Raw genomic sequence first — 72,089 nt, 5'->3', positions numbered from 1 at the left:
GTCCTACAAGCTGAATTTAGGGAGTTAGGAGTTAAACTGAAGAGTAGGACCTCAAAGGTAGTAATCTCAGGATTTCTACCAGTGCCACGGGCAAGTCAGAGTAGGAATGACAGGATAGCTAAGATGAATACGTGGCTTGAGAGATGGTGCAAGAGGGAGGGATTCAAATTCCTGGGCCATTGGAACCGGTTCTGGGGGAGGTGGGACCAGTACAAATTGGACGGTCTGCATCTGGGCAGGACTGGAACCAATGTCCTAGGGGGAGTGTTTGCCAGTGCTGTTGGGGAGGGTTTAAACTAATGTGGCAGGGGGATGGGAACCGATGCAGGAAGTCAGTGGGAAATAAAATGGTGACAGAAACAAAAGGCAGTAAGGGAGAGTGTACAGAACATGACCGGACAGATGGTCTGAGAAAGCAGGGCAAAGACCAAGGGAAGTCTAGATTAAACTGCATTTATTTCAATGCAAGAAGTCTGATGGGCAAGGCAGATGAACTCAGGGCATGGATGGGTACATGGGACTGGGATGTTATAGCTATTACTGAAACATGGATAAGGGAGGGGCAGGACTGGCAGCTCAATGTTCCAGGGTACAGATGCTATAGGAAAGATAGAGCAGGAGGTAAGAGAGGAGGGGGAGTTGCGTTCTTGATTAGGGAGAACATCACGGCAGTAGTGAGAGGGGATATATCCGATGGTTCGCCCACTGAGTCTATATGGGTAGAACTGAAAAATAAGAAGGGAGAGATCACTTTGATAGGATTGTACTACAGACCCCCAAATAGTCAACGGGAAATTGAGGAGCAAATATGTAAGGAGATTACAGACAGCTGCAAGAAAAATAGGGTGGTAATAGTAGGGGACTTTAACGTTCCCAACATTGACTGGGACAGCCATAGCATTAGGGGCTTGGATGGAGAGAAATTTGTTGAGTGTATTCAGGAGGAATTTCTCATTCAGTATGTGGATGGCCCGACTAGAGAGGGGGCAAAACTTGACCTCCTCTTGGGAAATAAGGAAGGGCAGGTGACAGAAGTGTTGGTGAGGGATCACTTTGGGACAAGTGATCATAATTCCATTAGTTTTAAGATAGCTATGGAGAAGGATAGGTCTGGCCCAAAAGTTAAAATTCTAAATTGGGGAAAGGCCAATTTTGATGGTATTAGACAGGAACTTTCAGAAGTTGATTGGGAGAGTCTGTTGGCAGGCAAAGGGACGTCTGGTAAGTGGGAGGCTTTCAAAAGTGTGTTAACCAGGGTTCAGGGTAAGCACATTCCTTATAAAGTGAAGGGCAAGGCTGGTAGAAGTAGGGAACCTTGGATGACTCGGGAGATTGAGGCACTAGTCAAAAAGAAGAAGGAGGCATATGACATGCATAGGCAGCTGGGATCAAGTGGATCCCTTGAAGAGTATAGAGATTGCCGGAGTAGAGTTAAGAGAGAAATCAGGAGGGCAAAAAGGGGATATGAGATTGCTTTGGCAGATCAGGCAAAGGTGAATCCAAAGAGCTTCTACAAATACATAAAGGGCAAAAGGGTAACTAGGGAGAGAGTAGGGCCTCTTAAGGATCAACAAGGTCATCTATGTGCGGAACCACAAGAAATGGGTGAGATCCTGAATGAATATTTCACATCGGTATTTACGGTTGAGAAAGGCATGGATGTTAGGGAACTTGGGGAAATAAATAGTGATGTCTTGAGGAGTGTACATATTACAGAGAGGGAGGTGCTGGAAGTCTTAACGCGCATCAAGGTAGATAAATCTCCGGGACCTGATGAAATGTATCCCAGGACGTTATGGGAGGTTAGGGAGGAAATTGCGGGTCCCCTAGCAGAGATATTTGAATCATCCACCGCTACAGGTGAGGTGCCTGAAGATTGGAGGGTAGCAAATGTTGTGCCTTTGTTTAAGAAGGGCGGCAGGGAAAAGCCTGGGAACTACAGACCAGTGAGCCTGACATCTGTAGTGGGTAAGTTGTTAGAGGGTATTCTGAGGGACAGGATCTACAGGCATTTGGAGAGGCAGGGACTAATTAGGAACAGTCAGCATGGTTTTGTGAGAGGAAAATCATGTCTCACGAATTTGATTGAGTTTTTTGAAGGGGTAACCAAGAAGATAGATGAGGGCTGTGCAGTAGACGTGGTCTACATGGACTTCAGCAAAGCATTTGACAAGGTACCGCATGGTAGGTTGTTACATAAGGTTAAATCTCATGGGATCCAAGGTGAGGTAGCCAATTGGATACAAAATTGGCTTGACGACAGAAGACAGAGGGTGGTTGTAGAGGGTTGTTTTTCAAACTGGATGCCTGTGTCCAGCGGTGTGCCTCAGGGATCGGTGCTGGGTCCGCTGTTATTTGTTATTTATATTAATGATTTGGATGAGAATTTAGGAGGCATGGTTAGTAAGTTTGCAGATGACACCAAGATTGGTGGCATTGTGGACAGTGAAGAAGGTTATCTGGGATTGCAATAGGATCTTGATCAATTGGGCCAGTGGGCCGATGAATGGCAGATGGAGTTTAATTTAGATAAATGTGAGGTGATGCATTTTGGTAGATCGAATCGGGCCAGGACCTACTCCGTTAATGGTAGGGCGTTGGGGAGAGTTATAGAACAAAGAGATCTAGGAGTACAGATTCATAGCTCCTTGAAAGTGGAGTCACAGGTGGATAGGGTGGTGAAGAAGGCATTCGGCATGCTTGGTTTCATTGGTCAGAACATTGAATGCAGGAGTTGGGATGTCTTGTTGAAGTTGTACAGGGCATTGGTGAGGCCACACTTGGAGTACTGTGTACAGTTCTGGTCACCCTATTATAGAAAGGATATTATTAAACTAGAAAGAGTGCAGAAAAGATTTACTAGGATGCTACCGGGACTTGATGGTTTGACTTACAGGGAGAGGTTAGACAGACTGGGACTTTTTTCCCTGGAGAGTAGGAGGTTAAGGGGTGATCTTATAGAAGTCTATAAAATAATGAGGGGCATAGATAAGGTCGATAGTCAAAATCTTTTCCCAAAGGTAGGGGAGTCTATAACGAGGGGGCATAGATTTAAGGTGAGAGGGGAGAGATACAAAAGGGTCCAGAGGGGCAATTTTTTCACTCAAAGGGTGGTGAGTGTCTGGAACGAGCTGTCAGAGGCAGTAGTAGAGGCGGGTATAATTTTGTCTTTTAAAAAGCATTTGGACAGTTACATGGGTAAGATGGGTATAGAGGGATATGGGCCAAGTGCAGGCAATTGGGACTAGCTTAGTGGTATAAACTGGGCGACATGGACATGTTGGGCCGAGGGGCCTGTTTCCATGTTGTAACTTCTATGATTCTATGATTCTATGATTCTATGATTTTCTAAGTGCCCTATTATTACATCCTTAATAATAGATTCTAGCATTTTCCCTACTATTGATGTCAGGCTAACTGGCCTATATTTCCCTGTTTTCTCTCTCCCTTCTTTCTTGAATAACGGGATAACATTTGCTACCTTCCAATCCACGGGGTCTATTCTAGAATCTAGGGAATTTTGGGAGATCACAACCAATGCATCCACTATCTCTGCAGCCACCTCTTTTAGAACCCTAGGATGTAATCCATCAGGTCCAGGGGATTTGCTGGCTTTTGGTCCCATTAATTTCTCCAGTACTTTTTCTTTACTAATATTAATTACTTCAAGTTCCTCACACTCATTAGACCTTTGGTTCCCCACTATTTCTGGTATGTTTTTTGTGTCTTCTACTGTGAAGACAGATACAAAATATTTATTTAACATCTCTGCCATTTCCTTATTCCCCATTGTAATTTCTCCTGTCTCTGCCTCTAGGGGACACACATTTTCTTTCGCTACTCTCTTCCTTTTTACATACTTGTAGAAGCTTTTACAATCCATTTTTATATTTCTTGCTAGTTTACTCTCATATTCTATTTTCTCCCTTTTTATCAATTTCTTGGTCATCTTTTGCTGATTTCTAAAACCCTCCCAATCCTCAGGCTTACTGTACTTTTTGGCCCATTATAAGCCTCTTCTTTTAATCTATTATTATCCTTAACTTCTCTAGTTAGCCATGGTTGGATTACTTTTCCCATGAAGTTTTTATTCCTCAAGGGTATATTCGTTGAGAATTCTGAATTATTTCTTTAAATGCTTGCCTTTGCTTATCAACCATCCTACCATTTAATCTAATTTCCCAATCTACCTTAGCCAACTCGCCCCTCATATCTAAATAATTGTCTTTGTTTAAATTTAAGTCCCTAGTTTTGGACTTTACTTCATCACTCTCAAACTCAATCTCCCTACTCTGCATGCTGCTGGCGGTCGTTAGGCGCGTGCAAGCTACTTTACCAAGATGGCGTCCTGCACATGTCCCATCAGAACTGTGCGCATGCATCTTGGACCCCATTTTTGAGGCTTAATTGGCCAGGTAGTGCCTAAAAAAACGGCCACTAAACATTCCAATTTCACCCCCTATATATGAATAATTCTGTCTCTGACCCATTATTTATGCTGATAAGTATCAGCAAAATATCAAAACCTTTAATTCTTTGTGATCTAAAACATTGACAAGCTTAAAGTTAGGAAAACATTTTGGTCACAATTTCAGATAAAATATTAAGAACTAAGACATGTTTGGCACAATTCCAAGTTGATCCATAAAATTCAATACTGGGCTTTTAAGGTCCATTTCAAGCACATAAGTATACCACACATGGATTCCTAATGGGTCAACTACTATGAAATAAATTGGTCAAATAGAAGACAAAACCTTCTTAAGATTAGATTTCGTGTTTAATTTTAATGGCAATTTTCTTCTTACTATCAGCGATCTATATTTCTAAATGAATTCACAGTCCATTAGTATTTGAGGAGACAAATGATATATCCTCTTTACCATCTGCTTAAATAATGATCAAGGTTACTGTCCTACCATATGGTAACATTATTGCTCTAATAATGGTATTCTTTCACTTGATGTTACATGAACACATCAGCTTTTGAAATAGTTCTGTTAAGACAATTGTACCATCACAAATTTCAATTTATTTTAGATTTTCCATTAGCTTAGCTGGACTAATGGCATAAAATTCTGCTTTTTTATGCAAGCCGATGAGATAAAATTGGGTAGTCTCCTTTGTAGGAACGTGAAAGGCACTCTTTTGTTTAGACAAGACCATCTGCTCCTCACATCAAGAGCTGCCATTCCGACTGAACACTGAAATCATGTAAAGAAATTAACCCTATGGTTTGATACACTTCAACTTTGTTACACTTTGCTGACATAAATTCACAACACAAACAGTCATAATTTGGCAGTCTCAAAGAGGCTATAAATAATAGATGGTGTGGGAAAAGGATATACTCGACTGGTATAGAGGAGCGTGTTTTTTTAATGTATTGAGTGGTATAAGAAGGGGATGTATCCAGAAGCAACTGTAACAAGGACAATTATCTCAAGTTTGATTTAGAAACATAGGACCCAAAAGAGTATAACTGCAAAAGAAATGAAAGTTTTCAAAAGATGATTCATCAAATTCCAAAATGATTTAAAATGTAAATTGTGGTGGTCAATTCTCCATCTTTTTTGCCAACTCCTCAGCAATATCTTCGTAAAATAATTTATCTGATGAAAAGATTTCTGACTTGCAAACCAAACATTATTTGCAATCTTTAGATTTGGCCCTGGGATTTCATTAACTGGAGAAGCTTATCAAATATTACCTGTGTGAGAGAAACTGAAACATCTGAACTTATGGCAAGATCATGGAGGGGGCGGGGGGTGTTCACATTTCATTTTTTTTGCCAAAAGAATTCAAACAAAAAATGGTACTTGGTTGAAACTTACTTGAAATCCGATCATGAACATTCAGCTTAAAGTAGCAATGACTAAAAAGTAAATTTCAAAATGTTCAAACTCCTTCATTTTCCAATTAAATTTTCTATCTTTGATCCATTTTCAAATCTAGCAATTATCCCCAAAAGCCTTGTGTTCTTAGTAGAAGCTATTAATAGTATCTGCTACACATAACAAATATCTCTGCATAATTGATGTACTTGTAATCCACAGAATCGTAGAATTTTGAGCACAGAAGGAGGCCATTTGGCCCATCGGGCTCTAAAACAGCTATCCATTTAGTGCCATATCCCTGTTCTTTCCTCATACTGTTTAAAACTTTTCTTTTCAAATATTTGTCCACTTCCCTTTTAAAAACAAAAGCTAACATGGATTCTGCATCAATTATATAAAATTCTCTTAACTTCTTCCCTTTTGATGATCTTAAATATATGCCTTCTAGTTATTGACTCACCAGCTAGTGGAAATAGTTTCCCCTGATTTACTTTATCAAAATCCTTTATAATTTTGGACATCTCTATCAAATCTCTTAACCTTTTTTGTTCCAGTGAAAAGAGACCCAATTTTCCTAGTCTCTTCTCATTGCTAATACCCCTCATCTCTGGTGTCATCTTAGTGAATTTCTTCTGTACCCTCTCCGTGGCTTTGTCATCCTTCCGAAAGTAGGCCACCCAAAACTGGACACAATATTCTAATTGTGGCCTAACCGATGATTTTCATAGGTTTAGCATTTTCTGTTTTTGTACTCCATACACTTATTTATAAAACTGAGCGGGCTAGAAATTGAGCTGCATAGTGCCCATTGTTTCGGGGCCATGCGGTCTCCTGGAGTTCCAAGATGGCGTCTTAGGTGCACACGCACGCTTCTATCATGACGTGCGCCGGACGCCACCTTGGTAAAGGGTTTAGCACATGTGCAGATAACCAGATAACGAACGCTGGCATCATGTAAAGTAGGGAGAAAATATATTTGATCAGTGTGCAACACTGATTTAAAGTGATAGACACCATTTTGGCACTTAAAGCTTCATTCAATGCACTACCTTAACCGCGACCATCTAAATATGTCATAGAGTGCCTGGAGGACCCCCCATCAGCTCTATTTAAAGGGACCATGCAGGATTTACAGGTTTGTTGCTGGATTATTGCTTCTGGCTGCTGATGCATTTGTAACTGTTTTTGGAGGTCTCCTGGACTTGAATACTAGAACGCGGGGGCATAGCCTAACAATTAGAGCCAGGACCTGCAGGAATCGCTTCTATACGCAAAGGGTGGGAGAAGTTTGGAACGCTCTTCTGCAGACGGCAGTTGATGCTAGCTCACTTGTGAAAGTTAAATCTGAGATTGATAGATTTCTGTGAACCAAGGGTATTGAGGGATATGGGGCTAAGGCGGGTATATGGAGTTAGGTCACAGATCAAAGATGATCCCATTGAATGGTGGAACAGGCTCGAGGGGCTAAATGACACTGCCACTTGCTGCCTCCTGTTATGCACCACCTTCTCCTTTAAGAAAGCAGGACGTGTGTCTGGGTGATGTGTCCGTCATAGTTTAATAGCTGCCAGTGTGTGTGGCCTGTGAGTTGTGGGTGGGCGGCTTGCAACGGTGGTAATGTGTAAGGGTGAGAGGAAGCATCTGATTTGAAGAGTTGCATACTGATGGAAAGAGTTTGTTGGTATGTGGGTGATGGGGGGGTGTAGTGCGTGGAGCAGTGGATGCGGCTAGTGGTGCAGTTGATAGGAGATGCCATGACAGTTGACCTCACTAACCTTGATCACTCATGTCAAAGCATTGAACTTCTTCCTGCACTGCATCCATGTTCATGGTGCTATGCTCCTGGCATTGACTTTGTCCCCTACTACCTCCCACTGCCTTTTGAGCATTTTTAAAATTTGTTCATAGGATGTGGGCATCGCTGGTGAGGCCAGCATTTATTGCCCATCCTTAATTGCCCTTGAGAAGGTGATGGTGAGCCGCCTTCTTGAACCGCTGCAGTCCGTGTGGTGAAGGTTCTCCCACAGTGCTGTTAGGAAGGGAGTTCCAGGATTTTGACCCAGAGACGATGAAAGAACGGTGATATATTTCCAAGTCGGGATGGTGTGTGACTTGGAGGGGAACGTGCAGGTGGTGGTGTTCCCATGTGCCTGCTGCTCTTGTCCTTCTAGGTGGTAGAGGTCGCGGGTTTGGGAGGTGCTGTCGAAGAAGCCTTGGCGAGTTGCTGCAGTGCATCCTGTGGACGGTACACACTGCAGCCACAGTGCGCCGGTGGTGAAGGGAGTGAATGTTTAGGGTGGTGGATGGGGTGCCAATCAAGCGGGCTGCTTTGTCCTCGATGGTGTCGAGCTTCTTGAGTGTTGTTGGAGCTGCACTCATCCAGGTAAGTGGAGAGTATTCCATCACACTCCTGACTTGTGCCTTGTAGATGGTGGAAAGGCTTTGGGGAGTCAGGAGGTGAGTCACTCGCCGCAGAATACCCAGCCTCTGACCTGCTCTTGTAGCCACAGTATTTATATGGCTGGTCCAATTAAGTTTCTGGTCAATGGTGACCCCCAGGATGTAGATGGTGGGGGATTCGGCGATGGTAATGCCGTTGAATGTCAAGGGGAGGTGGTTAGACTCTCTCTTGTTGGAGATGGTCATTGCCTGGCACTTGTCTGGTGCGAATGTTACTTGCCACTTATGAGCCCAAGCCTGGATGTTGTCCAGGTCTTGCTGCGTGGGGCACGGACAGCTTCATTATCTGAGGGGTTGCAAATGGAACTGAACACTGTGCAGTCATCAGCGAACACCCCCATTTCTGACCTTATGATGGAGGGAAGGTCATTGATGAAGCAGCTGAAGATGGTTAGGCCTAGGACACTGCCCTGAGGAACTCCTGCAGCAATGTCCTGGGGCTGAGAAGATTGGCCTCCAACAACCACTACCATCTTCCTTTGTGCTAGGTATGACTCCAGCCACTGGAGAGTTTTCCCCCTGATTCCCATTGACTTCAATTTTACTGGGGCTCCTTGGTGCCACACTCGGTCAAATGCTGCCTTGATGTCAAGGGCAGTCACTCTCACCTCACCTCTGGAATTCAGCTCTTTTGTCCATGTTTGGACCAAGGCTGTAATGAGGTCTGGAGCTGAGTGGTTCTGGCGGAACCCAAACTGAGCATCAGTGAGCAGGTTATTGGTGAGTAAGTGACGCTTGATAGCACTGCTGACGACACCTTCCATCACTTTGCTGACGATTGAGAGTAGACTGATGGGGCGGTAATTGGCTGGAGGGCCTCTTTCCCTCCCCCACCCCCCCCTCCCCTGCAGATATAGGATGCCCCTCCTCCTGTCCACCTCTTGCACCAAGGCTTCTAGTGTACCATCAGAGAACCTTGGTGCACGCATTCTCGCAGGCCTGGTACCAACTCGGATGGGCAGATTGGTGAGGTCTGGCATGAAGATTGGAGGATGTGAGATTTAGTGGTGTGCAACCTTTATTCAATGTTTTAAAATAACTGTAAACAATTTTACAACACCAAGTTATAGTCCAGCAATTTTATTTTAAATTCACAAGCTTTCGGAGGCTTCCTCCTTCCTCAGGTGAACGATGTGGAAATTTTTGATTTCCACATCTTTCACCTGAGGAAGGAGGTAGCCTCCGAAAGCTTGTGAATTTAAAATAAAATTGCTGGACTATAACTTGGTGTTGTAAAATTGTTTACAATTGTCAACCCCAGTCCATCACCGGCATCTCCACATCATTAAAATAACTCAACAGTTTGTAAACGTAGGGACGGGACCGGCATTTGTGTTTTACGTGTGTGATGTCTGATCTCCGTTCAGACTCCATGCACATAGCAGACAGCAGACTTTAGCAAATTACAGGTACTGGCCACCTTTAAGAGATTTTGACAGGCTGTAAGAGAGACAGCCTGCCTTTAAGAGATTTGGGCTCCCCCTGTTGGTGGGAAGTGCGAATGTCATTGAATCCTCATGTCAATGCAGGATTTCAACGCTTGGCTGAGGTGAGAACCGAGGCTGGACGAATGTCTCGTCCCTTCGACAGAAGCACCAGACACGAGTTAGTCGCGGATCACAGTACCGCACCTGGTTTGTGGCCTAATCCAATTTAACCCCAAACATCCCATGTATATATTTTTTAGATTTATAAAGTTTTGTTTAGCTGAATCCCCAAATCTGTCTGCTCTTCTACTCTCTTTAGTTTTATCATTTTGTGCATATTTCTCCTTATCCTTCCTCCAAAATGGATATCACATTTCTCTGTGCTAAACTTCACCCAACATTGACTTGCCCAATCTGCTAACCTGACTGTGCACTCCTGACGTTACTTACAGTCCGATTCAGTTAACCACACGCCCTATTTTTGTGTCTTCTGCCATTTTTGACAGAGTACACCCTATAACAGAGTCTGTATAATTTATATTATATGAATAGCAATTCTCCCAACACTGTCACCTGGGGGACACCACTGTTTACATTCATTAATCACCAGTTTTCTGCCCTTTAACCAACTTCCTACCCATGCAACCACATTCTTTTTAATATCATGTGCCGTAGGTTTATTAACAAGCTTCCTATGACCATCTTATCAAACATCTTTGAGAATCCATGTACACCACATTCACTTCATTTCCTTTATCAAAACTCTGTTAACGAATTCTATTAATTTTGTCAGACACTGCATCCTGTTTACAAACATGTGCTGACTGCACTTAATTAACCTATGTATCTCTAAGTGAATATTTTTATCCCATATTATAGGCTCTAGAAGATTACCCACTACAAATTTCAGGCCGACTGGTTTATAGTTATCTGGTTTATCCTTTCTCGTATGGTGGTGTTACTCTGGCAACCTTTTAGTCCTCTGGCACAACATCAACATCCAAAGATGTTTAAAAGTTGTGGTCAGAGCCTCGGCTATTTTCTCAACTTCCCTCAGCTGTTAAGCTGCGCGCCATCAGGACCTCGTGCTTCTTCTACTTTGACTACCACTGATTTTTTTCGGTACTATTTCTTTACCTGTATTTATCCTACGCGATGCTTCTCTTGCAATCTTTCATTCCCACTGTCACACTCTTCGGTGAACATTTAGTGTCTTTGCCAATCCCTCATCCTCCAAGACTTCTGTTTTCAGCTCTGATTATCCCTACCCTTTCTTTAACTATTCTTTTCATTATTATATCTTTATAAAATCTTATATAATTTCCTTTTATGTTACCTGCCAGCCATTCCTCATACCCCTCTCAGCCTTTCTACCTAATCTTCATTGTTCCCTCTCTATATTTTCGATACTCCATTTGATTTTTTTGTATTACTACCCCTAGATTTGTCATGCGCCTCTTTCTTAAGTCTCAATTTAACTCTTCCATTCACTGAAAGAATTCCAGGCTTTCGGTGCACCCCCTTTACATCATGCAGGAATATAACTAGTTTGTACCCTCATCATCTGCTTGAAAGTTTCCTATTGTTTGTCCACTCATTTAACTGCCAAATTAGGAACACAGAAACAGGAGCAGGGCATTCATCCCCACAAGCCTGTTCTGCCATTCAAGTAGATCATGGCTGATCTGTATCTTAACTCCATCTACCCGCCTTGGTTCCGTAACCCTTAATACCCCTGCCTAACAAAAATCTATCAAAAGCAAAATATTGCGGATGCTGGAAATCTGAAATAAAAACAGAAACTGCTGGAAATACTCAATAAGTCAGGCAGCATCTGTGGAGGAAGAAACAGAGTTAACGTTCGTCAGAACTGGAAGAAGTTAAAGATTAACAGATGATCTAATTGAGGTGTTTAAGACAAATTTATCAAGCTCAGTTTTGAAATTTTCAATTGACCTAGCCCCAATAGGTTTTTGGGGAGAGAGTTCCATTGTTCCACTACGCTTTGTGTGAAGAAGACATCACCCCTGAACAGCCTAGCTCTAATTTTAAGGTTATGCCCCCTTGCTCTGTATTCTTCCACCAGAGGAAATAGTTTCTCTCTATCTATCCTATCAAATCCTTTAATCGTCTTAAACACCTCAATTAGATCACCCCTTAATCTTCTGTTCTCAAGGGAATACAAACCTAGTCTATACAACCCGTCCTTATAATTTAACCCTTTTAGCCCCGGTATCATTCTGGTGAATCTGCGTTGCACTCCCTCCAAGGCCAATATATCCTTCCTGAGGTGCAATGCCCAGAACTGAACATATACTTTAAATAGGGTTAAACAGAGCTTTACATATCTGTAACATAACTTCCGCCCCTTTGTATTCCAGCCCCCTTGAGATAAAGGCCAACATTCCATTAGCCTTTTAAATTACTTTTAGTTCCTGTCCATTAGCTTTTAGTGATTTCTGTACTTGGACCCCTAAACTTCTCTGCTCCTCCACAGTTCCTAGCTTCTCGTCATTTAGAAAATACTCTTATCTATCTTTCTTAGGTCAAAAGTGGACTTCTCATTGCAATTTATCTGGGCCAGTGTATCTCATTCAAATCTGCTTTTTCCAGTCAAATACATTTACCTTTGATTGTTCCTTCTCCTTTCTAAATGTTTACATCACACCTAATTATGCTATGATTACTGTTTCCTACATATTTTCCAAACTTTACCTTATCTACTTGCCCCAGTTCATTTTCATTTCCTAGGACTAGATCCAACACTGCCTCCTTCCTTGTTGGACTAAAAGCATACTTATCTAGAAAGCAATTCTGATACATTGTAAAGACTCCTCCCCTTCTTTGCTACTTGCATTACTTTTACTCCAATCTGTATTGGGCAATTAAAGTCAACTATTATGTCCTTGTTATTTTTGCAGAACCGATTACAGCAAAAGAGTGAAAGATAAGCTTAATACTGCAGTATAAATCTGTTCCTCATCAACTAAGAAAACTTCTCAAAATTGCTAAAAATAAATCTGAAAAATATATCTATTAAAGGCAGGAATGAGGTATGTAAATCATCTCTAAGTGGGACTGAGCTCTGACCAACCTAATGAGCTTGATGTTACCAGGGCTGCGGGTTCACGGCGGGGGGGCTGTTGGGCACGTGGGTAACGCGCCCGGTGAAATTAGTCTGCCCCCCGAGCGATCGCAGCCTAATTGGAGCCACTTACCTGGTCTTCCGGGTTCCCCACTGCTGATCTGCGCGTCAGGCGGGCTGCGCATGTGCAGAAAGGTCTGTCAGCTGGAGGAGCTTTATTTAAAGGGGCAGTCCTCCACTGACAGATGCTGCAACAAATAGAAAAAATTACAGTATGGAGCAGCCCAGGGGGAAGGCTGCTCCCAGTTTAATGATGCCTCACTCCAGGTATCATTAGATGGGGTGAGGAGGAGGGGGAGGACAGAGATCATCCCCCCGGCGGGCGGGAGGAAGCGGCCTGCCTCTGCCACCAGGAAGGCCTGGCTTGAGGTGGCAGAGGAGGTCACCTGCACCACCAACACATCGCCCACCTGCATACAGTGCAGGAGGCGCTCCAATGACCTAAGTAGGTCAGCCAAAGTGAGTACACTTACTCATTCCCCTACACTTCCTCTGCCACATCACCCCTCACACCCACTCAAACCTCATCCTCATCTTACCTGCACTTACTCACCTTGCCAGTACTCATCCCGCCACTACCACTCAACCCAATCCTCATACAATCTCATGGCTCTATCTCATACTCACCCTCTCGTCCATCTCTTTCACAGTCAGCCTCACTCAACCTGCCACTACGCAGGGCATGCATCACATATGTGCAGTAGGCAGCGTAAGGCAAACGTGTCGTGAGCATGAAGGGGATGCACAAGGGTGTTTGAGGGTTTGTCATGGTTTTTACTTATATTTAATTTCTGACCAACTCACATTACATATTATATTGGCACCACTACTGCCACGTCTTTGCGAATCTTGTCTGGTTTGTGCAATAATGCCCTTTCCTGAGGATCACAATGAAGACCCACAACTGATGCCACCCATTGTGTCACTGCAGAGTGGGTGTAAGTGTATTTGCAGGGCTCTTTTGTGGAGACGTCGGCGATGTCCCCGGTGGCACCCTGGAAGGATGCGGAGGAGAAGTTGTTGAGGGCAGTGGTGACTTTGACAGCGACAGGTAAGAAGATGGTGCTCGGGCCAGCCGGGAGCAGCTCGGCATGAAGGAGGCTGCAGATGTCCACAACTACATGTCGAGTGACTCTGAGCCTCCGTGTGCGCTGCTTCTCAGAGAGGTCCAGGAAGCTGAGCCTCGGTCTGTGGTCCCTGTGGCAAGGGTAGTGCCCTCTGCGACGCATCTCTCTCTGCAGTTGCCCTCCCTCCTGCTGTACAGGTGGATGTGTCACAGCACTCTGTTGTGGAGCTCCACGTGTCAGAGGTGGACGGCGTGGATGGCGAGGCTGGTGAGGCTGGTGATGCTGTTCGCCCTCCGAGGAGGTCATGACTGCAGCTATGGCGGCCCCCATCTGGAAGATGTACATCTGAGAGGGTCCGCAAGGTAGGTACATGTCTCTGGACCCCGGGGTAAGTGTGCAAGTTGGTGAATTTTCTTGTCAGGAGGAGGGTGGTGGAGGCCAAACTTTGTCCCAAGTGACAGAGTGGCCTCCTGCAATGAGTGAGGGTCTCCCCCCCACACCTGTCAAATGGACCTTTGCAGCTGCCACAGGCTGACAGCTGCAACACGTCCATTTGAACTGGGAGTGTTTCTCCCAGTATGGGAAACAGTCCCAGTTGTCTGTAAAATTCCACCCCTCCTCACATATTCCCCTAATCAGGTCAGTTAATGACCTGAAATAGCAAAGTAAATACTTTTAAGTGGCATCCCGCTGGCTTTAATTGTCTGCGGGATTCCCACCTAACGGGGCTGCGCGCGCACGCCGGCACGTCTGTGGGGAACCCGGAAGTAGGCGGGTTGGAGCCGGGCTCCGGACCCGCTCCGGGATTCCCCGATTTTCGGAGCCCCCCCGCCAGGAACGCACCCGATAGCGGGTGCTAAAATGAAGCCCCATGAGTGTAAATATTTACCATATCACTTGCTATATCTATATAGTATATCTAAAATATAATTTTTAATCTTTTGTTTGACATTACAAATATTACAATATGAAAAATATTTTCCATTCCCAAACTATACATATTTTAATAGTTTTAACTTAAAAATTGCTTCCTTAAATGGCCTGTTGCCTTGTCTTCAATTGAAGAGGACTCAATCATGTCAGATTAGATGTTTCTCGGCTATGCTTTACCATATGACTAGACATTTTATTGTGGACATTGTGCCCGTGGTAATTTTTCTGTTAGGAGTAATCATGATTATCATTTAACATGAATTAAAATATTTAAATCAAGACCTTGTTGCCCCAACCATAAAATAAATGTTGCAGTAAATCTGCCTTATTTTTCTGGGGGATAAGGTCTTGGCCCCACCCTTTGGACTATGGGCACTCTTGATTCTTCAATTCAATTATCTGTGAACCCCAGTGATTGCTTCCTACCACTAGGAATGCACTGCAGAGGAGGATCTATGAACTGGAAACTTAGCTGCACCAGAGGTTGAACTGACCAGTTTCAGGGGAGAATAGAAAAATGTGTCAATGCAAAGAATTGTAAAAAAATGTATTCAGCACGTGAATGTAACAAAATAACTACTACAGCATCTATGAATTCTAATGGGGTATTTTTCAACTTTAGTGGATGCGGAGAACTACTGGTAATGGAGTGTCTGCCCATTAGTCATCCCACTTAATTTTCCTTTCCATAGAAGTAATTGAAGGTTTTCAGCCCTCACTGAAGTTGAAAATTACCCCCTAGGTTTTAACCCCATCTGACTGATACCATTCAGCACCTTGTTACACCATCGTAATTGTTACACTATACTAAAGAATAGTCATCACAGATTTCAAAATGGAAGGTCATGCTTGACCAACCTTATTGAATTCGTTGAAGAAGTAATGGAAAGAGTAGACAAGGGTAATGTAGTAGATGTAATATATTTGGATTTTCGAAAGGCCTTCGATAAGGCACTGCATAGTAGACTCATAACTAAGGTCAGAGCATGTGGAGTCAGGGGACAAGTAGCAAGGCTGGCTATAGAACAGAAATCAGAGAGCAGGGGTTATGTGTAGCTACTCAGACTGGCGGAAGACAGAAAGTGGTGTTCCACAGGGATTGGTGCTGGGATCACTGTTGTTCACCATTTACATAAATGATTTGGACTCCGAAATCAGAAGCACAATTTCAAAATTTGCGGATGACACCAAATTGGGAGGTATAGTTAATACTGAGGAGGACTGCATCAAAAATACAATAAGATATTAATAAAATTGCAGAATGGGCATGTAATTGGCAAATGAATTTCAATATAGATAAGTGTGAAGTGTTAAATTTTGATAGGAAGAGTAAGGAGGCCACATACTGCTTGGATAATAAGAGTCTAATTGGGGTAGAGGAGCAAAGGGATCTCGGGGTACAGATACACAAATCACTAAAAGTGGCGTCGCGGGTTAATGAGACCATAAAAAAGCAAATCAAGTGCTGGGGTTCATTTCTAGAGGGATAGAATTGAAAAGCAGAGAAGTTATATTAAACATCTATCAAACCTTGGTTAGACCTCACTTGGAGTACTGTGCACAGTTCTGGTCTCCATATTATAAAAAGAATATAAAGGCACAGAAGAAGGTGCATAAAAGATTCACACGGATGATACCAGAACTGAGAGGATATACATATCAAGAAAGGCTGAACAGGCTGGGGCTCTTTTCTCTAGAAAAGAAAGAGAGGGCTGAGGACTGACCTAATAGAGGTCTTTAAAATTCTGAAGGGGTTTGATAGGGTAGGCATAGAGAAGATGTTTCCATTTGTGGGGGAGACCAAAACTAGGAGCCATAAATATAAAATAGTCACCAATAAATCCAATAGGGAATTCGGGAGAAACTTCTTTACCCAAAGAGTGGTTAAAATGTGGAACTCGCTACTACACGGAGTAGTTAAGCAAATAGCAAAGATGCATTTAAGGGGAAGCTAGATAAACACATGAGGGATAAAAGAAATGGAAGGATATGCTGATAGGGTTAGATGAAGAGGGGTGGGAGGAGGCTCATATGGAGTATAAATGCCAGCATAGACCAGACAGGTCGAATGGCCTATTTCTGTGCTGTAGACTCTATGTAATTCTATGTAATGCTGGCTGGATGTGTAGTAAACGGACAGCACATTTAATGCTGACCTACTTGCTCATACAGATGATTCACAATGTGCTGAGTCATCCATTAATTAACACATCCTATCAGATCACATTACACTTAATCTTGCCAATACTGTGGTTATCCTTAAATTATCAGTTGACTTGATTGCTTTCTTTGACCGGTTTGAATGCAGCAGGTATGGAAACATTCTGTTTACATCGTTAATTGAATCCGGTTTGGATATATTGATTTGAATTCATGCTGTCTCACATTTATAAAGCACTTTGTCTCCAAAGCAGGAATGCATCAGATGGTATCAAATATCAAGTTCTATTCATGCATTATCCTCAGTAGCAGATATCCACCTGGGATTTGAATTGGACTGTGAAAGTGTATTTCTCTGTCATTCTTGCCCTTCTTGTTAAACAATGTTGTCTTGTCTCACAGCGATTGTCACATTGTCCATCCTGTCATGTGACATAAACTCCAATCGGCCAAAAATCCATGTTGTTGGCAAGATGGATGGAGGACCCATTTCCATCCGGTTTATGCCTTGTTTTCATTCCAGCAAAATTCCTGATCTGGGTAGGAGGGTACATTTCTTCCATCTGCAGCTTCACCAGCACACACATTTAAATGAAATATTTAGTGTAAAATATCAGAATTCCTGTCATTTCCATCCCCATTAGACATAATTTCCATCGGTATAACTTACAAGCAGCTAAAAGACGCAAATCCTTGTCAAGAACAGATCCAGCTAGCAGAAGTGATCCATTTAAAGGGACTCGCTGCCTTGATAACTTTTGTCGATATTTCAGGTTTGCCTGCATTCAATGATTCTCTAACTTTTCCACCTGAAACCTTTGTTTGGAACTCCCGTAATAATCCCCTCTTGCATACTTCCCTGTATTACCATTCACATTCCCCCATTCCTTTCCTCCATCTCCTCCGCTTCCATTATTCCTTTTCCCCCCTCCCCATCTCCCCCTGCTACTCCCCTTCTCTCTCCCCCCTTCCCGCATTGAACTCCTGGCCACCACCTAGTCTCAAAGCCTCACCCAACAGTGGCCACTGCCTGTCTGGTCTTGTTCCCTGCTGCTGCCACTGATTACCCAGCTCAGTCTGCCCAAGCCCTATTCTCTGCTGCTGTCATTGAATCTCCAGCCTTGGTCTACCCCGGTCCTGATTCCTTCTACTGCTGCCATCAATCCCCCAGCCTTAACCATGGCTTTGGCCTGCCCTGCTTCTGTTCTCCATTCTAATAGTCCTCTTCTCTCTTCACAGGTTCCCAGTTTAAGGTGAGAACCAGCAATTTGTTTTTAATACATTGGTAGTATTATAATGTATTTATATTGTTATAGGCCTAGAAACTGCATCGTTTTTCATGGTGGGCAGGAAGTGTGCACCCACTTCGGGCCGGAAGTGTGCCAACCGCCATTTTGGGTAAGGACAAACAAGAGGCCTTCTTCACCTATGCCTGAAGCAGGTCTTCGGCCCTTTACATATGTAAATAATGGGTCCAAAGCCTGTTTGAGGTCCCCTCACGCGCTGCACTCAGAGAAACCAGGCCTGCAACAAAGAAGTTAAGTAACTTACCTGAACGTGGAGCTGGAAGGAACAGGATTGCTCCTCCCGACCCCACGTTTTAACATCCCTCCTGATCACTGTGCTTCTGGCCCCGACCCCCCGATCGCCCTCCCCTAAACCAATCCTGGGCCCTGCGTTGTCCCGCACCCCCCTGACCAAGGAACCGACCCCCAGACCCACTTATCTGTTGTGACACCAGCTCCATTACAATGAGGTTCAAGGCCCAATATCTGGGGAGCCTCGAACCTCACCATTCTGGGGAAGGGCATTTATTCTTCGCCACTTGCGAATATGTGCTCCTGAATTCTGGGCCACCGTCTTTAAATATAAATTGCTGAACCTGGGAGGCAGATCCTATGAGGGAGTGAGGGTTGGACCTGGGATTGGGAGGGAGCAGGGACCCTGGATGCAGACTCTGGCCAGAAGCAGAGAGATTCATGTGATTGATAATATTAGCATGAACCAATATGATGTGATGGTTATGGTAGTTTTTTATACAATTGTATATTCATAATTATGTATTATACTGTTATGTAGAATGTAATGGTAATGTCACTGACTAAAGCACGCTAAAAATAAACAGTGCCCATATTAAATTCAATTCAGGAAAATATTCAGTTTAATATCTTAAAGTAAATTTAAATAATATTTTCTGCAGCTAGATATAATTGTGAGCAGCTACTGAGTTAATGGAAAATTTACAACAGCTGCAAATTTGGCAGAGAAGGAAAATAGCAGACGCTGTGTAAATGGAATATTAATTACACGTAGATAGCATCCAAATCTACGCACCGATAAACACAGGATTTCCATGTTCATAAAAAAATGTTTTTTCTCTGGTGTAGTGAGTTGAAAATATTTCATTATGTAGTATTTAATTAACAAAGTATTACATACATTTATAAAATTTCTGTACAAACAGGTAAATTAAATATTTAAGTTGAAAATTGCTGTATTATTTTATAGTGAACATCATTCAAAATGATAATACAAGTGTTCAATTTTAACATTATTCAGAGCCTTTGGAAGATGCAATGAACTTTTTGAAGTGTGGGTTTTGTCATTTACTCAAATATTTCAGTTCAATTATTATTGTTTTCAGTATTTTTGCTGAAGAAAAATTATGTTTCATTTTGAATATACTGGATACAAATTAGTAGAAAAAAAGCAATACAATGTAGCAGGGTTCAAATTAAGCCTGTAGAAGCTTCAGAGAACAGATCTAGTTGGTGAGATAAGAATTAAGGGGCAGCAACAATAAGCAAAATAAATTCAAATTAATTCATCATTTATCTTTGAAGATAAAAATAAATTAATTTAAAATTCATCAAATGGTTCTTCAGCAACTCGTTTTCTCTTATGTACAAATCGTTATTTAATGCACCTCAATGGCCCAGCTACTCTCTGGATAAACTCACTGAACCACACATCAGGAAAATGCCAGATTGTCTTTGACCTGTGCTGAGCTGATTCAGCTAGGGCAGCGGTAAGAACATTACAATTGGCCTCCGTGTCCCTGAGTGAAAATCAGCAAGGGTTCCCATTCCTACATTACAATAGTGACTGCACCTAGGATGTACTTCATTGCCTGTAAAGCGCCTTGGGGCTTCCTGAGGTCGTGAATGGCGCTGTATAAATGCAAGTCTTTCATTTTCATTCTTGAATAATGTTGGTAACCCTGCTGAAAGTGTGCCGGTCTGGAGGTTGGATCAGACTTGGCCATGATTTCCCCTTGGTCAAATTGCCTAGTTGCCCGTGGTACTGATGGGTTATCTGTTCCTGCGGAACCATATTCCAGCAAGATTCAAAACTTGAGGAATGGTGGGGAGGGGACAAATTGGAGAGAAACAGAACATTTTTTTATTTAAATAATAATTGCAAAGCATTTAGAGGCTTTTGGGTTAGAAATGACAATTGGCATTGTGCTGCTTTATTTCTGTTTTTCGTAAACTTCAAAGATAATAAAGAAATGTGTGATTTGTTATGCGTAACTCTTTTAGATGTCTCACATCTTTTACTGACAGTGCATCAGTTTTGTTACCTTTGAACTTCTTGTAGCAGAGGGGAAAATGCTTCTTTCCCCAAACTGTTTTAAATATTGCCTTTTCCTTTCTTTTCAGACTACAATTGTATTATAATGTATAATGCATCTATTTTATTGGACTAAACATCATGAAAGCCCCAGCGAGCAGAGACGAGAGTCTCTGAACAGTGGGTTCACATCCATTGGGGTACACATGACAGGTGAGAGTGGAGTGGCCCCTCCCATCATAGCCCCAGGAGACCCCAGCTCTGGCCTCCGAAATCTGGGTTGACATCCGGTGGGGTACTCGTTTTCTATGGGAGTGGAATGGCAATCTCCCATCGCATCTAGCTGGAAATCCTGGTCGGGAGTTGTGAGCCAGGCTAATGACCTATTCACGTAAAAAAGGGACTTTCTTACAGAAACAACTCAGAGTACGATCAGCTGGATGCACATCAGTGGAAGAAATAGGCTGCCACTAGCCACGGAAGAGAAGAACAAGAAAAAAATTCATGAAAAGAGCAAACTTTCACAATTCTCAAAATTTTCATAAGGAGACTGTCCATTACTCAAGCTGAATGCTGCTAAAAGTTATGTTTCCAAGTGTTGTAGAGAGGTCATTAAGCAGTGCTATGTGTCACACCATGAACAATCAGTGATACAACAATCTCCTAGGACAGTGGCTGCATCAGCTCTGACACCAGTGAGAATACAATTAGGATAGATTTGTTAATATAACTTCAACACATTGTAACATTAAGTTCAGTATTGTACATTTGTTTCATTTCAATAGGATACTGTAAGTATCACTGTTGTAATTGCAATAAACTTTTCAAACTGGAAAAAAGTACTGAATAAAATCAATTGGAATTTAATTAAATGAGATTAGATAACAACAGATGAAATAAGTCAAGTTGACAAAAGCTCATCCTCATCTCAGACAAATTTTATTCCTGCTGTTAAAAATCATCATTGGTCAAAGATCAGAAATCTGGCAAAATCCTGTTTTTTTTGGAGAATAAGCACATTTTTCCTGATTACATTTGAAATGGATCAAACACCATATAAAACCACAAAATACCCAATTCAATTTGCATTTGTTTGAATATAAAACATATTGCTTGATATGAAATGCCTACAAAGTTCCTATTTTCTTGGGAGGACTCATTAGTCTGTAAATTATATAATTCTAACTACTTTAAATATCTCTAACACGCCCATGGCAGTTGTGGAAGCATGTGATCATAGCTAAAAGTGATTTGCATGTAATCATTTAAAGGAATTATTGATTTTTTTGGCTTTACTGCAATGATGAAGCAATGTATCACTTCTCTCTTCAGACTAAGGAACTTACATGTCAAAGTCAAGTCTTAAAAGTTGTTCAAACCTTCAAATTGCTGGCACCAACTATTCTTCTCTGCACCCTCTACTAAAATGTTCCTCTGCTGATTTGTGAAGTGGACATTTAAAAGTCTTCAGAGGCCACAGATTCTGGTTCCTGAGGAGATGTGTGTGCAGTGGCAGCTCAAGGATGTTGTTACCAATGATGATTTATATTTGATATGTTTCCCAAAGCTATGCAATAACTGAAGCATTGATACAGATGGACCACACCATCGATCCCGTCAACGTAGTCAGCACCACAATGGCGTAGTAATAATTTCAGTCTGTTAGTTGGAGGATGAAGAAGCTCCACATCAGGTTTGCCTTTCTGATTTGCCTTATCACTTGCATGTCATCATCATTCGTGTTGCTTTATCCCCACAATGTAGTTTTACTGTCAGAAAATCTCATTTGTTTTATCAGGTCCAATGGTTTAAGTATCAGTTAATTTAAGCAGTGTTATATCTACCACTGAGGCAGGTGTTTTGCCTAGAGCGACTTCATCAATCAAAACATTAATCTGCAGAATTTTGAATGAGGATTTCTCTGAATTGAACATGTGGGATTTGACATTTTTGCCCAAGCTAATTTTGAAATCTAGTTACAACCCTGATTTATATTAAACTATTTAATCGGGGTAGTAGTCCTATAAAATTATATGTAATTTATGCTAAAGACCTGACAAAAGCAATATACTGTCTTGTAATGTAACCATGGTGCATTCTTCCCTTTTGTCCTCTATGACCTCTGCAGTGTTTAATATGGTTGACCTTCCATCTTCCTCCAAAGTCTCTTTGCTCTATATACAGCACCTTGGGACTACCCTTGCATGTTGTATTCCCACCTATCTGAATGCAACCAGTGCATCTCCAGCAATAGCTTATCTTCCCTCCCTGCACTGTCACCTCTAGGGTCCCCCAAGATCTGTCCTCCTTTTTCCTTATCAATATGCTGGCTATCGGCAAGATTACCTGCAGGGATGAGATGAGCATTCACATGCACGATGATGATACCCAGCTCTACCATTTTGTTACTTCTCTCAACCCCTTGACTGTCTCTGTGCTGCCAGACCATGTGTTGGATCAAGAAAAATAGAATTAATGTTAATCAGAATTGTTTTTACTTATGCTTTTTTGACAGTGGTACTGATTGAGACTTCTGCTTTAATGTAGTTAGAGTTTCATCACAGTGATAGAGTACCTACCACTGTAATAAGCAGCATATTTTCTCGAAGCAGAAATAAGCAAAATACCTATCAGGAATTATGATCGGAGTCTTGAAGTCCTTACTGCTGAGGACAGAATTCTACTGTAGGGTGAAGGTGTTTTTGGTGGTTGGTTTATGAGAGCAGAGCTATACCAGCTTTCTAGTGCTGTATTCTTCCTCCACCCTTGTCCCATTCTGGATAGAAGCAGAGGCGGAAATCCAGCAGCCGTTCATGCAGAGAACAAAAAGGATCTCCAATCTCCCCAGAGCGGTGAGCTATTTATATTTCAGTGTATTTGCTAGTAGTTGCAATATCGTAAAAAGTATCTTAAGATTTGCTGCATCTTAGATATCGCACTTGACAATCATTATGGAGGTAATTCCCGCTTCTACTTTCCCAAACTTCAAGAGAGAATGGCAGATGGCAGGCCTACTTCCTCAAGCCCTATACTATTGTCCCTGTGAAGGACAAACTCAACAGACTGGTTTCCAGGTGATAGTATCTCTCCTGCTTACCAAGTGTGCCCAGTTTATTTTGGTTAGTTCATTATCTAGAACAGTTCACCATACAAATATACAGTAGATTTCACAATCAATAAGACTGCAGTACAGTCAAATTGTTTATTGAAACTGTAAATTTTTAAAAAAGTGAACTTAATTCCAGAGATATATTACAGCAAAAATAAATATTTATGAAAAAGTCATCCTCATCAGGTAATTAACATTGTGAATCATACAATTGTATTGGTCTTGATCGTGGACAATAATTTGAAATACTCCACCGAGCCCAAGATGTATTAACATTAGAGGCTTCCAGTAATGAATCAAATCAAGAGCTTGTACTGCAAGTAACTAAATGCATAATCCAGAGTACATCACTTCCAGTTACACTGTCTATTGATAGTGATTATGTGGACTGACTATGTATTGTTCTAGAAATGCCACAGTGTGACATAATACTTGTATTTGTAAACACCCTATGTATCACCTATGTCAAATGTATCAAAGTGCTTCATACATATGTTACCTTTGAAGCATAGTGACTGTTGTTATGTTAACCATTCTGCACCAGTGACATCCCACTTACAGCAATGAGATAAATGACCAGTTAAACAGAATGGAATGGATTCCCCATTTACAATTTACTCTATTTGTCCTTTTGTCTCTTTAGTACATTTATGAAGGCATCCTTTGGTATTTCCACATTGCCGATCTTCCTCATTCTTTTCTTTCCTTCAGCCTGCCTCTTCAGAAGCTTCATTTTACGAGTTATGTCCCCACCATACTGAAAATAATAAAAACAGTATTCAAGCACACCTGTAACAAAGGGGGAAGATTTCTGTTGCTATTTGTAACAAATTGTTAATGTGCTCTTTATTCTCTCATTTGCAATTTCATTACAAATGTGAATTGAGGAAATCATTCGCCATTGTGCCTGTTCTCAGACCAGCAGCTTAAAACGATTAAAACAAAGTAACAAGGGAGGATGGGAAAACACCAGCAAATGTACAAGTACCCATGATATTTAGGATTATACACCAATTTAGCATAATACCTTTTCATCTTAATCTTTAAAATATGGAACACATCTTATTGTTCTTTTACAATTTGCAAGAAACCTAAAATTCTGAAATGGTAGCAAACCTAAAAGCATCATAGCATATTTATGGACAACACTTAGGACTGATTGAATACTCGTGCGCTCGGTACTTATCACTACAACGAGAAAAGATGGAAACAAAATAGTTAAATTACTAAAACAGTGATAACCTTTCCAGCTATACTTTACCTTCATAAATACTATTCAAGTATCTTTAATATTTAAAAAAAATAAGTTGCCAATATCAGGCACAATTCAGCAACAACTTGCATTATATAGCACCTTTAATACAGAAAAGCACCCCAAGTCACAAGTAGTTTTAAATGTACTTGAACATAAACGCCGATCAACTTCAGACTAAGAGAATATTTCCATCCAAATATACTTTTAAGGGAAAAGGATCCCTCCAATTAATCACCCACGATTCAAATACCTATGATATACAAATCAATGACGTATTTACGAGAAACTAAAATTTGAAGTTTATCACCTATCCATAAAGTAATTTTAACATGTCTCACAGCTCTGAAATAATATAGTAATAAACACTTATGCCCAATCAGTCCTTCAACTGAAGCCAGCCAAACAGGCTGTCAAGAAATTATTAAAACAGCACAAGTGTCACCTTGTGGAATTTTTATGAACTGCAGCCATCAAAAGAAAAATTCCAGCAGACAAGTCATTTTATAATTTAAAAAAAACTGAATACAGCATAATTTTATACTCTTACTGGTAAGTAAATCCTACTGTTTAATGACATTTTCTTTTAACCCCTCAGCCTAATGCCAAATGTTATCCAAGTTCTCAAAAAAAATAACCATGAAATGTGTGTGCCATATCTAGTATTGTCTTTTGCACTGTAATATCTACATTAATATATAATCTACACATCCACACAGGTTAGGTGTAGTGTGTAAATTACTGTGTGGCCTGCAATACCAAAGAAACATTTTTTGTTTGGTTTGTCAGATGTCTGACACTTGCTGTGTTTAAACATCTCCAAACCAAGTTACTGAAAAACCGAGACAGGCAGTTTCTGTATGGAGTACGCTCTTCTCCCATAAAATGACACGCGGCTTATCTAAGTTCACAGAGTTAAGGCGTACACTGGCAAAAGCCAAGCCTTAGGGACCAAGTGTGTGTAGGGGTACTACTGGCGTTTAACCAGCTAAAACCACAGTTTACCAGCACAGAACATCGGGAAGCTTCCTGTGGATTATCCAGGCAGGACCGATCTTACCCATTAGGCATCGGCCTGCAGGGTTATCTGAAGAATCCAGGCGCCTGTGACAGGTCTGCCCTCCTAGGTTCCATTAATCAGCCAGGCTGGTGGTCAGTCAACAGTGCTATGGATTTGTCTCGCTCAGGTATTCACTACCACAGAAAGTTGAGTTGATTCTGAACATCCATCACTAGGTATGTCAGCTTGGAGCCACCTCAACTTTAAAGAGACTCTGTTTAACTCTCCTTCCCCTCTCCCAAGGATAGTAACTGGTTGGTTATTAAACAACTGTCATGTGAGGTATCAGATAGATGGACAGCAAGTACCAGGAGCTCATCAGCAGCACAACACACCATAATATGTGACAAGTGTATTTTCGCTACATTCCTGACTACATCATTGATACACACCAGAAAAAAACAACAGTAAAATAAGAATTCTTCAATTAACCTAAAACATTTTTGCAGGATAACGCTGTCTACAGCAGGATGGTAGTGACGATTAATGACACAAGCCAAACTATTTAATTTAATGGAAACACCTGGACCTATATCAGAAGCTCCAATTAATCTTGGAAAGTTATCAAACTAGGAATCTCAATCAAATCGAAGTTTAGTCACTATAACTTAATAAAGCCAATTCTGTATTCCTGATGAATAAAGCTGGGATTACCGCATGAGCATGAAGTCTTATGCATGGGGAGTGGGAAGCCGGATTCATTGAGGTCAGCTCAATTAAAAATAATTATTAAGTGCTTTCTGCATGTTTCTCAGGAGTGCAGGGAATGCTATGGAAGGCCACCAAGGAAGGATTGCCCCCTTTGATCCGCCAAGTCAAAACGCCATCTGAAACTACTTGCATGCTGTGTAATCCTCCATTCATTCAAGATGGATACTTATTTCCAAAGTATATATTTTGTCTCTTTTTAAAAGAAGACTGCCCACAATGAAAGAGAGAAACCAGACTGGGGATGGACTTGCCAACCTTTGAATTTTACAAAGAATTACAAAGAATGTAAAACACATAAACAGGCCATTTGGCCGAACAGGTCCATGTCGGTGTTGATGCTCCACGCGACCCTCCTCCCTCCCTTCTTCATCTAACCGAATCAACATATCCTTCTTTTCCCTTCTCCCTCATGTGTTTATCTAGCTTCCCCTTAAATGTATCAATGTTAGTCGCCTCAACTACTCCTTGTGGTAGCGAGTTCCACATTCTTACCACTCTCTGGGTGAAGAAGTTTCTCCTGAATTCCCTATTGGATTTATTAGTGACTATCTTATATTTATGGCCCCTAGTTCTGGTCTCCTCCACAAGTGGAAACATCTTCTCTATGTCTACTCTATCAAACCTTTTAATAATCTTAAAGGCTTCTCTCACCCCTCAGTCTTCTCTTTTCTAGAGTAAACAGCCCCAGCCTATTCAATCTTTCCTGATAGGTATAACCTCTCATTTCGGGTATCATCCTAGTAAATCTTTTTTGTATCTTCTGGACCGCCTCTATATCCTTTTAAGAGTGCAGAGACCAGAACTGTTCACAGTACTCCAATTGTGGTCTAACCAAAGTTAGTACAAGTTTAACATAACTTCTCTGCTTTTCAATTCTATCCCTCTAGAAGTGAACCTCAGTGCTTGATTTGCTTTTTTATGGCCTTATTAAACTGCATCACTACTTTTAGTGATTTGTGTATCTGTACCCCTAAATCCCTCTGCTCCTCTACACCATTTTCCAAGGAGTAAGTGGCCTCATTATTCCTACCAAAATGCATCACCTCACACTTATCTATATTGAAATTCATTTGCCAATTACATGCCCATTTTGTAAGTTTATTAATGTCTTGCATTTTGTCACAGTCCTCCTCAGTATTAACTATACCCCCCAATTTGGTGTCGCTCACAAATTTTGAAATTGTACTTCTGATTCCCTAGTCCAAATTGTTTATGTAAATAGTGAACAACGGTGGTCCCAGCACAGATCCTCGTGGAACCCTACTACCCATCTTTTGCCAGTTTGAGTAACTACTTTTAACCCCTATTTTCTGTTTTGTAGCCAGCTTGCTATCCATTCTGTTACTTGCCTCCTGACTCCACATGAATTTTCATGAGGAGGCAGTCCTTCAAATCGTGAGAGTAGGTGCCAGAGTGTGCTTGGTGACAACCCAAGGAAAATGTTCTCTTTCACAACATCTTACTGAAACCCGATTAAATACTTCCAGTAACATACAAGCAGACTCACCCAGCTGTAACATAACACTTAATGTAGAACCATTTCAAGCATGCACCATAGTATCATGTTCATTTCCTCTTTATTTAGGGGTCTCTCAACAACAATAACTTGCATTTATGTAGCACCTTTAACGTAGTAAAATGTCTCAAGATGCTTCACAGGAGCATTATCAAACAAAATTTGACACTGAGCCACATAAGGAGATATTAGGACAGTTGACCAAAAGCTTGGTTAAAAAGGTAGGTTTTAAGGAGCATTTTAATGGAAGAAAGGTAGAGAGGCAGAGAGGTTTATGGAGGGAATTCCAGAGCATAGGGCCCAGGCAGCTGACGGCACGGCTGCCAATGGTGGAGCAATTAAAATTGATGATGCGCAAGAGGCAAGAATTGGAGGAGTGAAGAGATCTTTGAGGATTGTAGGGCTGGCAGAGGTTACAAAGATAGAGGGGCGAGGCCATGGAGGAATTTGAAAACAAGGATGAGAATTTTAAAATCAAGGTGTTCCCGGACTGGGAGCCAATGTAGGTCAGCAAGCACAGGGGTGATGGGAGAACGGATCTTGTTAGGATACGGGCAGCAGAGTTCTGGATGAGCTCAAGTTTATGGAGGGTAGAAGATGGGAGGCCAACCAGGAGAGCATTGGAATAGTCGAGACTCAAGGTAACAAAGGCATGGACGAGGGTTTCAGCAACAGATGAGCTGAGGCAGGGGCGGAGACGAGCGATGTTATGGAAGTGGAAATAGGCGGTCTTGGGGATGGCGGGGTTGGAAGCTCATCTCAGGGCAAATAGGATGCCAAGGTTGCTAACGGTTTGGTTCAGCTTCAAACAGTGGCCAGGGAGAGGGGTGAAGTCGGTGGTTAGGGAATGGAGTTTCGGCGGGGACCGTAGACAATGGCTTCGTTCTTCCCAATATTTAGTTCAAGGAAATTTTTGCTCATCCTGGATGTCGGACAAGCAGTGTGACAAATGAGAGACAGTGAAGGGGTCGAGAGAGGTGGTGGTGAGGTAGAGCTGGGTGTCGTCAGCATACATGTGAAATCTGACGTGTTTTCGGATGATGTCACCAAGAGGTAGCATATAGATGAGAAATAGGAGGGGGCCAAGGGGGACTCCAGAGGTAAAAGGGCGGGACTGGGAAGAGAAGCCATTGCAGATGATTCTCTGGCTATGACTGGATAGATAAGAATGGAGCCAGGCAAGCGCAGTCCCACCCAGCTGGACGATGGAGGAGAGGCGTTGGAGGAGGATGGGGTCATAGGATATAACTTGTGACTTTGATAAGGGCCATTTCAATACTGTAGTGAGGCGGAAACCTGATCGGAGGGATTCAAACATGGAGTTGTGGGAAAAATGGGCACTGATTTGGGAGGCGACAATACGTTCAAGGACTTGAGAGGGAGGTTGGAGATGGGGCAGTAGTTTGTAAGGGCAGAGGGATCAAGGGTGAGTTTTTTGAGAAGGGGGCTGATGACGGCAGATTTGAAGGTGAGGGTGACAGTACCCGAGGCGAGGGAACCGTTAGCAATATCAGCTAATATGGGTGCCAGGAAGGAAAGTTGTGTGGTCAGCAGTTTGGTGGAAATTGGGTCGAGGGAGCAGAAGTTGCATCTCATGGTCAAGGTGAGCTCGAAGAGGGCATGAGAGGAGATAGGGGAGAAACAAGAGATAGATGTGAGTTCAAGGCTAGGGCAGGGGGGAACTTTAGGGGAAGATTGGCTTGGTGGGCTAGGGGAAGGGAGGGAAGCGGCAGAGACAGCTGAAAGGATGTTCTCAATCTTAGTGACAAAGAAGTCCATGAGTTCCTCGCATTTGTTATTGGAGGTGAGGGTGGAGGAGGCAGGGGAGAGGGGTTTAAGAAGTGAAGCTGGGTGTTATCTTTATATTCCAGAACGATCCTCGAATAGTGAGCAGTTTTGGCAGAGGAGAGCAGGACCCAATAGTGTTTTATGTGATCCAGCCAGATCTGGTGATGAATGGCTAAACCAGTTGTCCACCATAAATGTTCACATCGGCTTCCCTCGGATTTAAGGGAGCCATACCGGGGGAACGACCAAGGTAAGGTGTGATTAGCTGATCGGCAGCTGCAGAAATGTTGTGGTCAATGAAGGGCCAAATGCTAGACAGTCGGGAATTTGAAGTGTAGTTGTAAATGACCTAGGGGAAGAGTATTTTTTCCAGTGGGCGGACACAGAACATAAGAAATAGGAGTAGGCCATATAGCCCCTTGAGCCTGCTTCACCATTCAATAAGATCATGGCTGATCTTCTACCTCAACTCCACTTTTCTGCCCGATCCCCATATCCCTTGAGTCTCTTATTGTCCAAAAATCTATCAATCTCAGTCTTGAATATAATCAACGACTGAGCATCCACAGCCCTCAGGGTTGGAGAATTCCAAAGATTCACAACCCGAGAGAAGAAATTTTTCCTCATCTTGATCCTAAATGGCCCACCCTTTATCTTGAGACTATGACCTCTTCCGCCAGGGGAAACAGCCTTTCAGCACCTACCCTGTCATGCCCTCTTAAGAATTTTATACGTTTCATTGAGATCACCTCTCATTCTTCTAAACTCCAGAGAATATAGGCCCATTCTACTCAATCTCTCCTGATAGGACAACCCTCTCATCCCAGGAATCAATCTAGTGAACCTTTGTTGCACCTCCTCTAAGGCAACTATATTCTTCCTTGGGTAAGGAGACCAAAATTGTACACAGTACTCCAGGTGTGGTCTCACCAGAGCCCTAAATAATTGCAGCAAGACCTCCTTACTCTTATACTCCAATCCCCTTGCAATAAAGGCTAACATTCCATTTGCCTTCCTAATTGCTTGCTGTACCTGCATGTTAACTTTCTGTGATTCTTGTACAAGGACAGCCAAATCTCTCTCAATACCAACATTTCTTAGTCTCTCACCTTTTAAAAAATATTCTGCTTTTTCTATACTTCTTACCAAAGTGGATAATTTCACATTTCCCCACATTATACTCCATCTGCCACCTTCTCGCCCACTCACTTAACCTGTCTATATTCCTTTACAGCCTCTTTGTGTCCTCCTTACAGCTTACTTTCCCACCTAGCTTTGTATTGTCAGCACACTTGGATACATTACACAAGGTCGCCTCACCTACGTCATTAATATATATTGTAAACAGCTGAGGCCCAAGCATTGATCCTTGTGGCACCCCACTAGTTGCAACCTGCCAACCCAAAAATCACCCATTTATTCCTACTCTGTTTTCTTTTTTTTAATTCATTCATGGGATGTGGGCGTTGCTGGCAAGGCCAGCATTTATTGCCCATCCTTAATTGCCCTTGAGAAGGTGGTGGTGCGCCACCTTCTTGAACTGCGTGGTGAAGGTTCTCCCATAGTGCTGTTAGGAAGGGAGTTCCAGGATTTTGACCCAACGACGATGAAGGAACGGCGATATATTTCCAAGTCGGGATGGTGTGTGACTTGGAGGGGAACATGCAGGTGGTGTTCCCATGTGCCTGCTGCCCTTGTCCTTCAAGGTGGTAGAGGTGATGCCAGCTACATCAGCTTGAGCTATATCTTCCACCACTTGCCCCGCCCAGATGGCCATGTTGGCGGTGTGGCCCTTAACACCAAATCACACTTTGTTCTGTTCCCCTACTCATCTGGCACCTTCTCTCCCTTTGAGCATCACACCTTGTTTCACCCCTTTCACCTCTCCTTTAACATCCTCCTTCTCTACCACCCACCCAAGTACCATGCCAAGTTTCTCACCGAGATATCTTCATTGCTGTCCTGCCTCAATCTCTGCACCGAGCGACTTCTTATCCTCAGTGATTTCAACCTCCATCTCAACTCATCATGCTCTCTCTCCTCTGAGTTCACCGCCCTGCTATCCTCCCTTAATCTCTCTCTCTCCATATAAACACCCCTAACCATACTCTCAGCCACCCCCTCGACCTTGCCATCTCACGGACCTCTCTACTGCCATTGTGTCAATAACGGATAAGGCCATCTCTGATCACTTCCTTCTCCACCCACATCCCCCTTCCCTCTCACATAAGCCCACATATGAGGTTGCAACACAAGATTAGGGCTCACGCGATTGGGGTTAATACATTAGTATAGATTGAGGATTGGTTAAGGGCCACACCGCCAACATTGGTGAGTAAGCGGCACTTACTCACCAATAACCTGCTTACCGATGCTCAGTTTGGGTTCTGCCAGGACCATTCGGCTCCAGACCTCATTACAGCCTTGGTCCAAACATAGACAAAAGAGCTGAATTCCAGAGGTGAGGTGAGAGTGACTGCCCTTGACATCAAGGCAGCATTTGACTGAGTGTGGCACCAAGGAGACCTAGTAAAATTGAAGTCAATGGGAATCAGGGGGAAAACTCTCCAGTGGCTGGAGTCATACCTAGCACAAAGGAAGATGGTAGTGGTTGTTGGAGGCCAATCATCTCAGCCCCAGGACATTGCTGTAGGAGTTCCTCAGGGCAGTGTCCTAGGCCCAACCATCTTCAGTTGCTTCATCAATGACCTTCCCTGAATCAAAGTCAGAAAAGGGGATGTTCGCTGATGATTGCAGAGTTTAGTTCCATTCGCAACGCCTCAGATAATGAATCTGTCCATGCCCGCATGCAGCAAGACCTGGACAACATCCAGGCTTGGGCTGATAAATGGCTGGTAACATTTGCGCCAGACAAGTGCCAGGCAATGACCATCTCCACCAACAGAGAGTCTAACCACCTCCCCTTGACATTCAAAGGCATTACCATCACCGAATCCCCCACCATCAACATCCTGGGGGGTCACCATTGACCAGAAACTTAATTGCACCAGCCACATAAATACTGTGGCTACAAGAGCAGGTCAGAGGCTGGGTATTCTCCGTGAGTAACTCATCTCCTGACGCCCCAAAGCCTTTCCACCATCTACAAGGCACAAGTCAGGAGTGTGATGGAATACCCTCCACTTAGCTGGATGAGTGCATCTCCAACACTCAAGAAGCTCGACACCATCCAGGACAAAGCAGCCTGCTTGATTGGTACCCCATCCACCACCCTAAACATTCACTCCCTTCATCGGCGCACCGTGGCTGCAGTGTGTACTATCTACAGGATGCACTGCAGCAACTCGCCAAGGCTTCTTTGACAGCACCTCCTGAACCTGCGACCTCTACCACCTAGAAGGACAAGGGCAGCAGGCACATGGGAACAACACACCTGCACGTTCCCCTCCAAGTCACACACCATCCCGACTTGGAAATATATTGCCGTTCCTTCATCGTCGCTGGGTTAAAATCCTGGAACTCCCTACCTAACAGCACTGTGGGAGAACCTTCACCACACGGACTGCAGCGGTTCAAGAAGGCGGCTCACCACCACTTTCTCAAGGGCAATTAGGGATGGGTAATAAATGCTGGCCTTGCCAGCGATGCCCACATCCCATGAACGAATAAAAAAATATATAATTGCAAGTTTTGCCCATCTCTAACTCACAGTTAATCCTCAAATATCTTACCAACAGCAATTTCTAGGTCATAGTTTTTTAACAATAATAATAAAAATAAAAATAAGGAAAGGTGGTGCAGATCTCGGTCATATTTCAAAGAATGCCGAAACAGTCTAGTTGCAGTTAAACAATGAAGCACTAACCATCTTAGATTCCTGCTAAAGAATTTATATTTAGATTTATTTGATTCACATATAGATTTGGTTAACAAAGTATGCACACTTGAGCAGAGTAAAAAAAAATGATTTGATGCAACCGCAAACTCAAGTTTTAAACTCAGGGAGTTGATCTGTTTAATTGAAACTTTCAATAAATGTAGAAACGGAATCTTTAACTGCAAACGTTTTAAATGGAGTGCACTTTGGCTGCAGAGTAATTCATGTAATTTAAAATAAATCTCTCAAGCATAATAAAATCCTAAACAATCTTGGCTGCATTAATACTCTACAAAATGCCCTGAATGGAAGTGACATAAAAGTAGTTTCCTTGAAAGTTTCACTTGATCATAAAAATGATCTTGGAGGATTTCTGGAGTAACAGAGGGCTGAGGAGTTTGAGATCTGAATGATATTGAGAGAGAATTTATTTTGAACAACTTGAATAGTTGTTTTTGTGTTAGGTATGTGCGTGTTAAATATTTTAATACATTGGTACTTTCATCAAGGTATCAATATATTAAAATAAAACATTTATAAACCAAAATGTGGAAAAATTACATTGGAAATACTCCAGTGACATGGGGCAGACTGGAAGAGTTCAACACACAAGTGTTTTAAGTGACATCTTGGCTCATGACCCCACACTACCAAGTCTAAAATGGTGGGGCAAACAAACATTTGCCCTGTATTGTTCTAATTGTTTTAGTTTACAATTAAAGACACATGCATGCTAATTTTACTCATCACAATTTTCTAAGGTGCGATTTTGCAATTCAGCAGTTCCTTCTGGGAGTGCCGGATCAACAGAATTACTCTTTAAATGTCTTCTTCCAATTCCTGTAAGTCAACTTTAAATGAGTTCAAATTCAGTTTAAGTAGGCTTTGCAATTTTGAATTTGACTGGGCTTTTTACTTGTGCTGTGTGTTATTGGTCACACAATCATGTAAAAAGGCAGGCTAATTTTCTTGCTCTGGAAAATGGTAGTATTTGCAAAAAAAAACTGTACTTACACATTTTGCCAGTACATTTTTCCTCACTGCTTTAATACTGAAAAGAAAAGAAAATATTTAATCCAAATGTTCCAATATGTATAGAAGCAGAAATACTTGGCAGCTTGTCATAAATTAATTCAATCAATTCATGATATTCAGCAGTTAGAGCAAATTTCAAGTTGTATGTGAATGACCGAATCCTAAATTGAGTTAAAGGCTGCCAATCACTCTTCGGTAGTTACTTATTCAATTAACTATTTTGCATATGTATCCTTAATATAGACCGTGAGTCTGAGCCAGTGACATAGGTCAGATAATATTAGGGTTGATTGTGAAATTTAACCTGGAGGTATACACAATCATATGAAAAGTCATTCAGTGTTAAAATTGTTTCACAGAAGTTTACCAGTTTATAGTCATCCAGGTCATGTTATGTGGACTGTTTCAACGTCAGAAAATCAATTACTGCTTTGCATTGCTTAATTATCAGAGTCCAATATTGAAAGACATAATACTTTGCACAGGAGCAAAAAATGTTATAAACATGGCATAAAGACAGTGCACCAAAGAATTTCACTCTATTTCAGCTGTAGGGCCTCCAATAAAAGCCCATCCAAAATGATCACCAATTCTTTAAAAACAATTCTAATTTTATTGACCTGATCACACACCCAATTTGGAAAGCCAATTCCCAAACTATTAGTTTTATTATGCTTTTGATGTATCACTAGAGTAAACTACAAAGCAGTGAATGTGCTTCAAAAGTAATTCACTGGCTGTAAAGCACTTTGGGACATTAAGGGTGTGAAAGGTGCTTTATAAAATGCAAGTTCTCATTCTCCATTTCTTGGGGAAAAAAAACTAATTCTGGAGAAGAGCCACTCCTCAACTCAGTCCCCATAAAGTATTATGGTTTCCAGAGTCATAAGAAATAGGAGCAGGAGTAGGCCATATGGCCCCTCGAGCCTGCTCTGCCATTCAATAAGATAATGGCTGATCTTGTACCTCAACGCCATTTTCCTGCACTATCCTATCCTAATCACTATCATGATTAGACAAGAAGAAGGACATACAAAGCTAAATTGCAGTTAATGAAGCTGATACTCACGTTTCTCTTGCTATGATCTTACTGCCTATAGCTGCCTGGACGGCGATTTCAAAAAGTTGCTGAGGTATTGTGTCTTTCAAACGTTCAGCTATTGCTTTACCAGCAGAATAAGCCTTCTCCCTGCACGTAAGCAACAAATAAACTCTTCAAAAGATACGCTTTTTTAATAAAAAGATATGCCTTCCTGATATTAAATAAACAAATTATTGACAAGTATAGATCAAATCTAGATCACTGCAATCTTCGCACAGCTAACTGGTTTAGTCTGAAGGGCTAATTTTGCAAGGTGCTGCACCACCAGCAGAGTCTAGCACTCTGTGTGCATGGGTCATAAAATCAGGCAAATAACTTGAACGCCCAATTCATAGAGTGCCACATTTTGCATTGCACAATTTGGGGAAAGAATTAAAACATTATATAATTATTAAAAATGAGCCCCATGCCAAATCTCGTGAATTTGGGTGAGGCTCTGCCCACAGCGTGCACTTTGTCCAGATAAAATGGGAGCATGGGAAATCCTGGAACTGCCCTGAAGTAGGCTTCTTAAAGGGAGCTGGCCATTTCAGTTAGTGGAAAAAGTTTCTGTGCCAATACTTTCCTTCATTGTGCCAGGTTGACACTGGCATTTAAATCTTACCAAATAGGACGGGTATTCTTTTGGGGGTTCCGAACGTACATGATTTCTCCTAGGGCTTGCCGGATCACTTTTGAGGGGTTGGTGAGGATGTTTTGACAGGGTTTCCTGAAATGGGTATGGTTCTGTGTTTATTTACCTCTCCCAAGAAAGAAAGGGAGAGGATGTGAGGATTTCAGTAACAAATATGGCGAGCATACAAGGGCTTGATAGCATTTTCTCATCTTTAGTACAAAACATTTAGATGACAAAGGGGAGTTTGTGAGGGGCCAGCAAACATGGATGTAAGGACATCCAAGGAGTCTTGTCCGTACCATTCACTATCCTGGACCCCATTTATAGACCTTTCCACAAATATCTGGACATGTCAAAAGTGACATGTTCTTATTCTACCCCAGAGGACTGTGGATGCTGAGTCATTGAGTATATTCAAGGCTGAGATAGATTTTTGAACTCGGGGGGGGTGGGGGGGGGGGGGTGGAGAATCAAGGGATATGAGGATCGGGCGGGAAAGTGGAGTTGAGGCCAAAGATCAGCCATGATCATATTGAATAGTGGAGCAGGCTCGAGGGGCCGTATGGCCTACTTCTGCTTCTATTTCTTAAGTAACCTGTCTTCGCCATCTCCACTTTAGAAGACAGGCTGTTAAACAGTTGTACCATCTGTTGCACAATAATTTCCAGAAAACATATGGAACAGGGGCAGCTCCTCTTGTAGATGAAGGTTATCATGGCATGAAAGGAGTCATCTGCTGGACAGGGCATAGAGCTTTCACTGGGAGACAGGGTTCCCTGGAGTGCAAGGCATCAAAGATGACACTCATATGAGCATCAGGACCTTGTCATAACAACACCATGGCTTATGTGAACAGAAAGGGTTTGCACTAAATTAATGTTCAGGTGGTATCTGACCACAAAAACATCTTTATACACATCCATGGCTTATATCCAAGAAACAGCCACAATGGCTTCATAAGGCAGAGGTCCATAGTGCCTACATTTTTGGAAGATAACAAAACACTGGGGGGATGACTTTTTGGAAACTAGGGGTAATCCCTGCATCCAGGGCTGCTGATCCCACTGAGAAATCCCCTAACAGCAGGACTTTGGCACAATAAAAGGGTGTGTGCAAATGGGCAGTCATTGGATACAATACTTGAAATGGTACCTTCTAGAGAGTGTGGGAGTTCTCAAGTTTATTCCATCCGTGATGGGTCCCATAAGATTGTGTGCAAAAGTAAGGATCAAACATACTTTCACCTTCCTCCTGATATAGGCAAACTTCTCCCTTTTTGCAGCCAGGTATGACACATCCTGGATAACTGTATTGACTGGACAACCTCCCTCCCTACTTGAGACTGAAAGCCACTCCAAGTAAAACCACTTCTTGTACCTGTGTTTTTACTGGAGAGTGACCTTAAACTCCAAATTGGGCTGTCTTTTTTTTGGTGCACTTTCTAAACATCACTTCCAACTTTTCTGCATCAAAGACAGCAGTGTTGCCGACATGTCTTTGTTGTGCCATTCTCAATATTTGATCTAGTCTTGTGCCACAGCCACAATTTATCCAATAATAGTGAGCTGCAGCCTTAAAGAGGGATTTTACTTTCCCAGCCATGTGTGCTATAGGCCAAGCTCTAAGTCCCATAGCATATTCAAATTAGGGGGAGAAACTTCCATCAGAAAACTTGGAGCAATCTGCCCTCCTGAGCTGCAGATGCAAGTGACTATCATGGGCCAGCTTGATCCCACTTTTGCAATTGTCACAAAATCAGGGCTTAATTTTAGAAGTTTTAAACCATTAAAGATACTTCAGCCAATACAGGAGGTCCATAAAACGTTCAAATTACCACTCAAGTTGCATGCCTGCCTTGCACAATGCAGTTTATTAGTTTTACTAAGAGGCAGCTATGATTTTGAAAGAGATCTTGGTCATTTTAAGCCAAGCTTTTTGGAAGGCACCTGGCTGGTCCAATTCATGCAGGTGAGCCATCTGAATCAGCAAAAACATTCAGATCAGGAACAAAAAAAATCTGAAGTGAATAGCATGTTTTACAGAAAAAACATGGATAGTAGCTGTACTGCATCTGTAACTCTACAATATCAGTGACAAACCTGTGCACAATTGTTGTGAGTTCCTCCACACACTTTCCATTTAGGTAAATATCCATTTTAACCAGATCAGCCACCTGGTATCCTGCATCTTCATAGTCAAAACTACAATAAACAAAATTTAAGAAAATGATTTAAATAAATCCTAGTTGCAATTTAAACTCTGATCATATTAATATCCACTGCTAAAAAATAAATATTTTGATGCATACATTATTTTTATACAAAACATGTGTCTGGGGTGTATACAAATATTTTAATGATGGTAGCTGAAAGTTGTCTGTTTTATTCTTTTAGTTTTCATTTCAGGTTTCTAGCAATAGCAGTATTTTGCTTAATTTAAGGTAAGGTCAGATTTACTATAAATGCTACTGCACATTTGTTTGCCTTCTGGTAGTTGCATGATACAATGACAGTGGAGTTGTTGACTAATCATCGCAATCAATCTCTATCAATTAGTTTACAATAGACCCAGAAATGACACGAGGAAAGCCCTGGTGAAGACCTTTGGGAACCAAAGTCACCTTTATCCTCCCAAGCATGCTACACTTACGTCATGTCTCAAATTACTTACTGTATCCCAAAACATTACTTTCTGAAAGAAATCTATCCAATTTGCATTTGAATGAATCAATACTAACTGCTTCCACTGTCTCCCTAGGGAGTCTGTTCCATAGATTGATCACTTACTCACTGAAATATTGTTTCTGCAGATTAGTTTTGAATTTAGCCCTTCAAACGCAAGCTGTCCCCCTGGTTCTACCGTTCTGGACAAGGTGAAATAGCTGGTCATGGTTTACATTATCTAGTCCCTTTGGAATCCTAAAAACTGCAATCATATCACCTCTCAATCTTTTCTTTTCCAGTAAGAAAATGCCCAATTTATATAATCGTTCCTCATAATCTAATCCCTCCATCCCCTCAATCATTCTGTTGCTCGTTTCTGTATCCTTTTCATAGCTTCAATATCCTTTTTGTACTGTGGCGATCAGAACTGTACACAGTATTCTAAATGAGCTTGTACCACTGATTTGTAAAGTGGCAGGATTACCTCACTATTTTGGCTCAATATTGATCTTTTATCACATCCCAAAATCTGATTTGCTTTACTTACTGCCACCGAGCATTGTTGCAATAGCTTCAATTTATTGTCAATCATGATCCCCAGATCTGTTTAATTTTCCATGCACATTATTTTCTTTCCATTTAACGAATAGTCTCTTCCTGGAATTTTTGTCCCCGTGTGAAGCAATTTGCATTTCTCTACATTGAATTTCATCTGCCACCTGTCTGCCCAATTCCCAAGAACACTCAAGTTCTCCTGTAGCTTATCCTGTTCAGCTTTGGAGTCTACCACCTTCATTAGCTTCGTATCATCCGCAAGTGTAGCCACTGTGCTTGTGACTCCAAGCTCCAGGACATTCATAATCTTTCCTCCAATATACTTATCCTTTAACCCAAAATCCTTTAAATGAATAAAAAAAACCCTACCCATCTGCTCTGAGGCACGTGTTTTCATACTATTCCCTGAATTTTTTTAAATTCATTCATGGGATGTGGGCATCACTGGCAAGACCAGCATTTATTGCCCATCCTTAATTGCCCTTGAGAAGGTGGCAGTGAGCCACCTTCTTGAACCACTGCAGTCTGTGTGAAGGTTTTCCCACAGTGCTGTTAGGTAGGGAGTTCCAGGATTTTGACCCAGCAACAATGAAGGAATGGTGATATATTTCCAATTCAGGATGGCAAGTGACTTGGAGGGGAACGTGCAGGTGGTGTTGTTCCCATGTGCCTGCTGCCCTTGTCTTTCTAAACAATTTTACAACACCAAGTTATAGTCCAGCAATTTTATTTTAAATTCACAAGCTTTCGGAGGCTTCCTCCTTCGTCAGGTGAACGATGTGAAAATGAAATCCTCGAGATGAAATCGCATTTATAATTCACAGAACAATGCTTGGTGAGTACAGACAGTTTTTTCAACTGCCCGTTGCCAAGGCAATCAGTGTGCAGACAGACAGGTGTTACCTGCCAGGTCTCACAGAATATACAAATCACCAAAAAAAAACAACAAACAAAAAAAAACAGAGATAGAGAGGTAGAAACATAGAAAAGACAGCAACTGACCCGTTATATTAAAAACAGATAACATTTGATCGCTGGTGGGGTAACGTGTAGCGTGACATGAACCCAAGATCCCGGTTGAGGCCGTCCTCATGGGTGCGGAACTTGGCTATCAATTTCTGCTCGACGATTTTGCGTTGTCGTGTGTCTCGAAGGCCGCCTTGGAGTACGCTTACCCGAAGGTCGGTGGATGAATGTCCAGGACTGCTGAAGTGTTCCCCGACTGGGAGGGAACCCTCCTGTTTGGCGATTGTTGTGCGGTGTCCGTTCATCCGTTGTCGCAGCGTCTGCATGGTCTCGCCAATGTACCATGCTCTGGGGCATCCTTTCCTGCAACGTATGAGGTAGACAACGTTGGCCGAGTCACAGGAGTATGAACCATGCACCTGGTGGGTGGTGTCCTCTCGTGTGATGGTGGTATCTGTGTCGATGATCTGGCATGTCTTGCAGAGGTTACCGTGGCAGGGTTGTGTGGTGTTGTGGACGCTGTTCTCTTGAAAGCTAGGTAATTTGCTGCGAACGATGGTCTGTTTGAGGTTGGGTGGCTGTTTAAAGGCGAGTAGTGGAGGTGTGGGGATGGCCATAGCGAGGTGTTTGTCCTCATTGATGACATGTTGAAGGCTGCGGAGAACATGGCGTAGTTTCTCCGCTCCGGGGAAGTACTGGACGACAAAGGGTACTCTGTTGGTTGCGTCCCGTGTTAGTCTCCTGAGGAGGTCTATGCGATTTTTTTCTGTGGCCCGTCGGAACTGTCGATCGACGAGTCGAGCGTCATATCCCGTTCTTACTAGGGCGTCTTTCAGCGTCTGTAGGTGTCCATCGCGTTCCTCCTCGTCTGAGCAGACCCTGTGTATTCGCAGGGCCTGTCCATAGGGGATGGCCTCTTTGACGTGGTTAGGGTGGAAGCTGGAAAAGTGGAGCATCGTGAGGTTGTCCGTGGGCTTGCGGTAGAGTGAGGTGCTGAGGTGCCCGTCTTTGATGGAGATTCGTGTGTCCAAGAAAGAAACTGATTCTGAGGAGTAGTCCATGGTGAGCTTGATGGTGGGATGGAACTTGTTGATGTTATCGTGTAGTCTCTTTAGTGATTCCTTGCCGTGGGTCCATAGAAAGAAAATGTCGTCGATGTATCTGGTGTATAGTGTTGGTTGGAGGTCTTGTGCAGTGAAGAAGTCCTGCTCGAACTTGTGCATGAAAATGTTGGCGTATTGGGGTGCGAATTTGGTCTCCATGGCTGTTCCGTGTGTTTGGGTAAAGAACTGGTTATCGAAGGTGAAGACATTGTGATTCAGGATGAAGCGGATGAGTTGTTGGATGGCTTCCGGAGATTGGCTGTTGTTGGTGTTGAGTATTGATGCTGTCGCAGCGATGCTGTCATCGTGGGGGATACTGGTGTATAGTGCCGAGACGTCCATTGTGGTGAGAAGTGTTCCTGGTTCAACTGGTCCGTGGGTACTGAGTTTTTGTAGGAAGTCTGTAGTGTCGTGACAGAAGCTGGGGGTTCCCTGTACGATGGGTTTCAGGATGCCCTCGATGTATCCAGAGAGGTTCTCACACAGGGTTCCGTTGCCTGATACGATAGGACGTCCGGGTGTGTTGGCTTTGTGTATCTTTGGGAGGCAGTAGAAGTCTCCCACGCGGGGAGTACGTGGGATGAGAGTGCGTAGGATGCTTTGAAGGTCTGGATCGAAGGTCTTGATCAGTTTGTTGAGCTGGTGGGTGTGTTCTTTGGTCGGATCTGCGGGTAACCGTCTGTAGTGTTCCTGGTTGTCCAGTTGTCGGTATGCTTCTTTGCAATAGTCCGTTCTGTTCTGTATGACTATGGCTCCTCCTTTGTCCGCTGGTTTGATGACGATGTTGCGGTTGGTCTTGAGAGCGTTGATGGCATTGCGTTGTGCTCGGGTGACATTCTGGACTGTCTTCTGAGTGCGGCTGATGAATCTGGCATTGACGCATTTCCTGACAGCTTGAGCATACATGTCCAGCTGAGGGCAGCGACCCTCCGGAGGAGTCCAGTTTGACTCTTTCCTCTTCGGTTGCTGTACCGCGGATCCCTCTGTCTGCTGTTCCGGATCGTCGATTGTCTCATTGGGTTCGCTGCTGAAATCTTGGGGTTTGTGGTAGAATTCCCGGAGCCTCATTCTCCTGATGAATTCCTCTGTGTCCGCCGCGAGACTAGCCGGCAGTTTGTGGTGTCGATGGTAGTCATGATGTGGAGATGCCGGTGATGGACTGGGGTATCAGGCAACGGAACCCTGTGTGAGAACCTCTCTGGATACATCGAGGGCATCCTGAAACCCATCGTACAGGGAACCCCCAGCTTCTGTCGCGACACAATAGACTTCCTACAAAAACTCAGTACCCACGGACCAGTTGAACCAGGAACACTTCTCACCACAATGGACGTCTCGGCACTATACACCAGTATCCCCCACGATGACGGCATCGCTGCGACAGCATCAATACTCAACACCAACAACAGCCAATCTCCGGAAGCCATCCTACAACTCATCCGCTTCATCCTGGATCACAATGTCTTCACCTTCGATAACCAGTTCTTTACCCAAACACACGGAACAGCCATGGGGACCAAATTCGCACCCCAATACGCCAACATTTTCATGCACAAGTTCGAGCAGGACTTCTTCACTGCACAAGACCTCCAACCAACACTATACACCAGATACATCGACGACATTTTCTTTCTATGGACCCACGGCAAGGAATCACTAAAGAGACTACACGATAACATCAACAAGTTCCATCCCACCATCAAGCTCACCATGGACTACTCCTCAGAATCAGTTTCTTTCTTGGACACACGAATCTCCATCAAAGACGGGCACCTCAGCACCTCACTCTACCGCAAGCCCACGGACAACCTCACGATGCTCCACTTTTCCAGCTTCCACCCTAACCACGTCAAAGAGGCCATCCCCTATGGGCAGGCCCTGCGAATACACAGGGTCTGCTCAGACGAGGAGGAACGCGATGGACACCTACAGACGCTGAAAGACGCCCTAGTAAGAACGGGATATGACGCTCGACTCGTCGATCGACAGTTCCGACGGGCCACAGAAAAAAATCGCATAGACCTCCTCAGGAGACTAACACGGGACGCAACCAACAGAGTACCCTTTGTCGTCCAGTACTTCCCCGGAGCGGAGAAACTACGCCATGTTCTCCGCAGCCTTCAACATGTCATCAATGAGGACAAACACCTCGCTATGGCCATCCCCACACCTCCACTACTCGCCTTTAAACAGCCACCCAACCTCAAACAGACCATCGATCGCAGCAAATTACCTAGCTTTCAAGAGAACAGCGTCCACAACACCACACAACCCTGCCACGGTAACCTCTGCAAGACATGCCAGATCATCGACACAGATACCACCATCACACGAGAGGACACCACCCACCAGGTGCATGGTTCATACTCCTGTGACTCGGCCAACGTTGTCTACCTCATACGTTGCAGGAAAGGATGCCCCAGAGCATGGTACATTGGCGAGACCATGCAGACGCTGCGACAACGGATGAACAGACACCGCACAACAATCGCCAAACAGGAGGGTTCCCTCCCAGTCGGGGAACACTTCAGCAGTCCTGGACATTCATCCACCGACCTTCGGGTAAGCGTACTCCAAGGCGGCCTTCGAGACACACGACAACGCAAAATCGTCGAGCAGAAATTGATAGCCAAGTTCCGCACCCATGAGGACGGCCTCAACCGGGATCTTGGGTTTATGTCACGCTACACGTTACCCCACCAGCGAACAAATGTTATCTGTTTTTAATATAACGGGTCAGTTGCTGTCTTTTCTATGTTTCTACCTCTCTATCTCTGTTTTTTTTTGTTTGTTGTTTTTTTTTGGTGATATGTATATTCTGCGAGACCTGGCAGGTAACACCTGTCTGTCTGCACACTGATTGCCTTGGCAACGGGCAGTTGAAAAAACTGTCTGTACTCACCAAGCATTGTTCTGTGAATTATAAATGCGCTTTCATCTCGAGGATTTCATTTTCACATCGTTCACCTGACGAAGGAGGAAGCCTCTGAAAGCTTGTGAATTTAAAATAAAATTGCTGGACTATAACTTGGTGTTGTAAAATTGTTTACAATTGTCAACCCCAGTCCATCACCGGCATCTCCACATCTTGTCTTTCTCGGTGGTAGAGGTTGCAGGTTTGGGAGGTGCTGTCAAAAAAGTCGAGGCGAGTTGCTGCCATGCATCTTGTAGATGGTATGCACTGCAGTCACAGTGCGCTGGTGGTGGAGGGAGTGAATGTTTAGGGTGGTGAACTGGGTGCCAATCAAGTGGGTTGCTTTGTCCTGGATGATGTCGAGCTTCTTGAGTGTTGTTGGAGCTGCACTCATCCAGGCAAGTGGAGAGTATTCCATCACGCTCCAGACTTGTGCCTTGTAGATGGTGGAAAGGCTTTGGGAAGTCAGGAGGTGAGTCACTCGCCACAGAATACCCAGTCTCTGACCTGCTCTTGTAGCCACAGTATTTATGTGGCTGGTCCAGTTTAGTTTCTGGTCAATGGTGATCCCCAGGATGCTGATGGTGAGGGATTCGGTGATTTTAATGCCGTTGAATGTCAAGGGGAGGTGATTAGACTCTCTCTTGTTGGAGATGATGTGGAGATGCCGGTGATGGACTGGGGTTGACAATTGTTTACAATTGTTGGAGATGGTCATTGCCCGACACTTGTCTGGCAAGAATGTTACTTGCCACTTATCAGCCCAAGCTTGGATGTTGTCCAGGTCTTGCAGCATGCGGGCACGGACAGATTCATTATCTGAGGGGTTGTGAACGTAACTGAACTCTGTGCAATCATCAGCGAACATCCCCACTTCTGACCTTATGATGGAGGGAAGGTCATTGATGAAGCAACTGAAGATGGTTGGGCCTGGGACACTGCCCTGAGGAACTCCTGCAGCAATGTCCTGGGGCTGAGATGATTGGCCTCCAACAACCACTACCATCTTCCTTTGTGCTAGGTATGACTCCAGCCACTGGAGAGTTTTCCCCCGATTCCCATTGACTTCAATTTTACTAGGGCTCCTTGGTGCCACACTCGGGTCAAATGCTACCTTGATGTCAGCGGCAGTCACTCTCACCTCACCTCTGGAATTTAGCTCTTTTGTCCATGTTTGGACCAAGGCTGTAATAAGATCTGGAGCTGAGTGGTCCTGGCGGAACCCAAACTGAGCATCGGTGAGCAGGTTATCGGTAAGTGCCACTTGACAGCACTGTCAAGTACGCTTTTCCCTCGTGTTGGTTCTCTCACCATCTGCCACAGGCCCAGTCTGGCAGCTATGTCCTTCAGGACTCTGCTAGCTTGGAAGGTAGTGGCGCTACCGAGCTACTCTTGGTGATGGACAATAATGTCCCCCACCCAGAGTACATAATTATAAACTGAAGGACAGAAAATTAAAAAAGTTCTACTCTGCTAGAGAAACTAGATTTAGATATTCTTACCTGGCATATCCTGAAGAAAGAGATTTTAGACTGTCATAAAAGTCCACCACAATTTCATTTAGTGGAAAAAGGTATTGCATCATAACTCTGTGATCATCGATGTAAACCATGTTCTTCTGAACTCCTCTCCGACTCTAAGACAAATCAATACTTGGTGAAGAATCCTTAAATTATAAAACTCAGTAAATAGACTTGAATTAAAAATACCTCCAAACAATTTTTAAAAAAAACTGTGCTTAGTTTTGCTCACTACTTAAAACTACTGAGCAGCAGTTTTTAAAATCACATGGCATCAAGGTACAAAGTCAGAAGGAAAGGATAAAGAAAAGTTTCAGTACATGTGGACAATAAAAATAACAGTGAAGGTCTTCATCCACACTACATGTAATTGCAATGCAGGTCAAAGCAGCAATTCAATTTGGATTTCACAGTACATAAGTGTTAAATGCAAAGGATGCCATAAATATCAGATTTAGTTTAATGAATTCTATGGGAACATTTCCTCTGTGTGCAACAATGTCAAAGCAGGATAACATCAGTAGCGGAATACTGAGTCACCAATTGTCATCAGATGATCTCTGACTTAGTTTGTAATTGATGTCTTATAATTCAACTTTTGCCATACAAATATAAACTGTAATAAATGCTGTTGTAACTTATTATAAACTGGTGATATCTGGGGCATAGCTTACAGATAAAAAGCAGAGGATTTAGTAGTGAAGATTGTAGTACCTTCTCCCATGTTTCTCTTGTGAGCCAACACCTCTTTCCCCAGGATTACACTGTGCGTGGGCTGCGAAGGCCGATCACCAATGTCTCGCTCACCTGCTTGACAATGGTAGAGAGCTTGGGCCACTGGTAGTTCTGGAAGGTGTGCTTTTTTGGGACATTTATATAGTCTTCATCCCTATGCCTACCACTAATGACTAGCAGGCCCAGTTCCTCGCATTGAGGCTTAGCATGCATCTAACACTCATGATTGCAGCATGGACTTGTGGTCCTGCTCACTCAACAGCATGCAACTTGTCTGCTTTCGAGATTGAGCATGACGGTGCTCCCACATACCCAGGCCCACTGTAGCAACCAGACAACTTTTGCATCAAAATTGTGGCTATGTATTCACTTCCTGGGACTCACGCACATGCTATGCAGCATACATCACAAGATTCCCCCTCAATTCTTTTGTAAAAAGAAAATTGCCTTTTTTGCTATCCTTGAGATTCCTCCTTCTCCCATTCCCTCCCTGCTCTTTATTTACCTTCTCTCCAACTTTATTTTTTTTCTTCCTCTATCTCTGCTTTTTTACTACCTTTCCAACGATCGGGCTAAAAATTGCCTGGCCTTTAGCCACTGATTTTAGTTTCCCAAGCCGCTTCTCACATGTACCTGTGAACTCTGCAGACATTTCCAGGCTCCATTTAAACAAAAAGATTTTGTGCAGGACTCGTGGCACAAGTCAAAAGGAGGGCCTGAAAAAGTAAAATGGAGCTCAGGGGATGTGTGTGCAAGAAAGAGAGAAAGGTCGCAGAGGGGAGACAGACAACCAGGAATGTGGCCAGAGATAGGAACTGGTTGAGCATGTTGCTGTTCTCAGAGCTGAGTGAGAGTCTAGCATCTGTTCCATTAGTAGGGACCAACCATATTGATGGTCATCAGTTTACCACAGAACAATTAGATCAGAGAGTAGGGCCTCATCAATGGTTATACAAACTACATTTTTTTAAAATATAGATGAACTTCTTGTTACAAGTACCCTTTTCTGAGGTGTCTGTTAAAGCTAGGATTTTTGAGGGTCTATTGTAGTGACACATCATAAACTGACAATAGTTTGGAACAATTTAGTGCTTATAAACCTATTTCAATATATGATTAAGTAAAAGTATAAACAATAGACAACTGCTTCCACATGAATTAAATGTACCTGACACAGAGTTATTATTTTCCCAATGTAATCATCAGGAGTGAGGATAGTGCCAGTGACTACTGGTTCCAAATGCTCTTTAACTTGCAATCTATCAGGAAAATGACATGGATTTAAAATCGTAATTTCTTCTTCTCCATAGTCCTAAAACAAACAATCAAAATAAATATATTATACAGATTGGTTTCAACTCTTTGAAAGTATATTTTTAAAAAAGTACCTAGAAAGCTGCTCAATGGCATCAGACTTCAAAGTATTAGGTATGAAACTGATAGAAAAAAAAACTACCTTGATTAACTTGCTGGATAACAGAATTGCCTTGTATGGAACAGTAGGGGCAGTAAGAATGACTGATGCATTATACTCTTGCTCTAAGCGTTGATTGAATACCTCCATGTGCAGAAGTCCTAGAAAACCCAACCTGGCAATAAGAAGCATTAATTTATCTTCAACAGGGCTGTAAAATTAACTGATCGTCAGTTGATTTTATCTTACAAACACATGTGATGTAACAGAAGACTGCTTGAAGTCACATGAACAAATATTTACTGAATGTATGCATTAAGCTATTTTTAACATGGAAATAATTATATACAAAAAACACACTTGTGAATCCATGTACTTTCCTTTGAATGTGAATTTTTAGTTACATACAACACTCTGATTGAAATGGCAGGATTCTATGTATGTGAATTTTAAGTGTCTTTATCCATGGTTCTTTGTTATATTTTCTCCTTAAAAGAACGCTTAAGAAGTTGAGAGCTATATCGTCTCACTGTTAATTTAAGTGTGTATCCAATTTCATAAATGCTGTGCCTTTGTGTGCCACACAAAGTTCTACTAGTGCTACAGCAGGTTTTATGTTGGGATAAGTGACAAAGAGTAGAATAACACACCACAACCCTGTGCTTTAATTAGTTGAAGTGCAAGGAAAAACAAAGAAAAATACTTCTTGTTCAAAGCATTACTCCAATGACTATTCAAAATAAATAAATGTAAATCCAACTATTTATATATAAAAAGTCTCGAGTCTAGCACTCATTAAGGGTAATTTTGACTTTGTGCGATAGTGTAAAATGGGTGATCGCAAATTAGGAGCCCGTTTTACATCTCTCCCACTTTTTATTTCCATTGAACTCCCCCTCCACAACAGGAACACGAAAGAGTGCCATGAAACATCACAGCAATTACTGAAATGCACACAATTGAAACTTGAGGACTGTACAAGCTGTGGAATACACAATTCTGTCATTTGCAAAATATTTAGGACTGTGGTTTGCTTCCTTTCAATAACACATTCAATTCTATTTAGTGCACAGAAAAATTTCAGTAGGACATCTGGCTTAGTTGTCATCCACTTCTTCAGCAGAGTTGGACGCCAGGGCATGGGCTGTTTTCTTCACCTCAGTCTGCTTGCTGGGTCTGCTTGGTTGGGCTTCTTCCTCAATATTCCCACTAGCAGCAGCGTCCTCCCACACAGCAGCAATATCAGAACCTCCATAACACCAACAATGGATTCAAAGCTTGTGTCTGCAGGCAATCACAACAGAGCACTCATGCACTCAAAGGTTTGCAGCTTCAGAACCGTTTGTTGGTGCCTGGGTGAGATCTTCGACTGTGTGGAATGTGGTTGCTTCCTGTTGGTGGGATGAATTTAGTGTTGAAAGCAGTTATCAACGGATTCTGCCATCAGCTCTTCTCATGATAAGTGGATCATGTGGATTGACTGTAGAACATCCAACATAAATGGCATGCCAGCATCATGTGTGGCAATCACTTTTCACACCAAACATTTCTTGTAATGCTGTTTCATAGCATAGATCACAACGGCATCCATTTGCTGGATCATGGATATCATTTCGACAGTAGAAATATTGGCACCGTTGCATTTACACACTGGCACTTGAAGTAAACTCACAGTTGCCAACTATTAAAGCAACTTTTCTGCTTTGCGATACCATGCTTTGGTCAATGTGATTCAGCCACTGCTCAAAAAGAGCACCATTCACCTACATCTTTCTGTCAGGCAGACAGGCAGAGTAACACCATGAAAACATCAAGGTTTCTTGAAATTCCAATCACCAGCAACCTTCTTTTATCCCCATCTATGCCAACACAAATCATGAAAGTAATTTGCCAGTTGGCTTTCCCCAACCCCACATCCTATCTGAGCATTTTTCATTGATAAAACTAACACTCTGCTTGGGTGCAACTTGGGGGAAAATGGAGAATTTTATCAGCATTAAAGATCATGTGCAGGTTTTTAATAAGATTAAATTTCAAGAGTTTTATCATGCACCCAACTGTCAGGGCTTTTTGTGGGAACGTTGCTTGCCTCCCTCTGTACGAACCTGAATTTGATTACGTGGTGGTTTTTGAGGTGGCTGATCTATAGTGCAACAACAGGGTCAGTTCTGAAATCTTTGCCTTTTTCAGTAAGAGGGTTTGAAACAGCCCATGAAGGTTAGCTGCCCTGGCCTGCTTGAACCAGATCAATAAGTCGACATCAGAATAAGGTGAAGTGCACACCCTCTTCCTTTTATTAATTAAATTCTGCTGGTTACCCATGGTAATTCTCTCCTTGTTTTTCTGGTTGTTGGAATGGATGGTGGGAAGGATGTTAAATTTCTGTGTAACAGATTTCTTCATATCTCCAGTGATCTTGTATTTTTTCTCCTTGGTAAGGATCTGGTACTTCTGGCTAGTTCTGCCCACAAACCTCTCAAAAATTCCTTTCATCTCCACTCAATGACGCAATGCATTAAGTGCGGGACGGCTGCCACACCAAGGCACCCAATATTGATCATGGGTGAGAATTTGAATTAAGTAGCAGACTTCACCAGTCAGGACCCATTTCAGATGAGAATTTGAAATAACTAATGAATTTTCAATGGGTGGCAGTTTTTGCACAATTCAATTTGAATCATCAGATCATTCAAAGTAAGCAACTTAGAATTAAGAGTAGTAGACTGTATTCTTACATCTCTTGTCTCCTTGGTGGCATGTCTCATCATTTCATCTTAACTTTGTTCAACACACTTATCTAGGTGATGCTCATTTCATCTGGCCTTTTAGTTATTTGTCTTTCTCACAAAACACAGATTGTTAGACATAACAGCTAACACTGTAATACATATCAGCGTGTGATGGTCCATTGAGCCTATCCGATCTATGGAGCTGTGTAACTGCTGCGCACCATCACCCCTATGTCCACCCACCTTCCCAACCCCCCCACCCCCTGCCATGCAACCACACAATCTCCTGGGACAAAAAAAAACCGTAGGCCAATTTCAGACAAAATGGTGTCAAGCCTAAGGAGGAGATATAAGCAGGGGAGATCAAAAGCTTGGTCAAAGAGGTGAGTAACCGATAGTTATTGAAATTGGAAGCAAAGTCTTCTTTGATACAGTGGATGACGTTTGCTGCAACACATGCTCGCTTTACTATTTTGCCAAGAGAACTATTTACGCCTGCCACAAAATTGCTTCCTTCACCTTTATTGCACCATCTAGTTTTATCTGATCAAGCTTCAGATTGAGAAGGATTATCAAAAAAGATTGTTTACATTTCATAATAAAAATAATTATGGGTTTCATTTTGCCCAAGATGGTACCCACTAAAGCACCTCACTCATGGGTTAGTAATCACAAATGGACCGTTCCAACTTCAGAAGAAATAAAATGGTCTTCCAATCAGTGCGAGATTGAGATTGTAAAAACAATTTTTTAAAAATTCCATTCCCCAAAAAATGATTGCCCTATAGTGCAACAACTTTGCTCAATTTCAATATCTTCCCAAATGAATTCTTCATTTCTTAAAAGATAGGAACTTACTGCCTAAATACCTGCTGGAGGTCACAAAAAGTGCCTATGATGAGAAAAGATAAAACCAAGGGGAAAGGCATTACATTAAAAACCTTGAAAGTGAAGTTGTTGGTATAATGAACAATCTTGTCTCTCACCTCCAGCCAGCTCCCAGGGCTGGGCTGCTGTCCCGGTGAACTGTCACACTGGAGTCATTCAGTGTCAGCTTCTCCACAGCTCTCCTCAAGTTGGTGTACTCAGATTGGTCAATAGGGTACATTCCTTGGAAATTAAATAATTTTATAGGTAAGAACACTGAACTGAACACTGCACTCAAATGGCTTGAGATAATCTGATGGAAAATACAACTCATGAGGTAGATGCTCAGTTACTTTTTCCGATAAATGTCACTCAACTGTCAACACTGTGGCTTTGAAAGACACCAGTGCTGCAAAATTGCTTAACTTGCTCTGTACAACAGCAAGAAATATGATTTTAAAAATCTGTCATTTGACAACAATGACAGTGAGAAAAATGTACTTTGTGGCGCAGGAACAGACTCATTGCCATCCCTCCAAACAAAGTGATCATATAGTATTTCTGGCCATTAGGCATCAACCTAGAATTCTCAGTGAAATATATTTAACAAAGATAACAGGATAATAAACCACTTAACTCAAAAAATACTGGATCCCTGTGATAAAATTTGAAAAGAAGAATTAGCTTGTTTTACATTAAAAAGATAAGCTAGGAATCAAATGTGTAGATCACCAACTGACTTTCTTAAAGAGCTGCAAAAACTCCCAATCCTAAAGAGAAACATCACATGTAATACAGCTTCTTCCAACTGGTTCTTTTTATATCTCGTTAGCCATGATGGAATTCCCTTACCTGCAAAGACCATAGGTTTAGCAGGTTTGAACCCTGCAAGTGGTTCCACAGGTTCTTTCTGTAAATAAAAGGTGTCTCCAATCTGTGCCTCCTTCACTTCCTTCATTCCAGCTATCAGATAGCCCACTTGTCCAGCACACCTACACAATACAATGAACTATGATTACAGTTAAGATGTAAATAACACACTAAAATGTTACTGATACAAATCTTTTAGTGCAATAGTATCATTTGACCTTCAAAACTATGCTGTTATAACACAATGTGTAATTTGGAATTGCAATCTCACTAAGACCAAACCTAGATGCCTATTAAAAATGCAGCTTAGAAGTAGCCTCTATAACCATTCTTGCTTATGAATTAGAAGAAAATGGCTTTCAATGTATAAAAATGAGGCTTTATTTTGCAACTATTTTGTAAAAAGCACACAGAGCCCAGAAACTTAGCATTGTCAAGTGATTCAGCCATGATGGTACATAATCTATGTGTAAGAGATTTGTTACTAGTGGCAAATTTGATTTAGATTTGACTCGAGCCACATGCACTAGATACAACAACTGGGACTAATTCTGCAGCTGTTAACATGGGGTGCATTAGAAATTCACACCAATTGTTTGAGAATCTGCACAGTAGAGGTGATTGATTAAAATCACAAGGCCACATCAACTTAAACAGACTGTGACAGAATCATGATCAAACTTCAGCTCTGAGACTTGACTTAAAGGACACCAATGTTTTTATTAATAATCAGAGTTTTGTTGCTGTACTGAATTGAAGTAGTAGCAGCACATTTTAACCTCATTTCTATAATGGCAACAAGTTCTATTCTGTACCAAAGTAATCTAATGAATCTAACTCTTAAATTCAACTATGACGATTTTCCAATCACTCACTTGTGGAAAGAGAAAAAAAGACCTTACGTGACCTGCTGAGGACTGATAAAATACCATCTAGAATTGGGACATTTTTTCTTACATCTCAACAGATTACTCAATGGGAAACTGTGAAATACAGAATTTGTTTCACTTGACGAAGTTGAGACTGTCACCTGAATTATTGGGTTTTCCTTGTGAACTGAATTTTCACTTTGCTGAGCAGCATCTATGGATCCCATTACTGCTCTAATATTTGTGAACATGACATTGACACAGAGCAGTTATTCCTTACAGTTTTTCTACTGGATACTGATCAGGCCTCAGGATTCCAACTTCATTAACTTCATACAACTTCTTCGTATACGACGACATTATTTTGTCCCCCTTTTGCACCCATCCATCAAAAAGTGCGATGCTGGCTATGACTCCTCTGAAGTGGTCATAGGTGGAGTCGAATACCAAAGCTCTCAGTGGATCTGAAAGATTTGCACGCGGCCTGAAATGAAAACATTTTGGAATCCTTTCATTAACTGATTTTTCAGCTGCTAAATTGAGAAATGATGCATTCAAAATAAAATTGAAATAATGAACTAGAAACATTTCTGATATTTCTAGTCTAAAACACCAAAGCTTGTAATTAACAATCAGCTATTAATTAAATGTTATGAGAGCACTAAATTTGGCTGAGTTTTTTTAAATGACAGAACCAGGATTTTCCTATCCTTTAAGGGTGTAGTTATACCAGCACTTTTGCATCATTACAAAGTAGTCCTTACTTTGCAGACACATAAAAATGACAGTATAACTGCAGACTCAGATCCCAGTCAGGCCCTGGAACATCGCAATGCAAGGCCCCCTTGGAGTGAGCCACCTCACATCACGTGAGCTTGATACATCATGGCATTTTACTCCAATGTAGTATCTAGTCAAGTTTACAGTAGTATCAAGAGGCAGAGATGCCTTTATATTTCAAGAACATGGACATGTTTGCTCTCAAAAACATTTAAAGTTTAGTGGCTAATAGTAGATCTCTGCATGTGCAAATAATATTTTAAAAAATTTTCTTCTTGGGATGTGAGGGCTGGCAAGGCTGTACTTATTGCCCATCTCTAGTACCCTTGAGAAGGTGGTGGTGTGGCTTCTTGAACCGCAGCAGACCCACACAATGGCGTTAGGTAGGGAATTGTAGGGGGTTGACCCTGCATTGATGGTAATGTGTCCAAGTTTAGATAGTGCTTGAAGAAGCAGAACTTTGAGGTGATGGTGTTCTCACAACAATTCCGTTCTTTCCTTCTTGATGACAGAAGTTGCAGGGGAATGCAGTGTACTGTTGAAGTAAACTTATTGAGTTGCTGCAGTGCATCCTGTAGATAGTACATATTAAAGTCACAGTACACTGGTGACGGAAGGGTTGGATATTGAAGTCAATAGAAGCACAGTATAACTGTAGTCTTGCAGAAACCTATTTGGCTATCATAATATAATTAAGCTACAAACAGGTGCTTCAGTTTTATATTTTGAAAACAGACGACACACTAACCATTTTATAAAATAGTCAATGCTGCAAAGCATTGCTGATGCTAAGGTGGCAGTGTCAATCAATAGCTATACCAGACTTGCTTCATAATTAAGACCAAGGTTTTGTTTTGATTTGGTTATCACTTATTATTTGTTTTATTTTAAATGCATCTCAGTAAGCAGCGCTCTTTTTAGATCAACAATAGCTCAGTCTTCAATTGGAATAAACCTAAGATTCAGTTCAAGAACTTCCTGTCTGTGTATGTGAGTGTATGAGAGGATTGCAAGAGTGCACACGTGAGGATTGTCAAACTCAGAATATGCGCTAGAATATTTAAATTTTGAAGACATGTACAAATAACACTTTAACAAGTGCTGAGTATACCTGTAACAGCAGCACTCTGGTGCTATTTGCTGTTACATTGTTGTTAATGTGATTTTTTTTAATAGTGTGTGTCTGGTATGCTTAGAAAATGCAGTATTTTTACATTTCTCACTTTTGCTTTATTCAGTAACAACGGAACGATGTCTGGTTTTCTCCTACGAGGAAAGGAAGGGGTAAAGCTCTCAAAGTTTGAAAACACGTGCCTTAACACCAACCTTAGATAACCATCCCTAATGCACTAGTATAAAAATTTTAATTCCCCACTCTAGCTATCCTATGTGCTCTCGAGTGTCACTGCAATTTAGTACGGACACTTCTCATTTCATTTAATATTGAACCTTTACAACCAGCAGAGAAGAGACTTTCACCATATCACTCTGATTAAAGCCAGGTCCCAGAGGTAGGAGGACAATGTTCTATCACACTACACCAGTCAGGTTCCATTTAATTAACTTAAAAGGTTGTTTAAAGATCAAAGCCTCCGAGTTGCATATTTTGGGAACAATTATGGAATTAAAGTCAACTCTCGTCGATGGTCAGGATAGATTCAGGATAGTCACTGAATTTATTTAAGAAGGAGATAGATAGATTTCTAGACACAAAAGGCCTCAAGGGGTATGGGGAGAGAGCGGGAATATGGTATTGAGATAGAGGATCAGCCATGATCATATTGAATGGCGGAGCAGGCTTGAAGGGCCAAATGGCCTACTCCTGCTCCTATTTTCTATGTTTCTATTCTGACTTCAGTGACAATATATGTAAGCAGCCATTTGGAAGCAATCATGTTGGTTACAACAGAAGCCTCATTTTCACTTTAAACCATATGAGTATAAGAGAAGTAAACTATTATCCTCAGAAACACAATGATTTAGTCAAACATACTTACGGAGGAATTTTTTCAACAACTGTTTCCAAAACTTGATCTATATTTGTTCCTAGTTTGGCTGAAATCTGTAACAATTACAATACTTCAGTAAACAAACATATAAATAGTAAAAGGGTAGTCAAAGGAAGGGTGGGGCCGATTAGGGAGCAAAAAAGGAGATCTTCTTGTGGAGGCAGAGGGCATGACTGAGGTACCAAATGAGTACTTTGCATCTGTCTTCACTAAAGAAGAGGACGCTGCCAATGTCACAGTAAAGGAGGAGGTAGCAGAGAAATAGGATGGGATAAATATAAAGAGGAGGTACTTAAAAGCTTGGCAGCACTCAAAGTAGAAAGGTCACCCAGTCCAGATGGGATGTATCCAAGGTTGCTGAGGGAAGTCAAGGTAGAAATTGGCGAGACTCTGGCCACAATCTTCCAATCCTCCATAGATATGGGGGCAGTGCCAGGGGACTGGAGGATTGAAAATGTTACACCCTTGTTCAAAAAAAGGGAGGGGGAAAAACCTAGCAACTAAAAGACAGTCAGCCTAACGTCAGAGGTGGGGAAACTTTTAGAGACAATAATCAGGGAGAAAATTAATTGGTGCTTGGAAAAATATGGGTTAATAAATGTAAGCCAGCAAGGATTTGTTAAAGGAAAATAGTGTTTGACTAACATGATTGAGTTCTTTGATGAAGTAACGGAGAGGGTTGATGAGGGTAATGCATTTGATGTTGTGTATGTGGATTTTCAAATTTGATAAAGTACCACATAACAGACTTGTTAGTAAAATTGAAGCCCGTGGAATTAAAGGGGCAGTGTCTGCATGCATACGTAAATGGCTAAGGGACAGAAAGCAGAGTAGTGGTGTGCGGTGGTTTTTCAGATTGGAGGGAAGCATGCGGTGGTGGCCCCCAAGGGACCACTGCTGTTTTTGATATATATTGATGACCTGGACTTGGGTATATAGAGCATAATTTCAAAGTCTGCAGATGACACGAAGCTCAGAAATGTAGTAAACAGTGAGGACGATAGTGAGACACTCCAGGAGGACATAGACAGACTGGTGAAATAGGCAGACACATGGCAGATGAAATTTAACGCAGAGAAGTGTAAAGTGATTCATTTTGGTAAGAAGAATGAGGAGACGCAATATAAAATAAATGGTACAATTTTAGAGGGGATGCAGGAACAGAGACACCTGGGGGTGTATGTACACAAATCTTTGAAGATGGCAGAACAAGTTGAGAAGACTGTTAAAAAGGCATATGGGATCCATGATCTGGAATGCACTGCCTGAAAGGGTGGTGGAAGCAGATTCAATAATAACTTTCAAAGGGGAATTGGATAAATAGTCAGTCATAGTAGGTACAGCACAGCAGGAGGCCATGTGGCCCATCATGCCTGTGCCGGCTTTTTGAAAGAGCTATCCAATTAGTCCCATTCCCCATAAGCCCTGTAATTATTTTCCCTTCAAGTATCTATCCAATTCTCTTTTGAAAGTTACTATTGAATCTGCTTCCACCACCCTTTCAGGCAGTGCATTCCAGATTACAACTAGCTGTGTAAAAAAATATTTCCTCATCTCACTTCTGGCTCTTTTGCCAATTACCGTAAATCTGTATCCTCCAGATACTGACCCTTCTGCCACTGGAAACAGTTTCTCCTTATTTACTCTGTCAAAAACGTTCATTATTTTGAACACCTCTATCAAATCTCCCCTTAACCTTCTCTGTTCTGATAACAACCCCAGCTTCTCCTGTCTCTCGACATAACCGAAGTCCCTCATCCCTGGCACCATTCTAGTAAATCTCTTCTGCACCCTCTAAGGCCTTGACATCCTTCCCAAAGTGTGGTGCCCAGAATTGACCCCAGAATTGAGGACTAACCAGTGTTTTATAAAGGTTTAGTATAACTTCCTTGCTTATGTACTCTATGCCTGTTAATAAAGCGCAGGATGCAATAAGTTTTTTTTTAAAAAAGTCTTCTCAACCTGTCCTGCCACCTTGAAAGATTTGTGTATGTGCAACCCCAGGTCTCTGTTCTTGCACCTCCTTTAAATTTGTTCCAATAATTTATATTGCCTTTCCTCATTCTTCCTACCACTTCTCTGCATCATATTTCATCTGCCATGTGACTGCCCATTTCACCAGTCTGTCTATGCCCTTTTGAAGTCTGTTACTATCCTCCACATTGTTTACTACATTTCCAAATTTTGTGTCATCTGCAAACTTTGAAATTATACCCTTTAAACCCAAGTCCAGGTCTTTAATATATATCAAAAAGAGCAGTGGGCCTAATACTGACCCCTGGGAAACGCCACTGTATACTTCCCTCCAGTCTGAAAAACACCACTGTTCACCACTACTCTCTGCTTTCTTACTTTCTTAGGAACTGCATATAAATCATCAAATTGTGATGGGTTGATTGTGGATAATCTCTGCAGTCACTCACTGGTAGAGTCATTGGATAATTAGACAAAAGAAAAAGAGCAAGTTTCATACCCGTATGCATTCCTCTTTAGGAATATCAAAGACCTTTTCAATCTGTTTTTCAACCCTGTCAGGTTCAGCATGCTTGAGGTCAATCTACAGAGATAGATTCACAAATATTTTGTTATTAAATTGAACGATCTGTATAGAAATTATTATAGGCTTTCTGTACTGAGAACAAAAGCAAGACATTGCTTGCATCCTTTCGGTTTATTGCTCCTAAAAAAAAGTGATGGGTATACATTTGACATTGCACTTAGAAAATATTTACCAACAAAACCAGAAAATATAAAACCAGAGTGTCTGTTTACCTTGTTTATCACTGGAATTATCGTTAGCTGGGATTCAAAGGCAAGAAAGAAGTTTGCCACAGTCTGTGCTTGAATACCCTGAGGGAGAAAAAACAATTAAAATTAGTGAACAATGCACTCTTGACAAACTTGACACCAAGTACTGATAGACAAAATATCAGTATGGTGGAGGACAATTAAACAACTAACAGGTAGAGAAGGCTCTGCAAACATTCCCATCCTCAATGATGGCAGAGTCCAGCACGTGAGTGCAAAAGACAGGGCTGAAGCGTTTGAAACCATCTTCAGCCAGAAGTGCCGAGTGGATGATCCATCTCCCGATATCCCCACCATCACAGAAGCCAGTCTCCAGCCAATTCGATTCACTCCACGTGACATCAAGAAACGGCTGAGTGCACTGGATACAACAAAGGCTACAGGCCCCGACAACATCCCGGCTGTAGTGCTGAAGACTTGTGCTCCAGAACTAGCTGCGCCTCTAGCCAAACTGTTCCAGTACAACTACAACACTGGCATCTACCCGACAATGTGGAAAATTGCCCGGGTGTGTGTCCTGTCCACAAAAAGCAGGACAAAGCCAATCCAGCCAATTACCTCCCTCTACTCTCAATCATCAGCAAAGTGATGGAAGGTGTAGTCGACAGTGCTATCAAGCAGCACTTACTCACCAATAGCCTGTTCGCCAATGCTCAGTTTGGGTTCCACCAGGACCACTCGGCTCCAGACCTCATTACAGCCTTGGGCCAAACATGGACAAAAGAGCTGAATTCCAGAGGTGAGGTAAGAGTGACTAACCTTGACATCAAGGCAGCATTTGACTGAGTGTGGCACCAAAGAGCCCTAGTAAAATTGAAGTCAATGGGAATCAGGGGGAAAACTCTCCAGTGGCTGGAGTCATACCTAGCACAAAGGAAGATGGTAGTGGTTGCTGGAGGCCAATCATCTCAGCCCCAGGACATTGCTGCAGGAGTTCCTAAGGGCAGTGTCCTAGGCCCAACCATCTTCAGTTGCTTCATCAATGACCTTCCCTCCATCATAAGGTCAGAAGTGGGGATGTTCGCTGATGATTGCACAGTGTTCAGTTGCGTTCACAACCCCTCAGATAATGAAGCAGTCCGTGCCCGCATGCAGCAAGACCTGGACAACATCCAGGCTTGGGCTCATAAGTGGTAAGTAACATTTGTGCCAGACAAATGCCAGGCAATGACCATCTCCAACAAGAGAGAGTCTAACCATCTCCTCTTGACATTCAACGGCATTACCATCGTCGACTCCCCCATCAACATCCTGGGGGTCACCACTGACCAGAAACTTAACTGGACCAGCCACATAAATACTGTGGCTACAAGAGCAGGTCAGAGGCTGGGTATTCTGTGCGAGTGACTCACCTCCTGACTCCCCAAAGCCTTTCCACCATCTATAAGGCACAAGTCAGGAGTGTGATGGAATACTCTCCACTTGCCTGGATGAGTGCAGCTCCAACAAAACTCAAGAAGCTCGAAACCATCCAGGACAAAGCAGCCCGCTTGATTCGCACCCCATCCACCACCCTAAACATTCATCCCTTCACCACCGGCACACCGTGGCTGCAGTGTGTACCATCCGGAGGATGCACTGCAGCAACTCACCAAGACTTCTTCGACAGCACCTCCCAAACCCGCGACCTCTACAACCTAGAAGGGCAGCAGGCAGATGGGAACACCACCACCTGCACTTTCCCCTCCAAGTCACACACCACCCCGACTTGGATATAAATTGCCGTTCCTTCATCGTCGCTGGGTCAAAATCCTGGAACTCCCTACCTAACAGCACTGTGGGAGAACTTTCACCACATGGACTGCAGCAGTTCAAGAAGGCGGCTCATCAGCACCTTCGAGGGCAATTAGGGATGGGCAATACATGCTGGCCTTGCCAGCGATGCCCACATCCCATGAACAAATAAAAAAAATGAACCAAGCAACTAGTATTTTACAGAATAACCTGTCTGAATAAAGTCAAGGATTCTACAAACTCACTTACTGTAATGTTTGTTAATCACTACCCACAGTACAGAAAATTAAACTAAAATTCACACTTCAGTCTAAAGTGCTGATATAACACTTTTCTTATATTTGCACTGTGCCAATGAGAGTGCAGTAGTGCTGACCAAAATCAGAGAAAGTACTCAAGCTCAACTTGATCAATTTACCTGATTGGCATCCACTATCAGCAGTACACCTTGACAAGCAGACAATGATCGAGAAACTTCATAGCTGAAATCCACATGGCCCTGTAGGGAAATGCAGAGTTGTAAAGATATATTTTATAAAGAAGAAATGTAATCCTTGATGAACAAACATGAAGTACCTTTCTGGATCTAGTAAGCCCAACCCAATATGCAACTGTATCTGCATATTTATATAATATGCCGTTATGCCCCATAAGAGTCAAAATAAAAAGAGCCACCAACGGAAAGGCAGCTCATTGAGCACTGCCCTGAATTGAGTTTGGCAATGGAATGTAATTAGCTTGAAGCTACTTTCAGTTATCTGAATTCCCAAGTCTATTTACTATGGCAGGGCAGCAGAAACTCGCATTTTGTGGGAATTTCTGGAAACCTTGAATGCCCAAGACAATTGCAGCTACAAAGGTGTCTCCAGATGGATTCACTTGATTCCAAAGTTACTGAGATTCCTGCCCTCAAAAAAGAGCTGATGACATTGAAAAGCACAGTTCTGAACTTACAGGTGTGTCGATGAGGTTTAAGAGATAGGTCCTTCCTGCACGGCTGTAAAAGAGAGATGCTGTCTGTGCTTTCACGGTGATACCTCGTTCTCGCTCCACTTGCAGTTTATCGAGTACTTGCTTGTTGTGTTCAGTTTTGGCAATTGCCCCTGAAAATGTATCGATTAAAATATTTACGACATGTATTTTTTCGATCAGGTGTACTTAAAATGCTACACTCATTTAATGTAGCAGTACTAGAAATTATAAAAGCAAACATTTAAACAAAGTAACCGACCCCTTAGTGAGGTTCATTTCTATCAATTTGATCTCTAAAGGTGTTTGTTTCTATTATATTTCCTCCCTATGCCTGGAGTACTAATTATAAACCAGTTCTATTATTTTATTTTGATCAGTACAGGGATAGTTACCTCCATCATACAACTGCTCTGATTTTGGCCCTGTGCTACTCCCTGTACAGAAGCTGCCTCTACAGTGAAATCATCAGAAATCATTCAGGCAATAAGGGTCACTTTTCTTCAAGTATGAGACTTAATTGTAACCTGTTGCAATACAACAGGGGGCAGTACACTAAAAGTTCTTTAAAATTATAAAAGGAGAAACATCAACAATTGAAATGTCACATACTACCAAGAACCTAATTTATACCAATATTACACAGAACAATTCCTTTTAAAAAGTTATAAAACAGATTTCAAAATTAAACATTGCAGTATATGTTGTGTAAAAGACATATTACCTGTTATTTCCAGGAGTCTATCTGCTAGTGTACTTTTCCCATGGTCTACATGCGCTATGATGCTGAAATTCCTAATATTTTCTACAGGAAATTTAGACAGGTCATAGTTTTCCTGCAAAAGATCATGACAACTTTGATTATATGTATGAAAGGGAGGAAAATAAATCACCTTAAAAGACAAAACTCTCTCCTACAAACTAGTTGGCTCCTGGTTTTAGATATAAAAAGGAAAACATTGGCCCAGAATTTGCTCTCAAAATAATGGTGCTCCCCGTTATTTATGCGCAAATTGCACAGCAACTTCAGTGGGTAGATGCGTGGTTAAACACGAAAATCTGGAAGTTGCTGTCTGAGATGCGCCGCTCTGCAGTTAGCGTCACAAAAACGGCATCTCGCTGTCTGATTCACCATTGAAATGCATTGAATGGCGTGAAGTTCCTGTAATTGCATAGTAGATACGAACTAAACTTGCCACAGAAAATTAGGACCTATCCATTTCAGTCTAAGTACCCTTTTTAACAGCGTGATAAGTGTTAATTACTGCCAAACAACCTCTATGGCACTGAAAAATAACTACTACTAGTGTTGGAGATTTTTTTTAAAATTTAAATTTAAAATGTTTTTATCTCTTTTTCTCTCAATCCAATCTTTCTCTCCCTACCTGATTTGACATTGAATTCACTATTCCAACTTACACTTCCTTGTTCAGACCTTGCATTGTTCATTTAACAATCCATCAATCTGATTGGTTAAGGAGAAACAGTTTCTTGCCCTGTTCACTCAAATCCCAAATGCCCAGTAGAGGGAGCTGCACTGTTTCCACCTCGCACTTGCAGCAACTTGTAGTGCAGAATATCATGGAGATTAAACGGGCAAGGGCAAATCTAACTAATGGCGGGCACTGTTCGTTGACCGGCTACAGCAAATTCTGGGCCGAAATATTTAGATGATGATTCTGTTATTAGACATTGAAAAGATCCATCAAGATAACGTACAAATTTGGTAATAAAATAACTTCCAGTGTTTTTCTTTCTCAACTTTAAAATGTGAAACAAAAAAAATTGCTGGAAATATACAGGTCCGTCAGCATGTGAAAAGGGAAAAGACAGGTTAACGTTTGTAGAGACCGTTGATCAGAACTAGTTGATGATCTACTAGTTCTGACGGACTTTACCCAAAATATTAACCTGTCTTTTCTCTTTCCTGATGCTGATGGAGCTGTTGTGTATTTCCAGCACTTCCTGTTTATAGGAAAATTGCTTTATTTGGTGCTGTTGCTAGTCCCAATATCCTGATCCTATCACTAATGAGATTAACATATTATACATGCATAGGTAATTTATCTTTATGTTATTTAATTTCAACTGAAGTATTGCTGCTAGGCCACCATTTTGCTGGTCAGCAGGATAACTACACTACAGCCCAATTCCATTGTATCAGCTGACCCAGCAGAGGAATGATCAACTGGACAAGAGAATGGTTTTATTACTAGGAGCACATTACAACTGAATGAAATGTATATAAAACAAACTAAAGCACATTATAAAAGACGGACAATAATTTTGAGGCTGTAGTCTAATTAGAATGAATGTGATAAATTGTTCGAAGTACATCCTAGCAGACTAGAACAGTTCAACAACTTGCATTTATATAGCACCTTTAATGTAGTAAAACATCCAAAGGCATATTTCACAGGAGCAAAATCAGACAAAAAATTACACCCAGTCAAAGGAGACATTAGGACAGGTGACCAAAAGCTTGGTCAGAGGTAGGTTTTAAGGAAGGTCTTAAAGGAAGAGATAGAGGGGTTTAGGGAGGGATTCCCAAATCTTTGAGCCTATTCAGCCATCAATGGTGCAGCAAATGAAGGGGGGGGGGGGTGCTGCTGAAATTCAGCTATCATGTGGGCACATTGCATGTTATACCACCAGCATAAATGTGTAAGTAAACTGTCTGAGTTTAGTCTGGCAAAACTGGATTATATTGCTCCGTTAGTCTATATAATTAATTGGCAGGTATCCACAAATTACTTCATTTTTTAAAACCACCTTCCCATCTTTTATTTACCTCATACATAAAATGTATGCTCTACGAAAATACACAACACTCAGGCTACCTGCGAAATGGGGTCAGGCTGTAGTTTGCTCATCCTGCGGACCAGTAAAAATGTTCCCGTTAGTAGCAGTGCTATTCCAGTTCATATATATATCGTAACCTGTGGCACGCTTGTAAAGCTGTCAACATCGAGAGAAGCTCGATCAGCAACTTGCATCAAAGATTGAAAACCCCATGTTAAAAGAACAAGTTTTATTGGGCCCGATATTAGGAGGGAGGCGGGTTGCCAGCAGTGGGTGACTGGGCGCGTGGGTAACCCGCCCAGTAAAAATCGGTGGGTTCCCCACGTGATCGTAAGTAAATTGAAGCCACTTACCTTGGCTTCCGGGTTTCGCACTGGAAATTTGCGCAGCAGGCGGACTGCGCAGCCGCATCATAGGCTGTCAGCTGGAGGAGCTCTATTTAAAGGGGCAGATCTTCACTGACTGATGCTGCAGAAAGGAGCCAAAATTACAGCATGGAGCAGCCCAGGGGGAAGGCTGCTCCCAAGTTTAATGATCCCACACTCCAGGTCCTACTGGATGGGGTGAGGAGGAGGGGGAGGACAGAGATCTTCTCCCTGGCGGACGGGAGGAAGTGGCCTGCCTCTGCCACCACAAAGGCCTGGCTCGAGGTGGCAGAGGAGGTCAACAGCACCACCAACATATCACGCACCTGCATACAGTGCAGGAGACGCTTCAATGACCTAAGTAGGTCAGCCAAAGAGAGTACACTTACTCATTCCCCTACACTCCATCTGCCACATCACTGCCCCCACCCCACATCTCCTTCTGCACTACCAACACTACTCTATCACATCACTCCTCACACCCACTCAAAGCTCATCCTCATCTTACCTGCACTTACTCACCTCGCCAGTACTCATCCCACCACTACCACTCAACCCAATCCTCTTATAATCTCATGGCTCTATCTCATACTCACCCCCTAATGCATCTCTTTCACGGTCAGCCTCACCCAACCTGCTACTACCTGTGCTGCAGCCACAGGGCATGCATCACATATGTGTAGTAGGAATGCATAACGCAAATGTGTCTAAGCATGAAGGGGATGCACAAGGGTGTTTGAGGATTTGTCATGGTTTTTACTTACATTGATTTCTGATCAATTCACATTACATATTATATTGTCACCACTACTGCCATGTCTTGGCTATTCTTCACTGGCTTGTGCAATAAGGCCCTTTCATGAGGTTCTCCATGAACACCCTTGATGCCACCCATTAGGTCACCCTACAGTGGGTGTGGGTGTATGTGTAGTTGCAGGACTACTTTGTGCAGGTGCCTGTTGTGCAGCACTGTGTTGTGTAGCTCCACGTGGCAGAGGTGGACGGCATGCCTGGCGAGGCTGGTGATGTTGGTTGTCCTCCAATGGAGTGATGAATGCAGCAATGGAACCCCCCCATCCTGACAGTGTGAATGTGAGGGGGTCTACAAAGTAGGTAAATGTGTTTGGGCAGCAGAGTTTAGGGTATAATTTAGAGTGTGGAGACAACGGTGTGGCAGGCAAAACTTTGTCTGAGGTGACAGAGTGCCCTGCTACAACGAATGAGGGTTTACCTCGCACCTGTTAAATGGATCTTTGCAGCTGCTACTGGCTGCAACACGTCTGTTTAAACAGGGAGTGTTTCCCCCAGCATGGCAAACACGCTCTGGGTAGTCCAAAATCCAAAGCCTCCTAAAATCTCCAACTAATGAGGTCTGTGAACGACCTCAAGTACCCAGATAACGATCTTAAGTGGGATCCCACCGGCTTTGATTTCCGGTGGGAGTCCCGCACGCGGGGGCTGCGCGCGCACCGATTCGCGTCACTGGGGAACCCGGAAATGGGCAGGTTGGAGCCGGGCTCTGGACCGCTCCGGGAATCCCCAATTTTAGGAGCCCCCCCCCCACCGCCACGAACGCACCCACTCAGCCATCTGAAAATTGACCCCAATGAATGACGGTGGCTCCCGAGTGAGCAGGTCTGCACCAACACATCTGGTCACACACGGTGGGCGGGCCCAATATTGGGCAGTGCCCAACACCCCGCGTTCCAACAGAGGAAGGGGGTCGGGGAGGGGGGAGCGGGGAGGGGGGAGGGGGGAGCGGGGAGGGGGGAGGGGGGCGCCGGTCAAATCATTCCCTTTTAATTGGGGAGCCGGAGGACACGGCACTGCCCGACAAGCCCGGCCAGGTACCGCTGACCCCGGCCTGGTTCGGGGGACCCCGGTCCGTGCCCGGCCTCGGTCCACCCTTCGCCGGTTGTGTTTATTTTACAGGCCCCGGCGCCGCGCTCCGTCACCTTTTCCCGCTGTGGACAGTCTCCTTTCCCGGGCGGCCCTTCACCACCGCCGCCGCCGCCCGGTAAGGTCAAGCTCCCCGCTCTCGGCCCGCAGCCGCCCTGCCGCCGCTTTAAATTGACGTTGAGAACACGGCGAGCGGCGGCCGGCACCGGCAGCCGGGCGAAGGGAGTCAACATGGCGGCCGCAGAGGGGGCGGGGCTGGGGCCGCGCGCATCCCTGGCAACGACACGGCACGTGACCCCAGGCCGCCCGCGGCTGAGGGGGGAACTACTGAGCATGCGCGGTCCTTTTACTGCCGTTGGAGATGAAGATGTTGGCACGTGAACGGACGGTGGTTTGAATTTGCTGCTGAATCTGTGAACACAGGGAACATGCTGGCGTGGAGATTCGTGGTCATCAAAGAATGAAATCGATTGAAAAATCGTAAAACAAAATAACCTATTTAGATTTACCTTATTTAATGGAACGTATCCACCCAACTCTTTTGAACAAAGTCTCAGATTTCCCATAGCCTCACTAACATCGAATTACACAACGTCCAGGTGGAGATCTGATCCGTTTTATAATACCAGAAACATTCTACCGTCTATAATTATAATGCACAATGTATTCAGCTACTAAGAGGTAAGACTACAAGGCTTAAGTATTATAAATAGGTCTCAGTCAATTAGAGGTAATTCCTCAGGTTAATTGTTTTTCTGTAGATTGGCATCTAGGTTGACTCCCTGGGCGCTAAATTGGGCCATCAAGTACCCGTTGTTTCGGCGCTATGCGGCCTCTCCAACAATCAAGATGGCGTCTTGACGCACAAACGTTTCCAGTGTGACGTGCGCCAGACTCTAGGTATAGAAGTTAGCGCATACGCAAATACCGAACACCGGAACCATATAAATCATAGAATCATAGAAAATGTACGGCACAGAAGGAGGCCATTCTGCCCATCATGTCCGCGCCGAAAGTAGGGAGAAAGTGCGTGCAATCAGTGTGCAAAGCTGATTTAAAGTGATAGACACCATTTTGGCACATAACGCTCAACTCAGTGCACAGCCTTAACTCTGACCACCTAAACGTGTCTTGGAGTGCCTGAAGGACTCCCCACCAGCGCTATTTAAAGCGACCATGTTGCAGGTTAGTTGCTGGATTATTGTTTCTGGCTGCTGGTGGAATAGGAAGTGTTTTTTGAAGCTCCCTATACTTACTGAGAGTTCCTATATTATATTTGAGACTGGTTTGGCAGGTACTGCCTTACGGTTCAGAAAGGTACAACCATGGTTGAACAACATTCCTGGCAACCATGGGTGGTCTGCTAGGGCTCCTGCCGAGTATTGAGCATGACTGGGAGCATGCAGAGAGGCCAAGAGGCCATGCGAAGCAGGTCAAGCTGCAAGGAGAGGGAGGAGAAGGAGGGGCAGGGCACTGAGCAGGAGGCCGTATCCAGTGAGGGCCTTCCAGGACCAATTCCTTTACCTCAACATGACCAAGGAGGATTGCATCCGACGCCTGAGTTTCACCAAGGAAGCTGTGACCGAGATCTGTCAACTGGTGCGGCCACAGCTGCTGCCTCAGAGCAGGGCAAGGACAGCATTGCATGTGGCTGTGAAGGTCACCGTGGCGCTGAATTTCTACGGCTCAGGATCATTTCAGGCCTCTCCTGGTGACGTGCAACATCTCGCAATACGTAGTGCACTGCTGCGTAAGGGAGGTCACAGACGCATTGTATGAGATGAGGAACAGGTTCATCACCTTCCCTCTCGCATTGCTGGCTTTCTGATGGTGCAGGGTGCCATTGACTGTATGCACTTTGCACTGCGTGCCCAGGATATCAACTCTACTCTCTCAACGTGCAACTAGTGTGTGACCACACACATCGAATCATGGAGGTCGATGCCCGCTACCCTGAGAGCAGTCACGACACCTTCGTCATGCGGCAGCCCAATGTGCCAGCTATCTTTCACCCGGCTCAGCAAGTCAGAGGCTGGCTACTAGACGACAAGGGCTATCTCCTCACGCAGTGGCTCATGACACCAGTCAGGAACCCACGCAAACGTGCACAGCAGGCCTACAATGAGAGCCATGCTGCCACATGCAAAGTCGTGGAGCACACCATAGGCCTCAAACAACGCTTCCGCTGCCTGGACTGGTCTGGAGGAGCTCTGCCGTAATCCTCTGAGCGGGTGGGCAGATTCATGGTGGTATGCTGCATGCTGCACAACCTCGCCATCATGAAGGACCAGCCTTTGCCACCAATGATTGGAGAAGACCCTGAGCCAGAGCTGGAAGAGGAGGAGGCTGAGGAGGAGGATGAGAAGCCAGAAGAGGAAGTGGAGGAAGATGCCAAGGTGCAACAGGGACCACGCAGCTTGTCTGCAAGGGCTCTGCGTGCTCACCTGATTCGTGCCCGCTATCAATAATGTCAACTACATCCCCCAACTCACCAACAGTCATACACTTCCCACCTTTCTGCTGCCACAAGACAATCAAATCGCCCTCCATCTGATTGCACATTGGTTTCCCCCTCAGCTCATCGCACAAATAAAAACCACCACCAAATGCAAATTCAAAGTCATATTTATCAATGAATAAATGAAATTATGGAAACATAACAGAACTATTCACCCTTGTGCATTCCCTTAGTGCCTGTTGTTCGTGTGCCTTTACCATTCCTATTGCTCCTATGAGGTGCTTCTCCAGTGGCTGGAGCATGGGTGGTGGGAGGCTGCTGTCCTTCAGTGGAGGAGCATGCAGATGGCCTTGGATGACTACCTCAAGCAGCTCTGGGCCGGCAGGGCCCAGCTTCAGCTTGCACCATCTCGGCCTGTTCTGCAGCAGTGTGGCCTGGCTGGCCGATAGGCAACAACAGGGGTACTGGCAGAGTGGCAGGGTTGGGAGCAGGAATGCTGTTGTCCTGAGAGAGGACAGCAGGTCCGACTGCCATGCGCCACTGCCACTCTCCCGGCAGCCTCAGCAATCCTGGTGATCAGCTGAAGAATGGATTGCTGGAGTGCTGTGACGTCTTGGAAGCTCTGTTCTACAGTGGTTCCCACATCCACGAAAGCAGCAGTCTGAGCTTGCATTGCAGCAATCTGAGCAGCAACTACAGCTTGCAGACTTTTGATGACATTGGTTTATACTGCAATGGAAGCTGCGATATCGGCCATCAGACCCTGCATCACAGTGGGATCCACAGATGTGCTGATGGAGGTGACCACCCGTTCCATGTGGGAAAGGATGGGCTCCAGGTTCTGTGCAAAGCCTTAGTGCCAAGTTGGAGGTGAACTCCTCCATGCCCTTTGTCATTGTGCCCAGGCTTTCTGGCAGGCTTTCTAGTGCCCCAAGCATTTGGTGGTGTACGCCCATCAGCCATCTTCTGTAGTCTGGCCCATCAAAGTCCTCACTTGACTTCTCTGCAGCAGAACTAGTGAGCGACCTCGCCCTCCGGCGAGCTGGCACCTGTGGTATCCGTTCCCCCCGCCCCAGCTCCTGTGCACTTGTTCTCGGTGTCTCACCACGTGCAGATCACTCCTCTAACCTAATCTCTAAAGGACGCGCAGTGTCAGCCTCTGAGCTGGTGGAAGCAAGTGTCAGATTGAGTGACGGTGTGGCTTCAGTGTCCTCTTCCTCCTCCTCCTCTTCCTCCTCGGACAGTGCCGCCACATTTTCTTGGGTATCTGCAATGACAAAGGGAAACAGGTTGAGTTGTGGAGCGGGGAGAGGAGCAAGTAAGACGTGCGTGCCGATAGCATTTGCAGCACATGAGTCAGAAAAGTTCATGGGAGGAGGGAGATGTGGAAAAGGAGAAGGAGCATTAAATATGCAGCGACCCCCTTCATTGGGACCTCCAGCGCGGCATGTTGTTACAGCTGCAGCGACAGCCCACCCAATGATCCGAAGCACTGTCTCCTCTAGGGTGGTGAGGACGTGTTCGTCCACTCTCAGGACTCTCCTGCTGCCGGCTGTTATACGCCACCTTCTCCTGCAACTCAGAGGACAGTGTGTTAGTGAGTATCCTGCAAGGTGTGTGGGTGATGTGCCTGTCATGATCGAATAGCTGCCAGTGTGTGTGACCTGTGAGTGATGGTTGTGTGGCCTGCAAGCGTGGTACTATGTGCGGGTGAGATACAGCATGCTAAGTGCAGTATTGCTTGTGGATGGGCAGTGTTTGTTGGTGGATAGGTGATGGGGAGTGTGATGCGTGGAGCAGTGGTGCAGTTGGTAGGATGTGCCTCTAGACACTTGCATTCACTCACCTTGACCACTCATGTCAAATCATTGAACGTCTTTCGGTACTGCACCCACGTGCGTGGTGCAATGCTCCTGGCATTCACTTCCTGCGCCACAGCCTGCCAATGCCTGTGAAGCTGCAGTCTGGAGGTTCTCTTGCCACCCTGCAGGTACATGTTGGTCCTCCTTTCATCCACTCCTTCCACCAGGACCTCCAGTGCATCATCGGAGAAGCGTGGGCCCCTCTCTCGCGCTGGTCCTGCCATCCTTGCGGCCATCTTTCCCTCCTCCTAGTGAACTGTGCATGTCCCATTTAAAATGTGCACCTACACCTTTAAGAGGTGCAGGCTGCTGATGATGTGCGCTGAGCACGCCCCATTCCGACTTCCTCATTCTCCGTGCAGCCTCTCAGCAGCGCGGGTAGTGCTGGCTGTGTGGAGATATCATGGTAAGTAGCAGGCAGCTTGAGATTCACATGTCGCCCGCGTAGGGGCCATCGGGCGTGGGGTAATAGCGCATTATGCTACCCGCGCCCAAAAATGGCCCTTATCTAATTTCCCCTCCCCACCCCTGTCTCTGCCCCCTCATGGTCAGAAATAAAAAGCAGGAAA

General features: G+C 43.2%; 1 protein-coding gene and 1 long non-coding RNA gene across 4 annotated transcripts; one reads left to right on the top strand and one right to left on the bottom strand.

Annotated features, from left to right (window-relative positions):
• Nucleotides 1–17,765: 17,765 nt before the first annotated feature.
• Nucleotides 17,766–21,441, top strand: LOC137324106 (uncharacterized). The gene is made up of 3 exons (XR_010963496.1): nt 17,766–17,802; nt 18,346–18,427; nt 20,692–21,441. It is a non-coding gene; the product is annotated as an uncharacterized lncRNA (long non-coding RNA).
• Nucleotides 21,442–21,524: 83 nt separating this feature from the next.
• On the bottom strand, nt 21,525–67,452 carry guf1 (GTP binding elongation factor GUF1). 3 transcript variants are annotated; one of them, XM_067988240.1, is made up of 17 exons: nt 67,257–67,452; nt 62,859–62,970; nt 62,120–62,268; nt 61,584–61,664; nt 59,396–59,473; nt 59,097–59,180; nt 56,612–56,676; nt 54,115–54,318; nt 52,948–53,087; nt 52,215–52,338; nt 48,542–48,674; nt 48,254–48,397; nt 46,333–46,466; nt 38,729–38,830; nt 35,981–36,100; nt 34,891–34,927; nt 21,525–24,468 (listed from the first exon to the last, which is right to left on the bottom strand). In XM_067988240.1, the coding sequence occupies exons 1-17, from the start codon at nt 67,431–67,433 to the stop codon at nt 24,331–24,333; spliced, it is 2,022 nt and encodes a 673-aa protein (XP_067844341.1). In that variant the 5' UTR covers nt 67,434–67,452; the 3' UTR covers nt 21,525–24,330. The 3 variants fall into 3 exon arrangements, with proteins under 3 accessions (XP_067844341.1, XP_067844342.1, XP_067844343.1); XM_067988241.1 differs by lacking the exon at nt 35,981–36,100; XM_067988242.1 differs by lacking the exons at nt 54,115–54,318; nt 56,612–56,676; nt 59,097–59,180; ... (3 more) ...; nt 62,859–62,970; nt 67,257–67,452 and adding an exon at nt 53,996–54,089.
• Between the last annotated feature and the right edge of the window lie 4,637 nt (nt 67,453–72,089).

The sequence above is a fragment of the Heptranchias perlo genome, chromosome 1, assembly GCF_035084215.1.
Source record: "Heptranchias perlo isolate sHepPer1 chromosome 1, sHepPer1.hap1, whole genome shotgun sequence".
In the NCBI taxonomy this organism is placed as follows: domain Eukaryota; kingdom Metazoa; phylum Chordata; class Chondrichthyes; order Hexanchiformes; family Hexanchidae; genus Heptranchias; species Heptranchias perlo.
The sequence above is the reverse complement of the archived record's forward strand: the minus strand, read 5'-3'. Positions and strand labels throughout refer to the sequence as shown.

Excerpts from the sequence above, each read along its gene's own strand:
- guf1 (XM_067988240.1), bottom strand. The coding sequence starts at position 67,433 with ATGTTGACTCCCTTCGCCCGGCTGCCGGTGCCGGCCGCCGCTCGCCGT. Across the intron at positions 54,319-56,611 it reads GTTGTTGAAAAAATTCCTCC|GCCGCGTGCAAATCTTTCAG; the intron begins GTAAGTATGTTT and ends TTTTCATTTCAG. Across the intron at positions 46,467-48,253 it reads AAATAATAACTCTGTGTCAG|AGTCGGAGAGGAGTTCAGAA; the intron begins GTACATTTAATT and ends GATTTGTCTTAG.